The sequence below is a fragment of the Lissotriton vulgaris genome, chromosome 1_1 (assembly GCF_964263255.1).
Source record: "Lissotriton vulgaris chromosome 1_1, aLisVul1.2, whole genome shotgun sequence".
Classification (NCBI taxonomy): Eukaryota; Metazoa; Chordata; class Amphibia; order Caudata; family Salamandridae; genus Lissotriton; species Lissotriton vulgaris.
Genome location: NC_141685.1, coordinates 16,086,293 through 16,158,381, shown reverse-complemented (window position 1 = coordinate 16,158,381; position 72,089 = coordinate 16,086,293). Strand labels below are relative to the sequence as shown.

Sequence of the window (72,089 nt, the reverse complement as noted above, 5' to 3'; positions counted from 1 at the left end):
GGCTCTTCTCCCCTTTAGCGGATCCCTTCGCTAACATGTCCGGTATGGTGCGGCCGCCTTTTCGCGACCCACCCGACATCTCGTGGCACTCCACTAACCTGTTCCACGAGGGATCTCAACTGCTGCTTTGGTGTCCAGCCACTCCGAGTCCACCACCTTTACCCAGGTCCGCCGCTTCCAATAGGGGCACCCATCCCGCGCTGCTGTAGACCGGGAGTACCGTCCACGCGGTCGGCAGTGACCGCCGTGCTCCGGGTCCCAATCACTGCTCGGTCCTCAGTGGGGGTAGTCGTTTGCGCCCCTCCAGACGTCACCTTCTGTTCCGTGTTCCTTCCCCGGTTGTGCTCTTTGCCAGCCGGCTACATCCTCGGGGGGCGGGGGGGCCCATCGACCAGACCCTTATCTCTGGCCTCGTGCTAAGGGCGGACCGCAGAGTCCGGCGGGCACTTTTAATCCTCAATGGTCGCTGCAGCGATCCCCTGTGTACTGCCACGTGGTCCCGCCGACCCGATGGTGCTCCCTAACTGCTCCGTGGTGGGCTCTCAGTCAGAGGGGGCCAGCGGAGTAATTCCCAAAGCTTCAGATCCCCGGCCCTGGTAGGCGCTGGCCTCCAGGTCACTCCCACTGCTTTCAAGCAATCGTCCGGTCCTAGGCCCCGAAGCCTGGGCCTCAATTTCTGCCAACGTCTCTTATCTGCAGGTAGGCCGTGCTCCTCCCGCTGCCTTAGTCGTATATCCTCCGTCTTCCCGCGGCTATCACTCCTCGGGGGGCCCCTAGCGCCTCTTCCCCAGCTCCCGGGGCGCTGGCGTCTCTTAGGCCGACCTTCTCTCCAGGGGTAGGCCCCAAATCCCGGGCCTTGATATTCGCGCCTCCGGGGCTATGCACGTCCCATCTGGGGGCGCCACCCCACCTCTCACCTCTGCTGTAGTCTCCAAATCGGAGTCGCCGCCTGCTTCCGCCGCTCTCAGCGACCACCTCCCATGCTCCGCTAGCATCCTGGCCAGGCACTGCCAGCCCCGAGTCCGCCGCTCTCAGGGGCGCTCCGCTCGCGGACCGTGGCCGCTCCGACAGGGAGAGGGCCGCCGCTTCCGTCCCCCTCCGTCGCCTCAGCCTCACCGGTCAGATCTGCTCTGCAACTCGCCTGCCGGGACCGTCACAGAGCATTATTTTTGGGGGGGGTTAGAATCTATTTTGCGGGCATAAACTGGGGCCGGGACCGGGAGCCTCACAGACACACGTCTGCCGCGGTCGCCATCTTGGCCACGCCCCAAATCCTACAAGTTTATGCGACTATCATTGCCTGTCTAAAGCCTTCTCCCACAATCTGGGAATGAATCACTGTCCTCGTTCTAGTATCTAAACTGCATGTCCTTTCAGTCTTGTTGTTCCCTTTTTTTGCACCGCCGGGTTCGATTACCCCTTGTTCTTATTACGGCTGGAAGTCCACACAATCCTCATGTAACTCCAGGCGCCTCAATTCTATGGCGTCCTGCTGTGAATTCAAATAAGGTCCCAAAGGCTAGACCTATTGGCTATGCCAATGCTTATTAAAATTGTTAACACTGTCTGGGCATAGTGGAAGGCCTGCGTGGGGTTTTGGAAGCGGGCAGGAAATTGGCGCTCAAACAGTAGGAAAAGTGGTTATCGAGTAGTAATTTAAACAAAATTTCATGGTCCAACCAGTGCGGACGAATCACCCTAAAACTCTTAGGCCGCTAAAAGATTGCATTAGCGACCACGCAAGAGCGATGCATCAACAAGATCCCCGCTACCCTATGACTCTACATATGGCTGCATGCCCCAGCCAGGGAACACACAAGAAATTTGACTTCTATGGAATTGACATTGCTAAACCGAATGTGAGGGGATGCAATCGTGAACGACTCAGGTGCCTCGAGGCGACATGGATCGTGCGCTTACACACTGTTAAATATGGCCAAAACTTCGACCATGAGCTCAATTTTTCCTAGACACTTGAGCACTCTCAGCTCAACCCATATGTTTGCCTCCAGGTTGAGATGCTTGTGCTGTAGGATTTGTCCCATCATCCCCTACCTGTTTAGTAACAAACCACATTGGCGATGTCTCATTATGACTGTTTCTTTTATCCGAACCTGCACATACATTCTTTATGTTTGTTTTCCCCCTTTTTTTCATGTATGCATGAACCCATTCGAATAATTTCCTTACGTATTGTACGATTAGGTTCTCACAAATGTGTACACTGTGCAACTCAACCACTACAACATTATTTGCAATGTTCCTATGTGGTCTTCCGTTCTAGGTTTTTTTCCTGAAAATTGACTTATACGTCAACCTATGCCACTTCATCTCTAAAGAGCCTGTGTCTCTAATTCTTTGCCATATAACATATACGAACAATACTGGTACTCATACATATATGAGTACCAGTATTGTTCGTAAATATTCTCACATTTCTGTTTGCGTTTCTCTTCACCTTTTGGAATACTTAAACATAGCTATGTTTTAAATACATCCTATAGTCTTGATTTAATCTTCATTATGTACAAGCGCGATCCTGTGTCACCATATATTTCCGCCACTATCTCTTACTTCACTTGGCATCTACCTCCAATTTTCACTGTTATGCCTCGTCAGAGTTTTCACACATAGCGCGATCCATTAACACGCGCACCACACGCTTAATAAAACAGTCTTCCACTTTAACTGCCACGCCCGAGTCTGTTTCCGCTTCGCCGCTATTTGGTGAAAGTTAGCTCTATAGTCATAACAGTACGCCACAGTCCTGACTTCCAACCCGTCACTCACTCACACACGGCATTCACGTCTTGGGCTTAAATACACGAGAAAGGCAGCTACTCTGCCTCCCTCAAGAAAGATAGAGACGAGCACCACAGAGAACATAGACTTCAAGGTAAAGATAACAGGATTTACAGTCCAACCGCCCCATTTTGGTCTTAGTCCCATCGACCAGACGCACGCTGAATTTGTGCTCCGCATTGATTTTACAGGTCTTGGCCCCATAGGCATACCCAGCTATGTTTACATTTTCATCCTTTCGTACCGTACCCACGGCTCCCCACATCCCCGTCAACCGGGTTGGAATTATCACTGGTTACTAGGTGAGTTCCTTCGCCACGCTGTGTGCCCAAGTTGGTTTTGTTTTTTGTCTTTCACATTGCAGTCAGTCGGATTTGTATCTTACTTAGGCCTCCCGGCCCCAACCCCCCCGTTTTTGTTCCCACCTAGATTTGCCATCACGCCGTACAGGTAAACCCCTCCGCCCTTTTTTTAATTGCATCAGTACACGTGTACTTTCACACCACAAGTCATATTTCGCATGCTCACAGCTAGCATTTCCGCCTAGTGCCTCCCACGGTATTTCGCTCTTTTCACAGGATCATGTTTTAGTCATATGTTGTGATTTGTTTTTCATCCTCAAGAGAATTCTCTTTGATTTACGGCGGACTCAGTATTAGCAACTGTCCATATGTGTTAGGATCTCAATCCCTTACCATGTTTGCATGACATATCCGCATTTTAAGTTCTACTCCCATACCAATATTGCTGTCTGTCTTTTTGGTGCTTCCATCTAGTTACTTTCAAACGTTGTAGACCCGCCATGCTAATTTTAATACTTCTCTCTTGCCAATAATGTGTTTCTGCCATCAGCCTCCTTCCCTTATGTCTAAAACAAAATGATTATTGCGCTTTCCTTTTTTTGTTCCTTTAAACATGCCCCTATTTTTCAACTGTACCACGATATAGCCACAATCAATCTTGACGATACTGCATAAACTATGCCCTTCTCTTTTATGGGGTGCTTTTTTGATCTCTCAAGCCCCCTACACCACCATCAGTCGAATGTGAGTTCAGGTGAAAGAGGTGAAGCTTGACTCTTCAGCCACGAGGGCCAGGAGGCGTCAACGACGACCAGGATCTGGAATCAAGCTGGTCTACGAAGGATGTCGAGTGCTGCCGTGTCGGTCCCTGGATTGGAGCGAAAAACAGGAGAGAGTTTTCCCGAATGAACCCAGAAAGGACTGGGAAATAGTAACACCAAAAGAGGGGGGTTTCCTTTCTGTGGTTATTTCATAATCATTATACAATAAATCGGATCAATAGAGCAAGACACCTGTAGTGAGACAGATTTTAACTTAAATTGAATTACAGTATCCTCAGAAACACATATAAACCTTCAGACCAAAAATTGTATCAAAAAAGTCACATTTATTAAAAAAGAAGAAACAAGCATTTATATTAAAGAATTCAAACAATTTCACATAAGCATTATTATATCATCGAAATACATACATATACTTTTTCTTCCAAGTGTTACAGTATAAAAACATATAGAGACAAATAAAAAAGCCAGTGTTGTCGACGCGTTTCGGTGCTTAGTTGGGTAGAACACCTTCTTCAGGACTTATGATTAAAAACTTCATAAATTTTTAAAGCATTTTCAATTTGCTATACCAGTCTTGATCCTGGAGTGGGATATTCCTTTAGTTTGTGTATTCACCTCAGCTTGACCATCTAGAGGATTTGATAGCGATGGGCAGATTTTATAATATTAGATGGAGACTTCTCCAAGCGTCTGCATTTTATCTAGGTCGCCTCGAGGTATTCAGGAGCCTTCTAGCAAGTTAATTCCAATTGCTTGTTTATTTGGGCGAGCTTCTCACCTAGATTAAGTTCCGTCAGCGCGGTCCGCCTGGTCTCCCCGGTCTCCAGAGTCGGTCGCTGGATTGGACCCAACAATTCTTGGCAACAGCAAGCCATGCGGGAACCAAAGAAATGCTTCGGTGTGGACCATCAAGGTCGGAGGGACTCACCACGCTGTGGAGAGTCAGGGCACATCTGGAGCAACCAGGGAAGCCCAAGGAAAATCAGAGTTGCCTTCGTGGGGACCCACCAGTCAACGGATTATGGGTCGCGAAGGAGCCTCGAGCGGAAATGCAAGAAGCGGGCTCACGGAACACTCTTGGAGTGTAGGCCCACAATCTTCAGTGCAGATGGGGCTCGGGGCTTGGGCTACAAGTAACCCAAAGCACAACTTCAAGGGATGTCGATAAGTCAATGCGCTAGCAAATGTAAAGGGTGTCCAGTGGTTCTGGTTCCACATCACTCGGAAGGGCTGCGGATCTCAGCTTTGCTGGGAACTCAGGTCAGCCTCTGAGAAGTCAGGAAATCCTCTTCCTGTGTTGCAAATACTACAGAGTCTGGCAGGAGCTTCGGAAATGCAGGCCGGCAAGATGCTTCATTAGAGCCTGCCAAGCAGGGGAGTCACTCCTTGACCCCAAGGGAGATTCTTCTGCCCTCTAATCTTTAGTAGAGCGTCGAAGTTCCAGGATTCAGTTGCAGAGTTTTGTCCAGGTGTAATCTAAAGTCCTGTTGCCAGGGGTCTCTTACTTATACCTAAGAAAGGGGTTGGACATACTCTGGGGACCCATCTATGGGAGGGTCTGGAAAGAGGGGTGGCTACACCCATTTCCTTGTCCAGTTTCGCGCCAGAGCAGGGGCTGGTAGCCCCTACAACCGGTTTGAACTGGGCTATGCGCAGGGACAACAAGTATGCCCACAGTGCAGACTTTCAAGGCACTCATGGAGTGCACCCACCCAGCCCCTTTCTGGAACTCCCTCTGTTTACTCTTGTCCCCCCCACTCTTCTGCTGGGGACCCTGCCCACCTTTGGCTGAGTCTACCACATGACCCTTGTGGACCCTGGTACTGACCCAGCGGTCCACCTCCTCAGCAAGCTTCCTAGGGTTAGTTAACCTGCTATCAATAAGGTGCTGGCGTAGCTCTGGAAAACAGTTAGCAGACAAGTGCTCCCTTGCAACCAAATCATAGGGCGCTTCAAGAGTATCCGCTTTGCTATCCTTCACCCAACCATCCATAGCTCTGCAAATGAAAGATACATATTCTACCCAAGTGGTTGCCTCCAGCTTCTTACAATTTCTGAACCTCTGTCTATAGAGTTCTGGGGTCAAACCATACCTTTTCATCGGGGCTTCCTTCATGTGGACATAAGACATCCTATTCTCACTGGGTAGGTCTAGCGAAGTATACCTCCCCTCACTCACAAAGCGGCCCCACAACCCAGCTCCCCAATCCTTCTCAGGGACCCGGTGGGCCAACATTGCTATCTCATAGGCTGCAAACCACTGTCCAATATTTTCATGCTTATGGAAATCTTTGATGACATCCTTGGGGATATATACCCTGCCTCTGAAGGCACAGATGGTGCGCTGCCACCAGATGGCTTGATCTCTAAGCCCTTTGCCTTGATCTCTAACTCCCTCAACATCCTCTCATGTTCCATTCTCATTCTCTCCCTCTCCAAGGATAATCTGTTATTTGTTATCTCCCTCTGAACCCTCCATCTTAAGTTTAGCCATCTCCAGCTTGTGTGCCCTATTTCTCTCCCTGTCTTCCAGCTCTCTGGGGGACAGGTCCTTGGAAGAGGTACTACTGCCAGGTGGGGACGGTACCCTTCCCTTTGCTGGAAACACTGGCCCATCCAGCTTCCCATCTGCATCCCCAGGTGGCTCCAACACCAACTCAGGGGCATTTCTTGCTCCTACCCAGGCTCTCAGCGCCTTTTGGTAGGCATCCTTTTTGGAAATGCCTTGTGTAGCACCTTTCAATTTCTTGCAGAGATGCTTGAGATGTTTCAAAGTGTAGGTTTCCCTTGCTTCTAAGTCAGGAAAAGGGGATTACACTACTGGATAACCCCTGCTCACCCCCTTGGTAGCTTGGCACGAGCAGACAGGCTTATTTCAGAGGCAGTGTGTTAAGCATTTGTGAATACACAGAGTAATACAGTGAAAACACTACAGATGGACACCACACAGGTTGTATAAAAATAAGTATTTCTTTATATAGACTTAACACAAGACCACAAACGACAAAAATCCACAATACTGTACTTAAAATAGAATTAAAGAAGGTAGAAGTTACTTAATTGAAGTTGATGATGAATGCGGCAAAGTTCTCACAAAAGTACCTAAATGCGTAACGCAAAACAAACAAAAGGTTCGCAGGAAGGGAGATGCGTCAGTTCCTTGCTTTGGGGGAGACAATGCATTGCGCCTCAATGCTTGCGCAGAGTACGGGATGCGTCTCGGTCCTTACTGGAGAGGAGGTGATGCGTAGATTCTCGTGATGCGTTCCGGTTGCAATGCGACAAGATGTCGCCGCGATGCGACGATCCAGTGCGATGCGATAAGATGGTGCCCTTGATGCGACGACGTGAAGATGATGCGTGCACGCCCGGCGGCCATGGAGCGAACTCTGTAGCTTTGGAGCAGCGACAGGCCCTGTGACACGCTGCTCCGGTGATGCGGCAGCGACCCTGCAGCGGCGACAGGCTTCTCCGGCGATGCGACGGCAACCTCTGCGGCGGCAACACGCTTCTCCGGTGATGTGATGGCATCAGCTGCAACTGCGATACGCTTCTTCTTGACGTGTCGCGCTTTCAGCTCTCAGCGACACGCAGGCTACTGCAGACAGAATTCCCAGCAAGGAAATTCAGAGGGGAGCGGGTGGTGGTCTTTTGTCCCTGATACTTCAGCAGGTTGCAAGCACAAGTTCAAGCCCTTCAAGTAATATTCTGCAAGATGAAAGTTCTTTGAAAGTTCCTTCTCCTTTCCTTGGCAATACTGAAACCACTGCAGGCCAAAGCAGCAACACAGCACACTGGCAGAGGGGCAGTCCAAACTCCTGCAGCTTCCTTGGTTCTTCTCCTTGGCAAAGGTGTGTCTTGTTGTTCCAGAAGTGATCTAATGTCTTGTGGTCTGGGTCCCCATATTTATACTCATATTCTCTTTGTTCTCTGAATTCAGAGAGGTCTTTACCTAGTCCAAACCAGTTCTGGTCAGTCCCGGAGCACTTTGTTGACAAGACTCCTTCTTTCCTTTCACAGTGTAGTTCAGGGACATCAGACACACCACAGGAGGTGGAGCCAGCAGTGTGGAGGGAAGGCACAGCCCTATTCAGGTCCAAGGTTCAACTCCTCCCACCCATCTACATGTAGATCTCTTTATTCATCCCTGTGCTGACTCACCCTGTTTCCTGGAATCCCCAGCCCCTTTCACTCAAACTCTAGACAAGGAATACACAACCTAGCAGAGACAGGTTTGGATAGTTAGTCAAGAAAATACCTACTTTCTAAAAGTGGTATTTTCAAACACAGAATGTTAAAACCAACTTCACTAAATTATGCATTTTATCATTCTGAGTTCAGGCATACTAAACTTGAATTTCTACCTAGTTCCCTGTGTCAGTTAGGATTATAAGATGTTATAATGAAACTGCCCATTCTGGTCTATGGGGAACAGGTAGCCTTGCAATAGAGAAAAACGAAAATGGGTGTAATTCACTATTAGGACATGCCACACACATCAGGGCATTTCCTACCTTATACTTACAATGCACCCTGCCCTTGGGCCTACCTCAGGGGTGTCTGATATGAAGAAAGGGGAAGCTTTAGTGCCGGGCAAGTGGGTGCACTTACCAAGTCGACATGGCAGTCAAAGACTGCAACACAGGCTTGCAATGGCAGGCCTGAGACACACTTTACAAGCTGCTTCTGTGGGTGGCACAACCAGTACTGCAAGCCCACCAGCAGCATTTGATCTACAAGCCCTGGGCACACGCAGTGCACTGTAGTAGGGTCTGACAAGTAAATCAACCCAATCATGGAGTCACTAATCAATACATCAATTTAACATAGAGAGCACTTGCACTGTGGCACTGAATAGCAGTGACACAGTGCCCAAAGCGTCTAACCAGCAAAAAATATCAAAAACTGAGGCAATCAGTGAACAAGCATTTGCAATGCAATAGGTCTCGCAATAGGAAAGTTTGAGCTATTGGCATTGTAAATTACAATTTGTTTATTTATGTGTTGGTTTTGGTTTTGAAAATAGATACATTAATAGCATTGTCATTTACCTAAAGCGTTCGCAAATGTGACACCTATTGCATTTGTACTGCAATATGTGTTGAGAGTGAGTCAGTGAGTGAGAATGAGTGGGCGAGTCAGTCAGTGAGTGAGAGAGTCAGTTAGTGAGTGAGAGAGAGTGGGTGAGTCGGTCAGTGAGAGTCTGGACAGTGCGTGAGTGAGTCAGAGAGTGGGAGAGTCAGTCAGTGAGAGTCTGTTAGTAACAGTGAGTGAGTGAGAGAGTGGGAGAGTCTGTCAGTGAGAGTGAGACAATCAGTGTGACTGAGAGTCAGTGTGAGTGAGAGAGTCAGTGGGCCCGATCAAAGAAGTGAAGTATTATCATGGCAAAACGCACTAACAGAAGAACAAAGCTCCAAGATATCAAGCTCTAAGATATCGACGTACAGATGCCAGTGTCCCTGTGTGTCTATAATCGTAAATCCGGGATACACGACCGTTGTGGATGAGAGGTTTTCTTTATTAGAAGCAGTGAACAGCCCTTGAGTGAAGGATGCATCATCTTTTCAGAAGCCGAAAAATCTGAGAGATCGTATTAGACCAAACATGCTGTACCTACGGCATTAATGAACGCCTATGTAGCTGCCCCTGACAGCTCTACAGACACCTGTAATTAGGCTTTAGGAGGACCCTGTGCTCCCTCTGGAGACATTTGGCCACCTTGTGCTAATGGTACAAGCTTTTCGGTTCTTTGTGGTTTCAAGGGGGGAGACTCCTGCTCCTCGCCACATCTCAAGCTAGTGGATCTAAGGGGGTGTGGGGGGGGTGGGGGAGGGGATAGCGTCTTGCAATCAGGGTGACTTCTGTCAGTAGCACAGAGTTTGCAGATTGTACAAAATACAAATCTTCAAACCTGAGCATAGTGGTGTCTACTGGCTGGAAAATCGAATCAGGCTAGAAGTCCCCCTCATCACCATGGATTGCTATGTCTGAACAAGCTCAGTTTCCGGGCTGTGAGAAGACCTGGGAGGGCGGGGGCTGCCCGCGCATGCGCGCCATTTCTAACTTTCGTTCTGAAGAGCCCGTGTTAGAAATGCAGCGCATGCGCGGGCAGCCCCCGCCCTCCCAGGTCCGGCAGCTGAAGTCCCAAGTCCCAGGAGGGGGCCCGGGTGAAGACCAGTGGAAAGCACTGCAGGGCTCCCATGCCTAAGGGGAGAGCCCTGCGTCGTGCTGGCAGAGGAACTAGAGTGCTCTGCAGGGCTTCCATGAAAAGCCCCGCGTTTGCCAGATGATGCAGAGATGACACAAGCGCAGCAACAAGAGCCCGGTGAGGTAAGGGGGGGAGAGGGGAAGGGGGGGGGGTGCGTGTGTGTGTGTGCGTGCACCCGTGCGTGGCTGTGTGTGTGCACGTTAGCTTGTGACTGGGGTGGGGGGAGAAGAGTGCGTGCTTGGCTGTGTGTGTGCACGTGAGCTTGTGAGCTGGATGGGTGGGGGTGTGTGCGTGCATAGCTGTGTGTGCGCACGTGAGCGTGTGAGTGGGGTGGAGAGGGGGTGTGCGTGCGTGGCTGTGTGTGTGCGCGTGAGGCTGTGAGTGGCGTGGGTGGCTGAGTGTGTGCGCGTGAGCTTGTGAGTGGGGTTGTTGGGGTGGGAGGGTACAGGTTGTTGTATACGTTATAAGGTGCACGTTTTATAAAAAAGCAGACATAATGGCAGTAAGACTGCTTTAGAAGGCCTTTCATGAAGGAGCTGTTTTGTGAAAGTTTTAACATTTGCACTGTAGCTTAAAGCAGAAAATAAATAAGCTTGTATGCCGCCATGTTGCATGAAAAACTTTTTGGTAGCTATACACATTTTATCAGCCACTTGTTAAATGTAAGAAGATTCATACCAGACGATTAAGAGACCTTTCGTAAGTTTTTTTTGGGTGAGACTGTATTTTAAGGCAAACATAGCTTAACGCAATTTGGCTAGTTGCATTGACGTAGGCAGTAAAGTTAGCTGACGCTATTAAGACGCTTGCTAAAGCCTAGTTACTTTACTTTGATACGGCATACTTGTAAAGTAAACACTAGTGACCGTAAAAAAAAAAGTCAACAAGGCCAACATGTGGTAACGCTTACGAGACTAAAAGCAAACATGGTGCCAGCGAGGCAGCCTTTGAAGTCACTTCACGAGTTTTAGCAGAGCTGTTAAATAATAAAACAGGAAATAAATTAACATGTCACAGCTGATAGTACAACCTATTTACAATCTTGCTTGTGAGATAGCGTAGTAAATGAAAGAAAGCAGAACAAATGTACTTGTAATAGCAAATGCTTAAGTTTGCAGTTGCGCCAGCTTGCAAAAGAACATGTTATTGTAAGGCAGCCTTTAAAGTTTAAATTTTCCAAATACTTAGTAAAGTTGCTTTTGTTGCAAACGTACTTAGTAAAGTTGCTTTTTGTTGCAAACGTACTGCCAAACACATTTAGGGTCAAAAATATGAAAAAAGCTACCAGAGTCGTAGTAAAACGGCTTCAGACACAGTGCCTTTGGCAAGATAAGGGGATGCACCTGGACAAGGCGCATCTGTAGTTTGAGAAGGAAAGGGGTGTTTAAGTACTGGCACGTGGTGTTGGTAAGCTGTAATTATATGAGAAGCAGAAGTTGAATCTGTCGTACTGTAAACTAATGTTAGCATTGTTGCTTAGGCAATGTCTCTAATATCATGCAATTATAATATGCGGGCAGAGTATGCTTGCCCTCATCCCTGTTCTGCTTTTCGCTGCACTTTCCTATATTGTGCATCTGATGTTGAGTTTGTGCTATGGGCATATATGCAGGCCCAGTGTGTTCGCCTTCACCTCTGCTCTGCTTCTCGCTGCAGTTCTCTGTCGTGTGCATTTTACTTTACGTTTGTTGTATGGGTTCTGCTTTTTGCTGCACTTTGCTATATTGTGCATCTGTTGTTGAGTTTGTGCTATGAGCATGTTGTGTGCATTTTACTTTACGTTTGTTCTATGGGCATAAGCGTACTGTGCTCGCCTCACCCCTGCTTTACGTCTTGCTGCAGCTTCTTGTCCCGTGCATTTGACTTCATGTTTGTCTTTTACTTTAAATGTGTTATATGTGCATATATGCATGGCACTCTGCTTCCCTCACCTGTGCTCTGTCTCTCGCGTTAGCTCTTTGTCTTATGGATATGATCTTACACTTGTGGTATGGGTAAATATGCAAGCCCAGTGTGCCCAATATGCACGCCCTCACCGCTGCTCTGCTTCTTGTTGCAGCTCTCTGTGCTGTGTTTGAGTGGGATGGGTGGAGGGAGAGGGGGGTGTGCGTGCATGGCTGTGGGTGTGCCCGTGAGCTGCTGAATGAGTTGGGTGGGCAAGGTGGAAGGGGGGGCTGCGTGCGTAGCTGTGTGTGTGCACGTGAGCTTGTGACTGGGGTGGGGGGGAAGTGGGGTGCGTGCGTGAGCTTGTGAGCGGGATGCATAACTCCCTCATGAGAGTTGTAAAATGTCTGTAATAAAGTTATTTCCCGTTGCAAACGGGCTGTTGTATACGTTATAAGGTGCACGTTTTATAAAAAAGCAGACATAATGGCAGTAAGACTGCTTCAGAAGGCGTTTTGTGGAGGAGCTGTTTTGTGAAGCTTTTACTATTCGCACTGTAGCTTAAAGCATGAATTAAATAAACGTGCATTGCGCCATGTTGCTTCAAAAACACGTTGTTTAAAAGCAGCATAGGAAGTCCTTTGTTGAGGCTTCCAACACTCACACTGCTAATGTTTGTAAAAATAGCTCTTATTGGCTGTTTAGTTGCAGGCAGGACTATGCATGCGAAGTATCAACACACGTAAAGGCATTTTAAATTATATGAGAAGCAGAAGTTGAATCTGTCGTACTGTAAACCAAAAGCACGCAACCACGCTGAAGTCTGAAAATCCCCTGCGCGACCTCCCAACAGCATGTGAGACAGGAGGTGTGCCTAGCGCCGGGCTGGGCGTGAGCACCCACGAAGTGAAATCGCCGAGGGCTTGCGCGTGCACATCCCCTGTCTCAGATTCCCAGGAAGTGGCCAACAATAGATACTTCGCTGGACGCAATGCTTCGCATTGCTACACCAGCTCGACCTAAAAATGGAAGGGAGACCCCCGCCAATGGTACCAGGTCTAACAGACGCTAATTCAGAAACATAACCTTTTGTCCATTTCTATAAAGGAACACTGCTTTAAATTGGCCGTGACTGACAGATACTGAATACCTGCAGTTCTTACATTTGAGAGAGTATACCAAACAGCTAATTTGAGGTGGTGAGAAACTGCCCTTCTATATTTCCATGTGAAGCACAATATTGGAATATAAGGTAATTCCAAAGCTACTATCTTCATATTAAAGAGGGGGTGTGAGAAGTAAGTGAGCCAGGCAAAGCGTGTGTTTTCGTAGCACTAAAACAAGACACTGTGAATGGTCAGAGCAGGGTCGTGCTGGAGTTGGCTGCCTGTCGTCGTCTCCAGAGGCGCAACTAGAGCCAAATTTCAGGGGAGGCTAAGTCTTTCAATATAAGGCAGAGTGGGGATGCAGGGCTCTAAAAAGGTGTGAAAAACAACAAAGCCACATTTACAAGCAAATGGTCGTTTAAAGACCTCTGAAGCACTCGGGCACGGCTGTGTGTGTGCCCGGGAAGCTGTCTCAGCCCGGGGCAATGGGCGTTAAGCGCCTCGTTGTCTCTCTCCTAACCACCCTACGATGTTGTTGCTCCTGCGCTGCAAAAAAAGAAGGGAAATCCCGTGAGAAAATGGCTCTCTTTAAAGGATTTCCCTTCCCCTACAACGCGGCTCACCTGGCTTGAAGTCTCCACTTCTCAGTAGTGAGCCATGCCCTCCCTTCCCTCCTTCCTCTACTGGGGTCCTGATCCCCTATGTTTGATTATGCAACTGTAAATAAAGTAATCATGCAAATCAGTTATCTCTGTTATTTCCTACTGCGGAAACCTATAATAAAATTTCAGATAATCACACAGGCTGCTTGCGTTCTGTCTCCAGAGGCCGAACTCGAGACAAATTTGGGCCTGGAGAGGCACGGCATGGAAGATTTAACGCTCGTCTATATGTACCAATTTATCAGCTCTTCCTCTCAGGGCGTGGTCCTCATACGTGATAGAGGAGACATGTTTAGCAGCCATAACTTGGTGTTGTTGGAGAGACACTCCATTTAAATGTTCTTTATGGTATAAAAGGCAGAAGTTAGAGTATTGTTTCTCCTTTGTATCGCACAGCACTGTTTATTTATTTTATTTATTTTGAAAGCATCTCTTTAGTCGAAGATTACTCCCTGATATTTATAGTTCATCACAGATTTCAAGGATAAACCATCTAGGTGAAAAATTGGTGGCGGACTTCATCTAGTGGTCACTAACATTGTTTCGACCTTACCCACCAAACTGTTTTGCTCTAAATGGTCCCTGTGAGAAGTTGGCCTGGTATATGATGTCCACTTGTTCTAGGGGACACCTTGCACCAGTCCAATCGGCCCTTATTGATGGGGGTTGTATTTGTATTTGTAGGGGTATTTGTAAAGCGCGGCGTTCGCTCCGGAAGGAGCATCTTGGCGCTGAGGATCCTTGATGACCGGTCTGGGGACAGAGAGGGGTTAGATGGCTACTTTAGTGAGATCATCGGGGAGGCTGAAGATCCAGGTCTTCAGAACCTTTCTGAATGGTTTTTCTTGTGTTAGTTGCCTGAGGTGTTTGGGCAGATTGTTCCATGCTTTGGTGGCCAGGTAGCTTAAGGTTTTACCTCCCTTCGTCTTCAGATTATACTTTGCAGGCAGGATGAGGTTGTCCTGGGACGAACGGAGAGAACGCCTGGGGGTGTAGTGGGGAAAACGTCTGTGTAGGTATTTTGGGCCGGATTCATTGAAAGCTCTGAAGGCGACGATTAGAATCTTGAATAAAATTCTCTTGTGGAGAGGTAGCCAGTGTAAGGATCGAAGGGCTGCAGAGATGGAAGCTCTACGGGGTAGTTTGAGTACAAGTCGAGCAGCAGTATTGAGCACGCTCTGGAGTTTCGCGAGAGTGCTCTTTTTTGCCCCTGCCAGTAAGCCGTTACAGTAATCTAGTCGTGAAATTATAAGGGCTACTGTTACACTCTTTCTGGCGTCGAGAGGGAGGAAGTTGAAGAACTTTCTTAAGGATCTTATTGTCCCAAAGCATTTGCCGGCTACAGTCTTAGCATGTTGGTCAAAGGAGAGATCTGAGTCGAAAATGACGCCTAAATTCCTGGCCGTAGTTACAGTTTGGGGGGGGGGCGATTGAGTCGTCTGGCCACCAGAGGGCTGGGCAGAAGGAGGTGTTCTTTCCAATTGGGAGAATCTCCGTTTTATTTGAATTACACTTCAAATGATTTGTGTTCATCCAATGGAAGACCTCCGTTAGGCAGTTCTTGAGGTTGAGTTCTGCGCTGGTAGAGCTACCATCCAAGGGCACGATGAGCTGGGTGTCATCGGCGTAGGAGGTTACAGGTATTCCAAAGGATTCAATCAAGGACAGGAGAGGAATGAGATAGATGTTGAAAAGGAGGGGACTTAGAATAGAACCCTGCGGGACGCCTGAGGAAATCGTTTTCTCTTTTGAATGGAAAGGGCCCAGGGCGACGGTCTGTGATCGGTCAGCAAGGAATGATTTTAACCAGGATAGAGCGTAGTCTGAAATCCCTATGTTCATCAGTCTACTGATGAGGATGGAATGGGAAATGGTGTCAAACGCCGCGGTCAGGTCAAGAAGAATGAGGATTGAATTTTTTCGCTGATCTTGTAGCAGTTTGATCGTGTCTGATAGTTCTATCAGCGCTGTTTCCGTCGAATGTTTGGGACGGAAACCCGATTGCTGCGGATGGAGTATGTTATTTGCTTCCAGGTATTGTCTAAGTTCTCTATAGACCAGTTGTTCGGTTATTTTTCCTAAGGCTGGGAGTAGTGAGATCGGGCGAAGATTGGTCAAGTCAGACGGTGGTTTATTGGCCTTTTTCATAAGAGGCTTGACAGTTCCTTTCTTCCACCGGGGGGGGACAATTCCTGTGCTAAGCGACGAATTGACTATGTCGTTAATTGCCGGGTTGATCACGTCAATAATTTGGTGAAGAATTTTGGGGGGACAGGGGTCAGAAGGGGAGCCTGATTTGCAGGCCAGGATGACTTCTCTAGTTTGCGCCAGGGTTACAGGGGTGAAACTGCTCAAATTACCGGGAAAGGAGTCAGAGGGAGGGGGGAATGAGGAGGTACAGAAAGGAGGGAAATTGCTTTGAATGGAAACAATTTTCTCTTCAAAATAGTCGGAGATTTTGTCGCATAAGTCCTGTGATGGAGGTATTTCAGGTTGCAGTGCTTTGGGCTGGGTGAATGACTTTACTATAGAAAACAGGGTCTTTTGTTTTTGATGGGATTCTCTGATGGCGTTCACATAGTAGGACTTCTTGGCTGATTTGATGCTCAAAAGATAGGCTTTTCTTGTTTGAGTATATAAGAGACGATCGTCGATGTCATAAGACTTACGCCATTTTCGCTCTGCTTTCCTACAAAGTAGGTGAGAGGTGGCAAGTTCGGGGGTAAACCAGGGGGCATTGATTTTGGATTTTTTATGAGAGATGCCTTGACGTTTGGGGGGGTTTCTGGTTTTCATTTCCTGTGCGAGCCAATTGTAAAAGAGGTCGGCGTCGACTTCTACATTTCCGGACATGGTAGGGGTATGGGATTGATCCATAGGTTTAAGAGTCAAGCTTTCTTGGACTTTTTTCCAATTGGTAGGGTTGGAGGGGCGTGAGTTAGTGTTATTGCGAGAGGGGGAACGTACGCTATGGATGTGGAACAAGATCAAGCTGTGGTCAGTCCAGATTTGAGGGAGCGGGGGTAGGGTGATGAGGGAAGAGAGATTGGTACATACAGCATCAAGGGTGTGACCAAGCAGGTGGGTAGGCTGGAAGACTAGTTGTTGGAGATTAAACATTTCTAGTGTTTGGAGGAAATTGATGGCTTGGGTATCAGATTTGGAGTCGAGATGTAGGTTGAAATCCCCGAGTAAGGTGAAGTGGGGGTATCGGAGAAGAAAGTGGCCCAGGGAGTCGCACAATGAATCAAGAAATTCAGTGGCATTACCGGGCGGGCGGTAAATAAGGCCACCAGAGAAGGAGGTTTGCTCGTTCAATTTGATTGAGAAACCTAGTCAACCTTATAGAAAGCTATTCTTGGGGTAGCAATGGCCAGCAGTCTTCAGGCTAAGACTTCAGAGAGCGAATTAAGCTAGTTGTTTTACCAATTATAATCTCTTGAGTACCAAATGAAAGCACACCACACAAGGTATATATCAAATATATATGTGTATTTATTCTAAACACAACCCCTCTGCACTCTTTATGAGGTCAGAGGTAAAAGTACAATACAAGGAACATACTTAGCATACGATAAGTTGCACAGTATACGTTTTGCCCTAGGGGCCTCACAAACCATATACTAAAATAGTGGTATAAGAACTACGTGTGTAATAGAAAGCAGGCCCAGGGCCTGTAGAATCACTGGGGCTTCTAGGAACAACCAAGGGTTAGGATGCCCTCAGGAGACGCGTGCAGTGTCTAAACACAGCCACTGGTTACCATTGACTTTCCATGGGAAACGAACAAGTTACAAATTTACAATTTAACCCCTTCCATGCTGGGCCGTTTCCGCCGCTGTGCGGTAAACAAAAGAACAGGGCGGGGCCGTGACGAACCCCAGCCGTCATCAGCACACGAGCGCCGCAGAGCGTGACGGCTGGGGTTCGTCACCAGCATGGAAGGGGTTAAGGACACATCTAGGATAACTACGATGGAACCCTTTTAGACTTAGACACTTGGAGGGCCAACACCCTCGAGGCTACCAGAGTACTCGTGTTGTTATTGTTATTGTTATTGTTATTTTTGATTTATAGCGCGCCCAATCACCTATAGGCCTCTAGGCGCTTGGAAATCGATGGTACAAACAACAACTTGGCAGTACAGAGAGTGGCATCCACTAGTCTAGATAGTATTCATGGACCTCCTAAACAATAGCGTTTTTAAACCCTTCCTAAAGCGTAGGAGGTTCTCTTCCCTGCGCAGCGTCTCAGGTAGTGTGTTCCATAACTGAGGAACTAGCACAGAGAAGGCTCTTCCTCCCTTGGTAGCGAGTTTGTACCGGGGGCAGACCAATAGCTGAGAATCTGAAGATCTTAGGGTTCTCATTGGGCTATACATCTCCATGCGGTCTTTGATGTAGGCGGGCGCCAGCCCGTGGATTGCTTTGTGAGCTATACACAGATTTTTGAATTCCACTCGCTCCTTAATAGGGAGCCAGTGGAGGCTCTGTAGCAGGGGAGATGCTTTGGATCGTCTTGGCAGTCTAAAGATGAGACGAGCAGCGTCATTCATAATGACCTGTAACCTATTAGTCAGGGTTTTTGGCAGGCCAAGGTAAAGGGCGTTACCGTAGTCTATCCTCGAGATCACGGTAGCTGCGACAATGGAACGTAGCATGGGTTGGGAGATGACAGGTACTAGCTTACGTAGCTGTCGAATAATGTTGGTACAGCTACCCACCACGGAAGAAATCTGATTGACCATTAATAGGTCGCAATCAAGTTTAATCCCCAGGCTCTTTACATTCGGGCTTGGTTTTGGGGCCGGGCCTAACTCTGCTGGCCAGTAGAGGTCACACCACGGTGAGGTGGCAGATGGGATCACCAATACCTCAGTCTTATCTGGGTTAATTTTTAGAAGATTTTCAGTCATCCATTGGACCGTGTACCTCAAGATGTTCTGGGTGTGAAGTTGTGCGGCACTTGTGTTATCGACACTCAGCAACAGCTGAGTGTCGTCCGCATAGTTAAATACTGTGCAGCCCATGCGTGCCAGGGAAGCAATCAAAGTTTGCAGGTATAGGTCAAATAGAAGTGGGGATAGGGCCGAGCCCTGAGGTACCCCACATTCTAGCGTCCCCACTACAGATGTTTCTTCCCCAAGTTGTATTCTTTGGGTCCTACCCGACAGGAAGGATTGCAACCACTTGAAGGCCAGGTCATTGATACCGAAGTCACTCATTCTTTCTAGGAGCAGAGCATGGCTGACGGTATCGAACGCCGCTGAAAGATCTAACAAAATCAGGGCGCTCGGTCTCTTACCGTCCGCCAGGCTACCTCACCCACAGAAGCCGGGTGCATAGGTGTCTTTTGGTGTCGGGTTTCGTTGTCGATTCCAATGGAGAGCTGCGAAGAAGTGCTGCTGGGTGGATCGGAGATGTAAAGAACCTGAAAGCAGAGGAGACAGAGTCTGGTCCACTAGCCAGTGACCAGGGCGGCGATAGGAAGATGCCACCGGATGTCGGGTGATTTCAGGTAAAAAGGTGAAGCTTGTCTCTGCAGCCACGAGGACCAGCAGGTGTCGATGATGACCTGGAGCTGGATTCGAGCTGTCCCACGAAGGATCTAGTTGACTGCGGTGTCGGTATCCGGATTGGACCCAACAATTCTTGGCAAATGCAACCCACGCAGGATGTCGAGATTGGCTTTGGTGCAGACCAGCAAGGTCTGAGGCGCTTCCTCTTTGCAGGGAAGCTGGAGCAAGCCTGAAGCAACCAAGAAATCAAGTTGAAACATAGGATTGTCTCTTAGGGGTTCACTAGCCAACAGACTAGGAACCGCGAAGACGCGTCGAGCTGAAATGCACAAAGTGGGCCCACGGGACACTCGTGGAGTATGGGCCTCTGAGTTTCGGTGCAAAAGGTGCTCGGTGCCGGGGCTTCAAGCACCCTAATGCACAACTTCGGGATACCTCAGGAAGTCGGTGCAGGTAGCAAAATGCAGGATGTCCAGGAGTTCCGGTCCCACATCTCTCGTGTCCTCTACGGGTCTCAGCTTTGCTGTGAGCGAAAGTCGGGGTCCGAGATGTCTGGAAGTCCGTGTCCTGTGTCGCAGATTCTTCGGGATCCGGCGGGAGCCTCGAAACTGCAGACCGGCAAAGATGCTGTTGGTGCCTGTTTGAACAGGGTGGTCACTCTTTGACCACAAGGGAGATTTCTTCCATCTTCTAGTCGAAATGGAATGTCGAAGGTCCAGGATATATATTGCAGGGTTTCGTCCAGGGTAACCTAAAGTCCTAGGGACTGGGGTTCTATACTTATAGCAAGTTTAAGGGTTGGACTAACTCTAAGGTCCCTCTTATGGGTGGACCTGGGGAGGGGGTGGTTACACGTCTTCCCATTTGTCTAGTTTTGCGCCAGAGCTGGGGCTGAGTGCCCCAGCAACCGGTTTGAACTGGGAAATGCATGGAGCACCTAGTGTGCCCCAGGCAGTGTCTGGAAAGCACTCACTGAATGCAGCCCTCCCTACCCCAATACACTAAGAGCCTATCTGGGGAGATGCCTGCACCTCCCTGAGCAGGAAACCTCTTGTCCAGGCCTCCCCTGCCGGAGTTTCGTCCAGCAGCAGGAGGGCAGACTCGTGTCTGTGGCAGCAGAATTAATTTTGTGATGGTGAGGCTCTGTTTAACTTTAACCGGGTAAACCAGTAACTACATGTGTTCTCCCTCTAGAAGGGTGGACCCCGGCCACCAAAACTGGTGGGGGGGGGGGGTAGTATTCCAAAGTGTTTGACACCTTACACAACATGTTTTGATAAAGCCAAACCAAAGTTAGCATTAACCGCAAGGATTATAATGCACTTAAGAGTATATGGTAGGGCTATATCATAGAACAGCTATAAGGAGATGGTTCTGAAAGCTGCAGAGGGGCTCAGCTCATGCTAGGGCACTCTCTCACATAAAACCAAGCACTCTACCTCTAGGATGATCGAGGTCTGCCTTAGGAGTGGCTTATGGGTGTATATGTGTCTATATAGATATATAGATATAGGTATACTATATCTAAGTAAGGGGTGATTGCACCACCTTACCCAGGCTGAAAGAACAGATCTGTGGTGTCAGTTTGGAAGGCTAACCAGGGGTGGCACAATACATGCTGCAGCCTCTGGTAGGCCTAGGATGCACCTATGCCCTGGGATCCCTATGGTACACTATACAGGGGCTCACAAGGGTGACCTGGTAACCAATCTGGTATGTACCTAAAGTACATGGTATCAATTTAGAGAGAGAGCAGGCGGGCTGTGGGCCTGATTAGCAGGTCCACAGCCACACTAAAGTAAAAAAAACAGAGAATCACAGCAAAAAGTGGGGGTAACCATAGGAAGCGGACCCTACTCTCGTACAGTCCCAAAATGTTTTTACTGATGATCTGTGCCCTATGTGTAAAGCCTGGCAGGAATCCATTGTCCACTTATTTTTCTTTTGTCCTCATTATTCATCCCTGAGAAAAAAACATGGATACTTCCTTTGTGTAGATTGCAGGCCCGGGTCACTACCTCGAGGTGCTAAGAATTTTGTGTACTGACACATGAAGAGTAATGGTTCATGGCCTCTCGAGATTTTGGTATGCACTGTGGATCAGGCGTGGGAAATCATTTGTATGAAGCACTTTATTCCTTTTTAAATTTGTTGTACCCTGCATTTGTAAACTATTTTCTCGCAACATCGTCTTTTATATATTTATTTAACAATATTTTCTTTCTTTCTCTGTGCTGCGTGTTTTTATGATCTTTGTGATCGAAATAAAGCTGTTGATGATGATGATTATTTCATTTTATCGAGATTGACTCAGGGCCCATGTTTTTCAGCGTACAAGAAAATGGTGTTAATTAATCGCTGACGGCCAATTTTCCTGTAACTGACAAGACGGCCTCATCTGCCTACAACATATCTGAAGCGCTGAATCCAAACAGCTTTGGGGAATGAGAGTTAAAGCTGTTGAGAGCAGTTGTCAGCTCAGCTCGATACAAACTAAAAAGGGACGGAGCTAATACACATCCTTTTTTAAGGTCGTAACTCGCAGGTATTTTCTTCGAGAACGTTGTTAAAATGTAAAATCTGATTCTTTCTTTTTTTGATTAACCACATCGATGCTAGTGTTATTTTCCTCCTGTGCTGAGCTTTTGGTTTCCCCATTGTTCATGACGAGCTCAGCTCGTCATGAGTGTATGGAGGTGTACACCATGGCGAGCTGAGCTCGTCATGAGCGTCCAAGGAGTTAAGCTATGCTTCATCCATTTTCACCTCTGCCCTACTTTCAGCCTGGCTCTCTTTTTGACACCACATCTGTATAAACATGAGTAAAGAATTGCAGGTTGGGACATTGTAGGCTGTGTAAACATGCAGAGTCAGCTTGCTAGAAGGTTTACAGGCAATAGTTAATCCTTAAGTAAAGTCTACTCCGAATAGCACAATTTATTTTGTTCAGCCTTAAAACGCAGCAATTGCACAAAACACCGATACTGTTGATTCTTGCCTTACCTCATTTGTGTGTTCTTTCCAAAGTTCTATTTAACTCTGGGCCTTCCTTGTTTGTGATCTTCCCTATAAAAACTCATGTAGCCATGGTTCAAACGTGCTCTCTCCTTGAGTAACTCCATGGTGCTCGTTGGATGGAGACTCATTCATGAATGATTAATAAATGAGTGTGTACGTCGCTCCACTGTTTTTCCTATTTACTTGATAAGGACCCGTGGCAGGAGTGGTGACCCTGCACCTAGTAGATTAAAATTAATCTGCTCCACAACACTGCACCTATTCCCTTGTCCAGGTGTCAGAGTGCAGCAGTTGTAATGCCACTAAGAACTGAAGGAGCAATTCTCAAGCTGTGCAGCTTGGACCACAAGAAGTTACGCTGAACTGCATTAAAGGCAGAGCGAAACTCTACGTAACACAGGTGTAGATGTGAGGAGCGACGACTAGCTTGGTCGATTAATTGGGCAAGCATTAAGATGTTAATGGTTGTACCTGTTTTCTTAATGAACCCTGTCTGGTTCTCCGGAACCGATGAGCCTTGTTCTTCCCAATCAGTCAATCCAGTAAGCTGATATTTGGCAAAGTAATTTGCCTTCCCGTCCAGTAGGCAATCAAACAATAATTGGAGGGTAGTGTTTTCTTCCCTGCTTTCTAGATTGATCCCCATCAGCTGTCCACAATAACCTGGTTGGAGAGAACCTGGGTGTACAAAGTGGACAGATGTTTGGCCTAATTTTGGGGGTTCTGTTTGAAAGTCTCTTCCTGGCACACATACCCTGCATATCCAGAACCAGATACAGCTGTTGTGCATTCTGCTAGCACACACCTAAAGCCTGGACCCACATGCCCCTGCATGTCAGATTATGATGGGTTGGAGAACTCATCTAGTTGCACACTGTGCACTTGGTGTTTTCCTACAACTTAAATATGTTTACTCATACACTAATTTTATTCACAATTGTTTATCAGTTATTTATTTTCATAATCTGATTGTTTAAATCACCATAAAAATCTTCGTTATTTGTACTTTTGTTCACTTTCAATTGCAAGTGTATAATACATTATTTGTTGATGCCAACATTTTCAAATTATAACCATTAATCACATTTCACAATTTTCACTGCCATGCCCAATGCATTTCGGTACCACACGGTACCTTCATCAGGGGCTGATCTGTAAAGATATAAAATAAACTGCATGAATGTTCTGTACGTTATTTGCCCATGGGTGTATTCACTCTGAAATGTTTCAGTATCGTACCTGTTTATCGTGTGTTTGTAATCAGTCAACTGTAAAATAAAACCACAATAACCTTATGTCACCTCTAGTTCATGATATGTAAGTGTCATTCTTAACCTTGTTGTATACATGATTAAGCTTACCGAGTGTTCTCTTTAGCCTGGGTCTTTTAAATCTGTCGAAAAATCCACGAAAGCACTGTGGGTAGTACCACTTGATCCTATCTGTCAATAAACAATACTTGGCTTGCTAAGCCAAAAAGCGATATTTAAATGGTCAAGTCCTACCTGATCTTCAATGGTTAAGGTGACCTGTCAATACATAATGAGGTATTTCAAACATAGCTCGAGGTCACATTATTAAACGTGTCCCAGCTTAATGCTATTCCGACATACCTGAGGAATTATATTCTGTCAACCTAAAACAACAAAAACGTATAACATATGTTGTGTTATACCGTTCAAAACGCATAAATTCCAGTTTCTAAGATTACGCATGTTCGAACTGAATACCTTTCTGTTAGTCCGTCGTTACTCGTAAAAACCGCTTGTCCGTTCACCCGCCGTGTTTGTAAAACGCTGAACTGACGCCTTGCTCAGTTCTTCCATATTCACGCTTCCGCTGTTAGATAAACACAAACGACGTACTTCTATCCAAATGTGCCTTTCCTAGCTGCTCAATACCGTTGCCATATTGTAATGTGTGTCAGTACTTCTGATATCTCGTGTTTCTTAAACGCCATTCTGACTGTGTCAGATGATATCAAAATATGTATACCATTGGTCTGTTATTTTACCTGCCTGATGTTTCACGTCGAATGTTGCCAATTTAGGAACATGAAAAAACGATATTTCTAACTGTCACTTCTAGTCACTATATACACATTTTTGTGCTGGCCAGCATTCTAGCTATATGAATCAACCAGAAATGGGAACGTTAAAGCGGTGCGCATAAGTTGCGCTTTACCTATTTATGTTTGTTTGTATAAGTCTTTCGTTCTTCATTTACTTCTTGTATGTGGTATATGTCAGTGAGTGCTGAACTGGATCTGTATTCATAATTGCTCAAATGTATGCATTACTAGGTGAAATATGGCATACTTAATCATCTTTTCAAACCATGTGTTCTCACTGTAAAAGCGCTACTATATACAGATGTACATCATAATCACATATTCCTGCCTTGCCATACACCTAAATTCAAGCTTTTTAACATTTAAACAACTTTCTCAGATCAGGCGATGTTATCACAATCTTAAAACCATCGTATAGCGTTGTCTAATTAACTCAATGTTATTCCTTAAGTCATGACCTCTTTCTGCTTGATGGGGAACCTGAGTTGCTGCCATCTATTCTCTATAAGTAACATGAGAGGTCATATCTGTCATTCAGCCCGGTTGGGTGCATTGTGTGGAGGTATTTGATCCAGTATAACTCTTGTTGTAGAAGTCTCTGTCGGTTATCAATCCCTGTTTTTATCGCCACTTTTTCTATGATCAGAAAATGTAACTGAGAGATCATATGGTTGGCTTCCTTCCAATGAGTGGCTAATGGTGATGATGAATGTAAGTTCCGTATCCTGCTTTTGTGCTCCGTTAGTCTTGATTTTTATTTTCCTCTCTGTTTTCCCCACGTACATCATCCCACATGGGCACTTGATTCCATATACCACATTCTGGGTATTACAGTCGCTGGTATGTCTGAGTTTAATCATTTTGCCCGTTGTTGGGTGTGTAAAGGTATTCCCTGTTATTGTGTTGTTACAATGTGTGCAATTCTGACACCGAGCGGAGCCCTTGTGTTCAATTCGTCGGTCATCCAATCTGGTTCGCTTTAATATTTCTCTAATGTTTAAACCCCTGGTGTAAGCATGCATCGGTGGTTGCTGAAATATGCTATTGAAGTCTTTCTCTGTAGATAAAAGTTTCCACCTTTGGTTGATAATCCGTTTTATTGCTGTAGATTGTGTGGTGTCTTTGGACACAAATACCATTCTGTCATGTTTCACTTTTTGTTTAGTTTGAAGCAAAATTCGTCTGTCCATCTGCTTGACTCTCTCCTTGCTCTCCTCCACTACTTCCACTGGATATCCTCGATCCTTATATTTTTTAACATACTGGTCCATTCTTGAATTGCAAGTGTTAGTTTCTGAACATATTCTCTTTATGCGAATAAACTGACAAACTGGTAGGTTCTTCACCAACGATCTCGGATGGAAACTTGTGTAGTGCAATGCACTATTGCGATCTGTAGGCTTAGTGTATAACTCCGTGCTGAAACCTGTGGATTGTTTAGTTATCCTCACATCAAGAAAATCCATCGACAGATAATCAATCTTATATGTGAACTGGATCCTTGGGTTAACCTGATTCAGATGATTGATAGTATCTTGAAGCGATTCCTTTGTGTCTTGCCATATTAGAAAAATGTCGTCAATTAAAAACGACAAAACATTTTGACTTTTGTCCAATGTTCCGTGTTTATGAGATGTTCCGCTTCAAATTGCGCCATGAAGATATTTGCATACGCAGGAGCCCCTGCAAAGCCCATTGAAGTGGCAGTCATTTGAGCAAAATACCGATCCTTCCACTCGAAGTATCAGAACGACATGCTCAGCTCTCGAATTCTGCAGGAAACTGACTGCTGACTGCATGGACATTACCATAGGTCTCTGCAGTCCTACCGTAGGTGTTGGCAGTCCTACTGTAGGTGTCGGCAGTCCTACCTATACGTCTCACCAGTCCTATCTTGATTTCATGGTGTCCCAAGGCTTCTCGCTGGGTTATGTAATGTTGCATTTGCTGTATGAGAGACCTCAACCCGTAAGCACCCCTCTCCCTGTTTAGTATCTCCCAAAGCCGGACATGTAAAAGAGCAGTTTAGTGTATGTTTTTTGCTTGTCTTAAAACTTCGTGTCACCTTGCGATTGTCTTTCTTCTCAACACATGACATTGTCTTTATAAGACGGCCCCTGGGAAATTGGAGTAATCGCGGCCATCCTCAGTGAGTAAAAGCTGTAGTTTTATTTTTTTTCCAATACTCTATTGAGCACATGGATAGACAGAATATTATTCATTTTAAAGCATTCTCTAGATATCACAGTGTGGTACACATACAGGACACTATATATATAGAAGAGATTTTTGCCTATATAGGTTACCCACTCAGTTTTCTCCCCTTTTTAACCTGACTCTTTTGAGGAAATTAAGAATGTAGAAAATGAAGAGTTAGCCAAAGATAATTAAACTGCTCTCAAACAACCCTCCCTCCCTCGTCCCCTCTGGCCGGTCTGTCCCCTTTTAACCACTCCATTCATCAACAGTAAATATGGCAATACTTGGCACATCTGCACTCAGATAATAATTCTGGAAACAGATCAGTCCTGTGGGGATCTGTAGCGCAAATCTTTTAATGAGATAGTGCTCTAGGGAGACCCGTGTTAGTATGTATGGTATAATATGTATGGGTGTGTCAGTGATAGTTCGAGGTGGGTGGTTATTCATATGTATGCGTGCGTCAGTGATAGTTCGAGGTGGGTGTGTATTCATATGTATGTGTGCGTCAGTGATAGTTCGAGGTGGGTGTATATTCATATGTATGCGTGCGTCAGTGATAGTTCGAGGTGGGTGTGTTTTCATATGTATGCGTGTGTCAGTGATAGTTCAAGGCGGGTGTGTATTCATATGTATGCGTGTGTCAGTGATAGTTCAAGGTGGGTGTGTATTCATATGTATGTGTGTGTCAGTGATAGTTCGAGGTGGGTGTGTATTCATATGTATATGTGCGTCAGTGATAGTTGGAGGTGGGTGTATATTCATATGTATGCGTGCGTCAGTGATAGTTCGAGGTGGGTGTGTATTTATATGTATGTGTGCGTCAGTGATAGTTCGAGGTGGGTGTATATTCATATGTATGTGTGCGTCAGTGATAGTTCGAGGTGGGTGTGTATTCATATGTATGCATGCGTCAGTGATAGTTCGAGGGGGGGTCTATTCATATGTATGCGTGCATCAGTGATAGTTCGAGGGGGTGTGTATGCATATGTATGCGTGCATCAGTGATAGTTCGAGGTGGGTGTGTATTCATATGTATGCGTGCGTCAGTGATAGTTCGAGGGGGTGTGTATTCATATGTATGCGTGCATCAGTGATAGTTCGAGGTGGGTGTGTATTCATATGTATGTGTGCGTCAGTGATAGTTCGAGGTGGGTGTATATTCATATGTATGTGTGAGTCAGTGATAGTTCAAGGCGGGTGTGTATTCATATGTATGCGTGTGTCAGTGATAGTTCAAGGTGGGTGTGTATTCATATGTATGTGTGTGTCAGTGATAGTTCGAGGTGGGTGTGTATTCATATGTATGTGTGTGTCAGTGATAGTTCGAGGTGGGTGTGTATTCATATGTATATGTGCGTCAGTGATAGTTGGAGGTGGGTGTGTATTCATATGTATGCGCGCGTGAGTGATAGTTCGAGGGGGGGTCTATTCATATGTATGTGCGCGTGAGTGATAGTTCGAGGGGGTGTGTATGCATATGTATGCGTGCATCAGTGATAGTTCGAGGGGGTGTGTATTCATATGTATGCGTGCATCAGTGATAGTTCGAGGTGGGTGTGTATTCATATGTATGTGTGCGTCAGTGATAGTTCGAGGGGGGTGTGTAGTCATATGTATGCGCGCGTGAGTGATAGTTCGAGGGGGGGTCTATTCATATGTATGCGTGCATCAGTGATAGTTCGAGGGGGTGTGTATGCATATGTATGCGTGCATCAGTGATAGTTCGAGGTGGGTGTGTATTCATATGTATGTGTGCGTCAGTGATAGTTCGAGGGGGGTGTGTAGTCATATGTATGCGCGCGTGAGTGATAGTTCGAGGTGGGTGTATATTCATATGTATGTGTGCGTCAGTGATAGTTCGAGGGGGGGTGTATTCATATGTATGCGTGCATCAGTGATAGTTCGAGGGGGTGTGTATTCATATGTATGCGTGCATCAGTGATAGTTCGAGGTGGGTGTGTATTCATATGTATGTGTGCGTCAGTGATAGTTCGAGGGGGGTGTGTAGTCATATGTATGCGCGCGTGAGTGATAGTTCGAGGGGGGGTCTATTCATATGTATGCGTGCATCAGTGATAGTTCGAGGGGGTGTGTATGCATATGTATGCGTGCATCAGTGATAGTTCGAGGTGGGTGTGTATTCATATGTATGTGTGCGTCAGTGATAGTTCGAGGTGGGTGTATATTCATATGTATGTGTGCGTCAGTGATAGTTCGAGGTGGGTGTGTATTCATATGTATGCGTGCGTCAGTGATAGTTCGAGGTGGGTGTGTATTCATATGTATGCGTGTGTCAGTGATAGTTCGAGGTGGGTGTGTATTCATATGTATGTGTGCGTCAGTGATAGTTCGAGGTGGGTGTATATTCATATGTATGTGTGCGTCAGTGATAGTTTGAGGTGGGTGTGTATTCATATGTATGCGTGTGTCAGTGATAGTTCGAGGTGGGTGTGTATTCATATGTATGTGTGCGTCAGTGATAGTTCGAGGTGGGTGTATATTCATATGTATGTGTGCGTCAGTGATAGTTCGAGGTGGGTGTATATTCATATGTATGCGTGCATCAGTGATAGTTCGAGGGGGTGTGTATGCATATGTATGCGTGCATCAGTGATAGTTCGAGGTGGGTGTGTATTCATATGTATGCGTGCGTCAGTGATAGTTCGAGGGGGTGTGTATTCATATGTATGCGTGCATCAGTGATAGTTCGAGGTGGGTGTGTATTCATATGTATGTGTGCGTCAGTGATAGTTCGAGGTGGGTGTATATTCATATGTATGTGTGAGTCAGTGATAGTTCAAGGCGGGTGTGTATTCATATGTATGCGTGTGTCAGTGATAGTTCAAGGTGGGTGTGTATTCATATGTATGTGTGTGTCAGTGATAGTTCGAGGTGGGTGTGTATTCATATGTATGTGTGTGTCAGTGATAGTTCGAGGTGGGTGTGTATTCATATGTATATGTGCGTCAGTGATAGTTGGAGGTGGGTGTGTATTCATATGTATGCGCGCGTGAGTGATAGTTCGAGGGGGGGTCTATTCATATGTATGCGCGCGTGAGTGATAGTTCGAGGGGGTGTGTATGCATATGTATGCGTGCATCAGTGATAGTTCGAGGGGGTGTGTATTCATATGTATGCGTGCATCAGTGATAGTTCGAGGTGGGTGTGTATTCATATGTATGTGTGCGTCAGTGATAGTTCGAGGGGGGTGTGTAGTCATATGTATGCGCGCGTGAGTGATAGTTCGAGGGGGGGTCTATTCATATGTATGCGTGCATCAGTGATAGTTCGAGGGGGTGTGTATGCATATGTATGCGTGCATCAGTGATAGTTCGAGGTGGGTGTGTATTCATATGTATGTGTGCGTCAGTGATAGTTCGAGGGGGGTGTGTAGTCATATGTATGCGCGCGTGAGTGATAGTTCGAGGTGGGTGTATATTCATATGTATGTGTGCGTCAGTGATAGTTCGAGGGGGGGTGTATTCATATGTATGTATGTGTGTGTCAGTGATAGTTCGAGGGGGTGTGTATTCATATGTATGCGTGCATCAGTGATAGTTCGAGGGGGTGTGTATTCATATGTATGCGTGCATCAGTGATAGTTCGAGGTGGGTGTGTATTCATATGTATGTGTGCGTCAGTGATAGTTCGAGGGGGGTGTGTAGTCATATGTATGCGCGCGTGAGTGATAGTTCGAGGGGGGGTCTATTCATATGTATGCGTGCATCAGTGATAGTTCGAGGGGGTGTGTATGCATATGTATGCGTGCATCAGTGATAGTTCGAGGTGGGTGTGTATTCATATGTATGTGTGCGTCAGTGATAGTTCGAGGTGGGTGTATATTCATATGTATGTGTGCGTCAGTGATAGTTCGAGGTGGGTGTGTATTCATATGTATGCGTGCGTCAGTGATAGTTCGAGGTGGGTGTGTATTCATATGTATGCGTGTGTCAGTGATAGTTCGAGGTGGGTGTGTATTCATATGTATGTGTGCGTCAGTGATAGTTCGAGGTGGGTGTATATTCATATGTATGTGTGCGTCAGTGATAGTTTGAGGTGGGTGTGTATTCATATGTATGCGTGTGTCAGTGATAGTTCGAGGTGGGTGTGTATTCATATGTATGTGTGCGTCAGTGATAGTTCGAGGGGGTGTGTATTCATATGTATGCGTGCATCAGTGATAGTTCGAGGTGGGTGTGTATTCATATGTATGTGTGCGTCAGTGATAGTTCGAGGGGGGTGTGTAGTCATATGTATGCGCGCGTGAGTGATAGTTCGAGGGGGGGTCTATTCATATGTATGCGTGCATCAGTGATAGTTCGAGGGGGTGTGTATGCATATGTATGCGTGCATCAGTGATAGTTCGAGGTGGGTGTGTATTCATATGTATGTGTGCGTCAGTGATAGTTCGAGGTGGGTGTGTATTCATATGTATGCGTGCGTCAGTGATAGTTCGAGGTGGGTGTGTATTCATATGTATGCGTGTGTCAGTGATAGTTCGAGGTGGGTGTGTATTCATATGTATGTGTGCGTCAGTGATAGTTCGAGGTGGGTGTATATTCATATGTATGTGTGCGTCAGTGATAGTTTGAGGTGGGTGTGTATTCATATGTATGTGTGCGTCAGTGATAGTTTGAGGTGGGTGTGTATTCATATGTATGTGTGAGTCAGTGATAGTTTGAGGTGGGTGTGTATTCATATGTATGTGTGCGTCAGTGATAGTTCGAGGTGGGTGTGTATTCATATGTATGTGTGCGTCAGTGATAGTTCGAGGTGGGTGTGTATTCATATGTATGTGTGCGTCAGTGATAGTTCGAGGTGGGTGTATATTCATATGTATGTGTGCGTCAGTGATAGTTTGAGGTGGGTGTGTATTCATATGTATGTGTGAGTCAGTGATAGTTTGAGGTGGGTGTGTATTCATATGTATGTGTGCGTCAGTGATAGTTCGAGGTGGGTGTGTATTCATATGTATGTGTGCGTCAGTGATAGTTTGAGGTGGGTGTGTATTCATATGTATGTGTGAGTCAGTGATAGTTTGAGGTGGGTGTGTATTCATATGTATGTGTGAGTCAGTGATAGTTCAAGGTGGGTTTGTATCCGCTTTAGTAGAGTTTTTGAATTGCTTCAGAAGTGTGTCTTAGGCCTCAGTATGAAATATTTTCTTTGGCCTAGTCGCTCCTCTCTGTGTAATAGTATGCTTTCATCTCTGCCTCATGAAAGATTAGCCGTGGCCCAGTTTGTTATGGTGGGGCAATGGTTTTTTCCAGTCCATTACAAATATCCGGTTTGCCAGGAGTGGGGTTAGGTCAGTGAACCTGATCGCAGGTCTCTCAAGTAGAGGGTGAAGGAATTGCCTCAGTAGTCTCTCTCTGGGGAATTTGTTACTGTAAGCCTTTATTACCTGAGACCAGTCGGACAGAAGTTGTGGCAGGGACGGAGTATAAGAAGGCGGTTCATATTAGGGAGCCAGCAGCAAGGGCACATTGTGGTGGTCCCCGGAAAAATCCTATTGATACGGGCCGGTGTGAGGAAAGCCATGGTTAGTACTTTGAATTGAATGCCTTCAATCTGGACCCCCTGGATACCCTATGAGGATGGTCTAATACTCTATTCTAGTCAGCATCCTTAAGTGATTTAGCTAGGTCTGCCTCACATACAGCCCTCAGTGGTGCTCTAGATTGATCATACGGGTTTAGGAATGCCCTATAAATCCATTTTATCAATGTCCCATCTGTGTAAATTATTTGGAATACTTTGTGTGTCGATGGCGATATGTGTTGAGTGCCGAAAAGGTGTGAAGTGACTCCCTAATACATTTGTATGTGAGGAACTGCCCGGGGGGAGAGATCCCAATCCGTCAGGAAGTCTATCATCTCGCCTTTTAGAAAATAGTTGCAAGAGGTCGAAGGTCCGCCTGTGTGCCAGAGCTTTAGCTGTCCTGGCTGCAGCCGGCCTGTCTCGGAGGGGAGGCCCAATAAGAGCATCTCAGGAGCAAAGGGTGCCAGTGTACCAGTCTGTTTATTCATTCTGGTGAGGCATGCTAGTGCTGTGTGGAGAAGTCCTGTAGCATGCAGGATAAGATGGATAGTGAGAAACAGGAGGTAATTCAGCAGACCTTCCTTGAAGTTAGTTATAGTGAGTCCGGTTTTATACAGGGAATGTCCCTTGAGCCAGTGAGCCGCCAATCACAACTGCGCAGGTAGGTAATAGTGCTCCAAACCCAGGAGGGCTAGCCTTCCCATTGTCACTGGGGGCTTCAGTGTGGCAAGGCTGACCCGACAACGTCCATCCGCCAATGCAGTGTGATCCGAAATGAATTCAGCTGTCTAAAGAAGGCGCGTGGGACTAGCAAAGAAAGATTAATAGGATAAAATAAGAAGGTACTAGCGCCATCTTTGCCAATATCACTGGTAAAGGGGGGTTAGAAGTTCATCTGGGATCAAAGCGCTCACAGTGCTCTGCCCTCATTTCCGTCGGCCAGATCTGCGAGTAAGTGGTAAAGGTTGATCTAAAGGTGCCGGCTTCACATTGCAGTCTGAGGTCCAGATGTGTCTGGAGATGAAGCTCTCGGTGCTATTGTAGTGGGAAAATGCAGGATTCGTCCAAATTTAATTTGAGGTCCAAAGGGGCTGTAAATTCGGTTAATACCTGAGTTATAGAGGATAGGTCAGTAGTCGCATATCAAACGTACAGCAGCAGGTCATCAGCGTGTAGTGACACAGCATGAGTCGTGCCTGGTATTGGTATACTCCAGTCTGTACAAAGATGGTGTCAGCAGGCCGCCTGGGGCTCCATGGCAAATAACAGTGGCAGGAATGGCAAGAATGGGAAGCCCTGTCGGGTGTCTCTGTCCACAGGCTACAAAGCTGAGATGGGCGTTCAGGTTTTTACCTGAGCCGAAGGGGCAGAGTAAAGGAGTTGTGTCATTTTCCGCCAATATCGACCCACTCCAAATAACATCACTTTATGCATGCAATCCCGATGCAAGGAGTCGAAGGCCTTCTCCAGGTCAAATGCAACATACACAGCGTTGGGGAACTAATCCACCGATTTATCTTCAATAAGCAATAGTCTGCAGAGATTAAGGCAAGTGCTATGCTCCATTGTGAACCCTGTCTTGTCTTCATGTATCAAGGTAGGAAATTCTGGTAGTAGGCAGCAGGCCTGTAATTTAGTTAATATTTGATAATATGTGTTCAAAATGGAAAAGGGCCGATATATATCAATCAATCAATCAGGTGTTTGTAAAGCTCGACTACTCACCCGTAAGGGTCTCAAAGCGCTTGGGGTGGGAGAGTGTAGGTTCCGGTCCATCAAGGAGGGGGTCCGTCGAAGAGCCAGGTCTTGAGATCTTTTAGGAAGGTGGGGAGCAATGTTGCTTGTCTGAGGTGGGGTGGAAGGACGTTCCAGGCCTTGGCCGCAAGGAAGGAGAAGGAGCGGCCTCCCGATCTGGATTTTCGGGTGCGTGGGATCATGGCGTAGGAGAGCTGGGCTGATCGTAGGGTCTTTTGGTTTGCATAGAATTTGAGTCGGATGTTCAGGTATGATGGTCCAGTGTCGTGTAGGACCTTGCGTGCGTGGGTGAGCATCTTGAAGGTGATTCTTTTTTTCTTATTTTTTTTTTTTTATTATTTTTATTGCAGAATAGACCAGCATGGTATGCGATTTCTCAGCCGTCCCCTGTGCGGGAAAGGCAATATGCTTTGAAAACACTTCGTCACACAGCCGTTCAGCCCACACCCCGGAGGTTGGGTGGCGTTTGTAGAGAGTATGTTGAAGGCACACCAGTCTTGAAGGTGATTCTTGTCTCAATTGGGAGCCAGTAGAGTGTGCGCAGGTGCTGGGAGATGTGGCAGTTTTCTGGCAGGTTGAGGACAAGTCTTGTGGCGGCGTTCTGGGGGTTCTGTATCTAGCGGGTGAGGTTTTTGTTGATTCTGGCATAGAGTGCGTAGCCGTAGTCAAGTCTGCTGGTGATGGTCTTTCTGTGTTCAAGGGGGATCCATTTGAAGGTCTTACGGCGGAGGGAGTGGAAGCAGGAGGACTAGACTGAGTTGATCTGGCAGTCCATTTTGAGCTCGGAGTCCAGGAGGATTCCCAGGTTGCATGCGTGATCAGTGGTGGTGGGTGGGTTTCCGAGGGCGGGGGGCCACCAGGTGTCATTCCAGGCATCGGGGTGTGGTCGAATGATGAGTACTTCCATCTCATTGGCGTTAAGTGGTAGGCAGCTGTTTTTCATCCATTTGGCGACCGGATTCCATGCCTTCTCAAAAGTTGTGTCTGGCATTGTTGGGTCAGTTGGATAGGGAGAGGATGAGTTGGGTGTCGTCCCTGTATGACACAATGTTGAGTCCGTAGGTCCTGACAATGGGGGCGAGCCGAGCCATGAAGACGTTGAAGAGCGTCGGGCTCAGGGAGGACCCCTGGGGGACTCCGCAGGTGGTTGGCGTGAGGTCCGAGAGGAAAGGGGGTAATCTGACCGACTGCAATCTGCCATAGAGGAAGGAGCTGATCCAGTCGAGGGCCTTGTCCTGAATCCCTGTGTCATGGAGTCTGTTTATTAGGGTGCGGTGGGAGACTATGTCGAGGAGGATGAGGGCTACTGTTTCTCCTTTGTCCAGTAGGGTGCAGATGTTGTCTGTTACGGTGAGGAGGCCAGTTTCCGTTCTGTGTTTTTTCCTGAAGCCTTTCAGCAATGCGCAATTGCTCCAGGATCAATTGAGTCTGTTTGCCATGTTGCTGGTGGATGGTTGAAAGTCTTCAATAGCCAGAGTTTTTGTGTTAATTCTGTCTGAGAGTTTTTGTTGATTTTCCCAGAGAACTGCCAGATCATTAGTAAAGTAATAATATTTGGGCTCAAAGGCTTCTCTGTACTATGCAGTTTCTGCTAGAATCCTATCTAGTTTATCTGGCTTCGTGCTGGTCTCTGTGCGTGATTCCAACCTTCCTGGGTGGTCCGAAGTTGTTGTTCTTTGATCCCACTTTGTAGATGCGAGTGTTGACATTGGGCCAGGTGTCTAGGTTAAGGTACAAGAGGGGATGTTGTTCCTTGGCTTTCATATCCCTTTTTGTTTGCACATATGAAGAAAGTGTGCGATGCATGGCGTAACTAGTGGTGGGGGTAAAGTGAAATCAGGACAGAGTTAATGCTACACTGGTAACTTGGGGGCATCTGTATAAAGCGTTTTGGAGGTCTCAAACAGCCCGATTTACAGAATCGGGTCGTTTCCAACCGAAACAAGCATTTGCAATTGTTAGAATTGGGGTCTCTGGTTGGCGCAGGAATGTACTTGCGACAAGCAGGGACCCTCTCCTCTAAGTCAGGGCAAAGGATTACTCCCAGAAATAACCCCTGCTCACCCTCTAGGTAGTGTGGCGCAAGCAGTCTAGGCTAAACTCTGGAGTACATAGGGTTAAACATTTGCAACATCACACACAATGACCACTAACCCACCACACAATGACACCAAACTGTATTTTAGTAAAAATATATCTTTATATATATATTTAACTTAGGCTTGTAAATACAGTCTTGTTACTTTCAATGCGAGGTTCCAGCAACTTGTAAATATGCCACAGTTCTTATTATGCAATGTTCATTTTACTAAGGGGTTAAGTGTCTTCCCAACCCCTGCTCTGACGTCAGGTACTGTTTTCAGGAGCCCGGTATAGTGATTTCCCAAGTCGGGGCCTCTTAGAACGCTCCGGTGCACTCCGTACGATTATTAGCCCCGGCCCTACCAAGTCTCACGCATCTCGCGTGAGACGCGTACTCTTCCTGCAATGTTAACAGTGGTGCGAGCCGTACCAAGCTTGTGCGGCTCGTACTGCGGGGAGATTCAGCGTACTGGGCCACCAGCGCACTGTTCTCAGCGCACAGTCTATGGGGCAGCGAACCAAGGTACCTGGACTCCCTGATGGGGGGTTCGAGTCGTACCACCAGCGCACAGGCTACGGTGCACACTTCGTCTTGATACGTGGGGAGAGCCCCACTACGCCTCACGCTTCTGGCGGTGCGGGACGTTCTCAGGAAGGGAACAGCTCACTTCAGCAGCCGGGGTACGCAGCGCACAGTCCGGGCCTCGAAGCGCAGCGCACCAGGCTCTCTCCTTTCAAGGGGGAAATGCGAGGTGCACTCAATGATGTACACGTCCTGAAGCGAGGCGCACAGTACCTTATCTTGATGGCGGTTCGGGTCGGACGACTCTAGGCTGTAGTCCAGCGGGGCGGTGATGTCCTGGAGGGCGGGGTGACGCAGGGGCCACGGGGTCGCTTTCCTTCATGCTGGCGGTGCTCTGGGGGACACAGGCTCACAAGGGCAGAGTCCTGGGGTCCTGGAGAGGGGTGCTGCAGATTGGATGATCGCTTACAGCAGGGCTTCTCACGGAAGGCGAGCCCACGCTTCTGGTCCGTCTTTTCTGTACTTTCCACGGGCGGGGCCAGCAGATCGTGGTGATTGGACCGGACGAGTCCTCTGCTTTGCGTTGAGAGCTTCGGCTCAGGGAGGCAGTCACGGTGCTTGGGTCAGGCGGCGCTGACCTTTGCTGTGCGAACTGCTGCTCGGCGGCAGGAGCTCACAGTGCTTGGCAGGACAGGGGCAGCGCAGGCTTGTCAGAGGGCACGATGGGGGCAAAGTGCACTCAGCTTTCCGGGGCAGCGATGCAGGGACACAATCCTCAGCAGCAGTTCCTCTTCCAGGGGGGGTAGCGCCCAATGTTCCTGGGGCGCAGTTCAGGGGGCAAGTTCCACAGCAAGCCCTTGGAGATCTTTGTGGAAGTTTGGCACAAGTTCAATAAAAGCAAAAGTCTCTTGTAGTCTTTTCTCTCCTCTCCTTCTGCAGCAAGGCACCAGACACAGGCCAGAGACAGCACTCCTCCTTGTAGTCTTCTTCCAGGTCCTTCTCTTCGGGCAGAGTTTCTTCTGTAGCGCAAACAGGATCTAATTTACAAGGAGCAGGGCTCCTACTTTTATACACAGTTTCTTTTGTCTTCTCATGCCAGGGGGGCCTTTGCATAACTTCATTCAGTCTCTGAGCACTTGTTGGGTGTACTCTGGTGTCTTCTTTCAGTGTGAGGGGCAGGCACATCAGACGCTCCACAGGAGGTGGAGCCAGCATTGTGTGGCCAGGGGCAGCCAGGAGTACCTTGTTGACAGTGCTTCGCCCTGCCTGGGCCAGGTGCAGGCTGAGTCATCAGTCACCCCCCAGGGGGGCGGAGCCAGCATTGTGGTGGCAGAGCACAGCCTGATTAAAAGTCCATTGCCACTCCTACCTCCCACTAAGGTGTAATCCTTGCATTCACCACCTGTCATCGCCCTGCCCTGTCACTCACACAACCCAGACAGTCAGATACACATCCAAGCAGAGGCGGGCTGAAATGGTTAGGCAAGCAAATGCTAACTTTCTAAAAGTAGCATTTGCAAACACAGGATATTAAAATAAACTTTCCTAAAAGAAGTATTTTATTATTCTGACTTCAGGCATACTAAACTTTATTTTCTACCATGTTCCCTGAGCCTGCTGGGATTATAGAGTGTAATAATTCCAGCAGCCCATTCTGGCCTAAAGGGAGCAGGTAGCCTTACAATAGTGAAAAACGAATTTGGCAGTAATTCACTATTAGGACATGCCACACACATCAGAGCATGTCCTACCTTACACTTACAATGCACCCTGCCCTAGGGCCTACCATAGGGGTGACTAATATGAAGTTAAGGGAAGGTTGAGGGGCTGGCAAGTGTGTGCACTTGCCCAGCCAGCATGACAATACCAGACTGCACGCAGGTCCTGCAATGGCAGACCCTAGACACATTTTACAAGGCTGCTTCTGTGGGTGGCGCAACCAGCGCTGCAGGCCCACTAGCAGTATTGGCATTTACAAGCCCTGGCACTCCTGGTGCGCTTTACTGGGGACTGACAGTGAATCCAATAAACCAATCATGGACATCAATTACAGGTACACTTTGTACAGGGAGAGCATATGCACTTTAGCACTGGTCAGCAGTGGTAAAGTGCCCAGAGTCCTAAACCAACAAAAAAAGGTCAGAGGAAATATAGGAGGAAAAAGGTAAAAAGTTTAGGGATGACCCAGCTGGAAGGGCCAAGTCCAACAGCAATGCAATTGGTCGCGCCTTTGAGACCTTATAAGTATTTATCCATACAGCCATTGACTGAATTCAGCATTTTTTGCAGACAGCGTCTACAAAAATGCACCAGTAAAAAGGAAGCATTTACGAAAGACATAGTAAAGAACGAATGGCAATAGATGAGCGAAAGTTCAAAACAATGAACAGGGGGGAAAAAAATCAAATAATTGCAATGCACGGAGCTTTGTAATCATAATTAAAAAATACATTTTTCTCCAAATGGATATCCGAGTGAGCAACATATGGAAAACAGCAAGTTCATTTTAAGGGGCCTGAGAGACAGATGACTACCTACACCTGGATGGGCTAAAAACGCAAACCAGAATTCCTAAGAGTGAGAGACCCTTCTGATTACAGCAAATCCTCTCTAATGGCCAGATGAATCGAAAGTACACTCTTCATAGGAACCTTTCCAAGTCGTCCATGGGTTTGGAACTGCCCTCCTCCCCCTCAAAGAAAGGACAGGTTCCTTTGCATAAAACCTAATCACAGCTGAAGTAGATCTGATCGGTCGGATATTAGGGCAAACAGCGAAGAACATTTGTGGATGTGCCAACGAAGGAAAATATTTATTCACATTTATCAACACACAGAAGGATTGTTAGTGAAGCAAAACCCACTGCTTTAACCCCAGAGGCCCAAAACCTGCTTTTAAATCACAAAAAGCATTTGAGACATTCATGGCTCTCCTCAGTCAGTTAAATTTGATAAATATCGAGAGGCCAAGCAATAAGCAAGCGCAGACCTATATAATCAGTAACATAACATAACATAGCATAACATAACACATGACATAACTTTAAATGGAAATGTAGTGCTCGCATTCCCATTGTTATCAAAATCTCCTTAATCAACCAGTTGACAAGAAGCATTTCACACTACTTCAGGAACAAAATATGGTAACGTAAAACTGGGGTAACCCGTCAAAATACCTGCAAAAATCATTTTCCTTAGAAAGGGCGCATAGTATTTAGCCTCAGGTGCAATGAGTAGGGGGCAGTGCAGAGCAGTCGAGTCAATGATTACTGTGCTGGCATTGAGGGAGTGCAATATGGCAGCTTGTGTTAACTTAGCGGCCTTTTCTTCAGGAGCCAATTGATGCTCTTGCGCAGGACGTATGAAGTGCTCATCGAAGAATGAAGTGCTCGTCGAAGAATGAAGTGCTCATCGAAGAATGAAGTGCTCATCGAAGAATGAAGTGCTCGTCGAAGAATGAAGTGCTCATCGAAGAATGAAGTGCTCATCGAAGGATGAATTGCTCATCGAAGAATGAAGTGCTCATCAAAGAATGAAGTGCCCATCGAAGAATGAAGTGCTCGTCGAAGAATGAAGTGCTCATCTAAGAATGAAGTGCTCATTGAAGAATGAATTGCTCATCGAAGAATGAAGTGCTCATCAAAGAATTAAGTGCTCATCGAAGAATGACGTGCTCGTCGAAGAATAAAGTGCTCATCTAAGAATGAAGTGCTCATCGAAGAATGAATTGCTCATCGAAGAATGAAGTGCTCATCAAAGAATGAAGTGCTCATCGAAGAATGACGTGCTCGTCGAAGAATGAAGTGCTCATCGAAGAATGAAGTGCTCATCGAAGAATGAATTGCTCATCGAAGAATGAATTGCTCATCAAAGAATGAAGTGCTCATCGAAGAATGACGTGCTCATCGAAGAATGAAGTGCTCATCGAAGAATGACGTGCTCGTCGAAGAATGAAGTGCTCATCGAAGAATGAGGCAGCACCGAGGAGGCAATGAGCCTCTTCGTTCCTCTCACGTCCAGTTAAAGTGAAAAGGCCCCCCCCGCCACCCCCTTCCCAGTGGGTGCACCTGCACCCTTATCAAAAGAGCATTCAACATTTCATCCTGTGTGGCCCCAGCCAGGGAAAGATGTGCACGACGCTGCTCGTGTGATGCTGCAATGATAGAAATGAGGTTTCATGTGGATAATTGTAGGCAATATTTTAAGCAATATCAGACTGGGAGCTGAGCTTGGCAGCATCTAAAGATCTTATATTGTCTTCCTTCTGCTCCTCTGAATAATCGTGCAATACAATCTCCAAAGAGCCTCCACTTGGCATCACAGCCAAGGACGCAGGCGTACCTCTGGTGTCCATATCAACAGAAAATGTATTTAAAAAGGCCTGTCCTGGCAGTCGGTGCGCTGAACAGACATCTTTAATGGCATGTATGCTGCACAGGTGTCTCTTGGTTATTGTGATAATGCACAGAGCTGCTGAGCGTAAGCTGAAAGCCTTAAGCACACAAGTTGTGGATGAACGAACAGGTGATGCAGAACATAGCGCTGCATCTTTTCCTAAGGAAGGTCGTTTGATTGACATTCAGTGCTATAGTAGCCCGAAATGTAATTTAGATACCCCTGGTTATACTGGAGATTATATTACAGGTATATAATACTTTTGCCACTGACTGCTCAAAGTAATTTAGAGTCCGGTTTCCGTACAATACAAAAACGAGAAACAAACAATAAAAATGTTGTTTCATCGAGTTTCAAGTGCATTATTATTCTACGTTGTTTTTAATTTGTACGTGTGACTTCCACCACGTAATAAGTATGTGCGAAAGCATGCTACAATCAGTTAAGTTACACTGCACTCCGCTCTTATGCTCTAGTGCAAATATCATTTGTGTCATTATCACTGATGAGGGAAACAGGAAAGGCTTGGGTCTATATACTAACTGGCCTAGACCACTAAAATTGAAACAGCAAAAACATTGGCCAGGTAGATAGTTTATAAAGACAAAATCTAGTACCACTTATCCAATAGATCTAAGCGGACACACTTTTCATTTAGTACTTTTTTACTCAGTTTTTCGTTTTCAAAAACAGCGTTCATATATGTCTGAGAAATGATACCATTTCAGTAGCAAAATTCACATCAAAATACAGTATTCAAAACACAAATTTGACAATCACTGTGAATGGGACATAATAACATTTACACAATATATACAAAAACACAGACAAAAAATGCCTTTCTTCATTCAATTTTTAAGGCATCAGTCCTGATATAAAGACTACAGACAAGCAAGGGGGCGTTTCGTATTTTTGCTAGCCTGCTTCCTTGATTATGCTGGAACCTACTGACTACTAGGGTCAGAAATCAGGTAGATTTTATCTGCAATTGGTATCCTGATTTGCTCTTCCTGAATCTTGTTCCAGCAAAGAGTCAACGCGTTTCAAACCCACGTGTTATTGAGGGGTTCTCCTCAGGACCTGGACTGGGGAACTGTCCTGTACTGAAATGTAGCCTTGACGGAGCAACAGTATGTTCTCTCTCAGGGGCACTGTAATTCTGTATTTCTTGTGGTAGAAATGTTCTTTGGTGTTTGCAGCTTCTAGGGATGATGCCTGATACCGTGTGCTCTCATAGGTGGAGGAGGCGCGATTGAATCGCGATGGAGGCGGGAGTGTTACTTCATGTCCTGCCGGGCGTCCGCTCGAAGTTCGGCATTCCGTGTGTCTGTCACTCGCGGCTTCCGCGTACGTCATCAGGGGCTGACTCCCTCTGTGCCGCTATAATTCGGCCCAATTCAGTACTAGATTTTATCTGTTTTTTTAAGGCTGGGTTTCTTTTCCACTGGTCCACCCTTTTCTCCAAATGCTTTTTTTTTTGCTGTTTGATTATGTTCTTGACCCAGGATGCGCTTCCTAGGACATATGTTGTATGGATGCTCAGAGTTTAGATTTTCCAAGGTGTAAAGTGTTGGAAAGTCTCAACTTTATTAATACAGGACTAGAATTTCATTGCCTTCATAAAATAATAGTAACAAAAAGACAGTAATTCCTACAACCCATTGGAATTACGCCCATTCATCAAAAAACCTACTGCAGATCCTGAGGACCTTAATAACTTCTATTCACTAACATTCTAACTCTGTCGAAGCTCCTTAAGAAATTTGTACATGTCCAACTATGTAACCACATAGATAAATTCCAGATACTCAACCAATTCCATTCTGGTTTCCATCAGGGCCATGGCCCTCGTTCACATAGTCAATGACGCGCTTACAATGCTTGATCGGAACAAATCCTTCCCTCTCATCCTCGACCTCTCGTCAGCTTTTGATCCTGTCAAACATGACAATCTCCTGAACCTACTGGAACACAGGATGGGGCTATCAGGATCAATTTTAAACTGGTTTGCCTCGTTACTCCACAACAGAACACAAAAAATGAAAATCAATCAATTACTTTTCCAAATTCACTCCGTTCCCACTAGGGGTCCCTCAGGGATCCTCTCTCTCACCTACACCCTTCAACTTGAGCCTCTAACTGAAATCTTCGAAGCATCTAACATCCATTATCACATGTATGCTGACAACACCCAATTATACCTGAAAATCTCTTCCACTGATGATATTAGGTCACGCAACAAAACCCTTCTCAAAACTGGCTGACCTCCAACTATCTCAACCTTAACTCCCTCAAAAAAGAATTCCTCCTAATCTCCTCACCCAAGCACTCTCCCATTATTGAAGACTATATGAAACATCTACTGGCTCTGAACTTCATACCAGACATCATAAACTCTATGAGATATCTGGGAATAGTACTAGATAAAAACTTGAACATGCAGAAATACATCAGCTCTACTATCAAGGGAGCTAACTTCCAACTGAGCATCCTAAGCAAAGTAAAACCTAATGATTTCAAGTCCCCTGTGCAAGCATTTATCTTTTCAAGGTTGGAGTATGGCAGTGCAACCCTTTGCTTAGCTACAAGTTGGCTCCTCTGAGGGCCTCTTTGAACTCGGCTACAAGGCTCATCACAGGATCCAAAAAAGCAGCCACATCTCTCTGGATTTGGAATCCCTCAACTGGCTCCCATATGAGGCCAGGAGATAACAAAAAAATTGCCTGCATGACCCATGAATCCCTTCACTTCAACACCCCTCTGTACCTCACTCAAAAACTGGAACTATCTGTCGGTTTCAGATCCTCTAGGAGCTCCGGCACATTGCTGCTGCAACCCAAAACACTTCAAAGGAAGAACACGTGTAACCGTGCCTTCTCTAGTATTGCCCTGAGAATCTGGGACTCTCTGCCTCCTGAAACCAGACTGAATCCCTCAACAGTGTCTTTGAAAAAAGAAGTGAAAGCTTCACTGATAAATACTTTTCTGAACTAGAAATTAGCCATTGCCTATTGTCCTGTCAGCCTGGCTCTGTACGGGCTTCCTGTCCTAGCTTGGCGTTGCTACATCCTGTATCGTTCCTGAAAATTTTGTTGTATTCAACGCCTATGTTTTATTGCTTGTCTATGCACTTGTATATAGACCTTTTAGCTTTACGTTAGACTAGTCCTCCTCCACCAGCTCGCAGGTGACTGCCAGTATCTATCACAGCCATTTTGTTTGTTTGGCCTCACTCGTCTCCTTCTCATTTGTTTAAGACTGTTTGTAAAGCGCTCTGATACCCTTGTGTCACATGTTCGCGCTATATAAAACCTTATTTTTAAAAAATTACTAAACCGGGTGCGCTATCATGGCTCTCTAGACCTCATGTAATATCCCCATGTTTGCAGCCAGCACTGTTTTCTGATGATGCCATTGGAAACAAATTGGAGAAAAATTTGTAGATTAAAATGTATCAATAACAGTAAACATTCTAGTGAACCAATAAGGTAATAGACTTTAGGATGTTTATGGCAATTCGTGACAGGAGCTGGAAAAATAACAGAAACACAGCAAGGGTGGCATTATGACTGCAAGTCACAGCAGCAGAAGGGTAATACTAAGCCTTTAATGAAACAAACTTTCTGATTCTTAAAACATGTTGGGCACAATGTACACCAAGGATCTCATTTAGCTTTCGGCGAACGGTTTACTCCATCTCAATGTGACGGATATTGTGTGGCGGTTGTGACGGGTATTGTGTGTTGGTGGAGGCCGCACCGCTCCGTAGCTGAGCGGAGTCCGTAGCCCACAATAAGATGAGCCTGCTGAGCACACAGTATCTCCGGCAGGTCGCTCCCCACACCGCAACAGCACCACCTGTTTGCCCGTGTCTCCCAGCTCTCTGCTGCTGCATCTGACGCGAGTTTGAGGCCTTCCTACACCCGCAGGCTACCACCTGCGCATCATCCCTGGTGGGCAGTGGTCGACCGTAGGTTTGCTTTACTGTAATTGTATTGATTTTTTGTTGTGTTGCTTATTTGTTTTCATTTCTCTTTCCTCCCTTTTCCCTCTATTTCTGTGCCCTGTGCCCTTTTTTTCCTTTTGTATCCTTCGCCGTTCTTCCCCCCGTTTTCCTGCCGCTGCGTCCCCTGCAGCCCCACTCCCTGCTCGTTAATTCGTGTGCTCCCACCTCCCAGCTGCTCCTCCCTCCCAACTCCCCTTTTTATGGCGGCCACTGCGCGGCCGCGCCAAAGGCACGCCTACGGCAAGCCCGTCTGCGCCCAACCATGCCTGGACCGCACCCAGCACCAGAACCTCACCCAGCACCAGAACCGCACCCAGCTCCAGAACCCCTGGCCCCACGAACGCCGTGACACCCGTCTCCACTACGATGCCAGCACCCTCCAAGCACTCAATGCCGGACAATCACACACCTGCTTCCGGGCCGCCCCGAAGTGAACCCTGGAACCCTTCTCCTGCCGGAGCTGCAGCTTCACCAGCCTCCAAGCCACCAAACCACCCACCAAGAAAGGACGTAACCACCTCAGATTCATTCTACTCAACACCCGCTCCGTCAGGAAACACTCCATCGAACTCTGTGACCTAATCGACTTCACCACCCCAGAGGTCGCCTTCCTGATGGAGAACTGGTTGAACCCCACCTCGGCACCCTACATTACCATAGCCATCCTTGACGGCGATCACCCGCAGGGACCGCACCTTCATAACAGGAGGAGGAATAGCCATTGTCCCCAGGAACACTCTCAGAGTCTCAACCAGCACCGACGGCTCCCTCCGCACCGCCAACCACCTGCACTTCCAGATCCACACTGATCCCAACTCCACCCTTAGAAGCACCCTCATCTACAGACCCCCCGGACCACAGCCACAGTTCAGCGACGCCATCGCCGACTTCGTCAGTTCACATGCCCTCGCCTCCACAGACTACATCCTCCTAGGGGACCTGAACTTCCACCTCGAGAACAACGACACCAACTCCACAACCCTGATTGACAACCTCACCAACCTCGGTCTCAGACAGCTCGTCACTACACCCACCCACTCTGCCGGCCACACGCTTGAACCCATCTTCTCCGCAAGCTCCCACGTCTCCTTCAGCCACACCACCGAACTCCACTGGACCAACCACCACTGCATCCACTTCACCTTCCGAAACCCACCACGCACCACCGCACCCAACAGATGACTTGCCGATGCTGGAGCAAAGTCACCGAAGACCAGCTAAACACCGCCCTCGCCCGAAGCCCTCCCATCGACCCCACTGACCCCGACACCGCCGCCGGCAACCTTAGACAGTGGATCGACGACTGCACCAACTCCCTCTCCCCGCTCAAGAATCCTCCCAATAGACACCCCAACAAGAAAGCAAGTTGGTTCACCGTGGACCTTAAGGCTTCCAAGCAAACCTGCTGACAACTAGAGAGGAAATGGCACAGACACCGGACAGCTACGCAGCCCACAAGAGCGCCATCTGCAGACACCATAACCTCATCAGATCCGCCAAAAGGGCCTCCTTCAATGACCGCCTAGACAACAACGCACACAACAGCAAAGAGCTCTTCAACATTGTGAAGGAGCTCTCCAACCCCAGCTCCAACACCAACAACATCCCTCCTTCGCAAGACCTGTGTGACGCCCTCGCCACCTTCTTCCATCGCAAGATCACAGACCTCCACGACAGCTTCAACACCCTGACCGGCCGACAATCACCGAGACCTCCGACCTCATGACCACCATCCTCACCAACCCCCTGCTCGCCTGGACCAACATAAATGACAACACCACCATCAAAATCATGAACACCATCCACTCCGGCTCTCCGTTAGACTCATGTCCACACAACATCCTCAACAAAGCCAGCTCCACCATCGCACCCCATCTCCACAAAGCCATAAACACCTTCTTTGAGACCGCAATATTCCCGGAAAGCTGGAAGCATGCCGAAATCAACGCCTTACTCAAAAAAACCAAGGCGGACCCCTAAGACCTCAAGAACTTCCGACCCATCTCCCTGCTCCTGTTACCAGCGAAGGTCATCGAGAAGACCGTCAACAGACAACTGACCTGCTACCTCGAGGAGAAAAGCATCCTGGATTACGTCCCAGTCCAGGTTCTGTAGCTATCACAGCACCAAAACTGCCCTCATCCCTGCCACAGATGACATCAGGATCCTATTAGACAATGGCAAAACTGCTGCCCTCATCCTTCTGAACCTGTCAGCCACCTTCGTCACTGTCTGCCACCGCACCCTACGCACCGGCCTCCACAACCCTGGAATCCGAGACAAAGCACTGGACTGGACCACCTCCTTCCTCTCCGGCAGACCCCAGAGTGTCTGCCTTCCTGGTCCGAAGCCACCGATATCATCTGCGGTGTACCCCAAAGTTCGTCCCTCAGCCCAACATTGTTCAATATCTACATGGCACCACTCGCTTATGTCGCCCGACTGCACAACCGCAACATCATCTCCTATGCTGATGACACCCAGCTGATCCTGTCTCTCACCAAGGACCCCCTCACCGCCGAAACCAGCCTTCACGAAGGAATGAGAGCCGTTGCAGAGTGGATGAAGATCAGCCGCCTGAAGCTGAACTCAGACAAGACGGAAGTCTTCATCCTCGGCTCCACTCCCTCGGATTGGGACAACTCTTGGTGTCCGACCACACTGGGAGCAGCACCAACACCCACTGACCATGCATGCAACCTAGGTTTCATCCTCAACTCAACACTCTCCATGACCAAGCAGGTCAACGCCATCTCGTCCTCCTGCTTCAACACCCTCTGCATGCTCTGCAAGATCTACAGGTGGATCTCCACCGATACAAGAAGAACGGTCACCTAGGCCCTCTTCAGCGGCAGGCTAGACTACGGCAACGTCCCCTACGAAGGAGCCTCGGCAAAACTCCTGAAACGACTACAATGCATACAAAACGCCTCCGCACACTTGATCCTTGACATCGCTCGCTGCAGCCACATCACGCCTCACCTAAAAGACCTGCACTGGCTTCCCGTCAACAAGAGGATCATCTTCAAGCTCCTCACCCACGCACACTGAGCACTCCACAACAACGGACCAACATACCTCAACAGCCGACTCATCTTCTACAACACAAACCGCCAGCTCCGCTCCGCCTACCTCACCCTCGCCACCGTACCCGCATCCGAAGAGCAAACTACGGCGGCAGATAGTTCTCCCACCTTGCCGCCAAAACCTGGAACACCCTCCCCGTCCTCCTACAGCAGACCCAGGACCTCCTCACCTTCAGGAGGCTATTCAAGACCTGGCTTTTCGAGCAGTAGCAGCACCCCTCCCCTCAGCACCTTGAGACCCTCACAGGTGAGTACTGCATTCCACAAATGCTATGCATTATATCCTGTGGCATTTGTAGTAAGGTAGCTGTGGATATCTATCACATTTGTGATGCAATAATCAGTCTGCCAAACTCCATATGAGGCCTCAAGTCTGCAACCAACGTTGTTGGAGAGAGAGGAGGAGGAGTGAGAACCACCATTACAGGAAGTGGGGCTAGACGCAGCTGTAGCCCCAGAGGCACTGGAAAAGACATCTGAGTTTGAGAGAGTGAACTGATGAAAAATGAACCCGATGATCTGTTGTGGGTGCGCCCGAGAAGCAGAGTGTTTCTTAGGATCCTTTTACGTCCTTTGCTGATGTTGTCTGACACTAGAACTCTCCCTGCTCCCAAGGCAGGCAGTCTCTAGGTGGGGTGCTTTCTAAGGCTCCGCTCCCTTCATGTAAAGGGTCAAAGTGGTAACAAACACAAAAGAACAGACAAGGTCTACAGATGGTGTGTAACTGCAAAAGCAACCGTAAGGCACTGGTGGAGAGCGCATGGGACAAAGGGTTGTTAAAAATGGGTGGTCTGATGGGAATTTTTTTAGCCTGTTTGTGACTAATAGTCTCCTATTTTTAACAACCCTTTGTCCCATGCGCTCTCCACCAGTGCCTTACGGTTGCTTTTGCAGTTACACACCATCTGTAGACCTTGTCTGTTCTTTTGTGTTTTTTACCTTGGTATAGGGGAGCGAGCAGTAAGGTCAGTAAATATTTCCCCCCGACCCTCCACACACCTGTTTGTTTTTTCAAAGTGGTAACAAGCATGCAGCAAGTGCTCTTGTCAGCTGCAGGAATAATATACAGTGTACACCAAGACCCAACCCAGTACTGTCCTGAAACAGACCCAAACAGGGACGTCTACCTACATGTTCACCTCCTCTGTTTGTACTCCATAAGCACCTATGTGTGCACCTCCTCTGTCTGTACCTCATAAGCACCTACCTGTGCACCTCCTCTGTTTGTATCTCATAAGCACCTACTTGTGCACCTCCTCTGTTTGTATCTCATAAGCACCTACTTGTGCACCTCCTCTGTCTGTACCTCATAAGCACCTACCTGTGCACCTCCTCTGTTTGTATCTCATAAGCACCTACTTGTGAACCACCTCTGTTTGTACCTCATAAGCACCTACTTGTGCACCTCCTCTGTTCATCCCTCATAAGCACCTACCTGTGCACCCCCTCTGTTCATACCTCATAAGCACCTACCTGTGCACCTCCTCTGTTTGTACCTCATAAGTATCTACGTGTGCACCTCCTCTGTTCATCCCTCATAAGCACCTACCCGTGCACCTCCTCTGTTTGTACCTCATAAGTATCTATGTGTGCACCTCCTCTGTCTGTACCTCATAAGCACCTACCTGTGCACCTCCTCTGTTTGTACCTCATAAGCACCTACTTGTGCACCTCCTCTGTTTGTACCTCATAAGCACCTACTTGTGCACCTCCTCTGTTCATCCCTCATAAGCACCTACCCGTGCTCCTCCTCTGTTTGTACCTCATAAGTATCTATGTGTGCACCTCCTCTGTTCATCCCTCATAAGCACCTACCCGTGCACCTCCTCTGTTTGTACCTCATAAGTATCTATGTGTGCACCTCCTCTGCTTGTACCTCATAAGCACCTACCTGTGCACCTCCTCTGTTTGTACCTCATAAGCACCTACTTGTGCACCTCCTCTGTTTGTACCTCATAAGCACCTACCTGTGCTCCTCCTCTGTACCTCATAAGCACCTACCTGTGCTCCTCCTCTCTTTGTACCTCATAAGTATCTACGTGTGCACCTCCTCTGCTTGTACCTCATAAGCACCTACCTGTGCTCCTCCTCTGTTTGCACCTCATAAGTATCTACCTGTGCACCTCTTCTGTTTGTACCTCATAAGCACCTACCTGTGCACCTCCTCTGTTTGTACCTCATAAGCACCTACCTGTGCTCCTCCTCTGTTTGCACCTCATAAGTATCTACCTGTGCACCTCTTCTGTTTGTACCTCATAAGCACCTACTTGTGCATCTCCTCTGTTTATACTTCATAGGCACCTGCCTGTGCACCACGTCTGTTTGTACCTCATAAGCACCTACCTGTGCACCTCCTCTGTTTGTACCTCATAAGCACCTACTTGTGCCCCTCCTCTGTTTGTACCTCATAAGCACCTACTTGTGCACCTCCTCTGTTCATCCCTCATAAGCACCTACCTGTGCACCTCCTCTGTTTGTACTTCATAAGTATCTACGTGTGCACCTCCTCTGCTTGTACCTCATAAGCACCTACCTGTGCTCCTCCTCTGTTTGTACCTCATAAGCACCTACCTGTGCTCCTCCTCTGCTTGTACCTCATAAGCACCTACCTGTGCTCCTCCTCTGTTTGTACCTCATAAGTATCTACCTGTGCACCTCCTCTGTTTGTACCTCATAAGCACCTACCTGTGCACCTCCTCTGTTTGTACCTCATAAGCACCTACCTGTGCTCCTCCTCTGTTTGTACCTCATAAGTATCTACCTGTGCACCTCCTCTGCTTGTACCTCATAAGCACCTACCTGTGCTCCTCCTCTGTTTGCACCTCCTCAGTTTGTACCACATTAGTATCTATGTGTGCACCTCCTCTGCTTGTACCTCATAAGCACCTACCTGTGCACCTCCTCTGTTTGTACCTCATAAGCACCTACCTGTGCTCCTCCTCTGTTTGTACCTCATAAGCACCTACCTGTGCACCTCCTCTGTTTGTACCTCATAAGTATCTACGCGTGCACCTCCTCTGCTTGTACCTCATAAGCACCTACCTGTGCACCTCCTCTGTTTGTACCCCATAATCACCATCTTGTGCACCTCCTCTGTGTATACCTCATAAGCACCTACCTGTGCACCCCCTCTGTTCATACCTCATAAGCACCTACCTGTGCACCTCCTCTGTTTGTATCTCATAAGCACCTACTTGTGCACCTCCTTTGTTTGTACCTCATAAGCACCTACTTGTGCACCTCCTCTGTTCATCCCTCATAAGCACCTACCCGTGCTCCTCCTCTGTTTGTACCTCATAAGTATCTACGTGTGCACTTCCTCTGTTCATCCCTCATAAGCACCTACCCGTGCACCTCCTCTGTTTGTACCTCATAAGCACCTACCTTTGCTCCTCCTCTGTTTGCACCTCATAAGTATCTACCTGTGCACCTCTTCTGTTTGTACCTCATAAGCACCTACCTGTGCACCTCCTGTTTGTACCTCATAAGCACCTACTTGTGCACCTCCTCTGTTTGTACCTCATAAGCACCTACTTGTGCATCTCCTCTGTTTATACTTCATAGGCACCTGCCTGTGCACCACGTCTGTTTGTACCTCATAAGCACCTACCTGTGCACCTCCTCTGTTTGCACCTCATAAGTATCTACCTGTGCACCTCCTCTGTTTGTACCTCATAAGCACCTACTTGTGCACCTCCTCTGTTCATCCCTCATAAGCACCTGCCTGTGCACCACGTCTGTTTGTACCTCATAAGTATCTACCTGTGCTCCTCCTCTGTTTGCACCTCATAAGTATCTACCTGTGCACCTCCTCTGTTTGTACCTCATAAGCACCTACTTGTGCACCTCCTCTGTTCATCCCTCATAAGCACCTACCTGTGCACCTCCTCTGTTTGTACTTCATAAGTATCTACTTGTGCACCTCCTCTGCTTGTACCTCATAAGCACCTACCTGTGCACCTCCTCTGTTTGTACCTCATAAGTATCTACGTGTGCACCTCCTCTGCTTGTACCTCATAAGCACCTACCTGTGCTCCTCCTCTGTTTGTACCTCATAAGCACCTACCTGTGCTCCTCCTCCGCTTGTACCTCATAAGCACCTACCTGTGCTCCTCCTCTGTTTGCACCTCATAAGTATCTACCTGTGCACCTCTTCTGTTTGTACCTCATAAGCACCTACCTGTGCACCTCCTGTTTGTACCTCATAAGCACCTACTTGTGCACCTCCTCTGTTCATCCCTCATAAGCACCTACCTGTGCACCTCCTCTGTTTGTACTTCATAAGTATCTATGTGTGCACCTCCTCTGCTTGTACCTCATAAGCACCTACCTTTGCTCCTCCTCTGTTTGCACCTCATAAGTATCTACCTGTGCACCTCTTCTGTTTGTACCTCATAAGCACCTACCTGTGCACCTCCTGTTTGTACCTCATAAGCACCTACTTGTGCACCTCCTCTGTTTGTACCTCATAAGCACCTACTTGTGCATCTCCTCTGTTTATACTTCATAGGCACCTGCCTGTGCACCACGTCTGTTTGTACCTCATAAGCACCTACCTGTGCACCTCCTCTGTTTGCACCTCATATGTATCTACCTGTGCACCTCCTCTGTTTGTACCTCATAAGCACCTACTTGTGCACCTCCTCTGTTCATCCCTCATAAGCACCTGCCTGTGCACCTCCTCTGTTTGTACTTCATAAGTATCTACTTGTGCACCTCCTCTGCTTGTACCTCATAAGCACCTACCTGTGCACCTCCTCTGTTTGTACCTCATAAGTATCTACGTGTGCACCTCCTCTGCTTGTACCTCATAAGCACCTACCTGTGCTCCTCCTCTGTTTGTACCTCATAAGCACCTACCTGTGCTCCTCCTCCGCTTGTACCTCATAAGCACCTACCTGTGCTCCTCCTCTGTTTGTACCTCATAAGCACCTACCTGTGCTCCTCCTCTGTTTGTACCTCATAAGCACCTACCTGTGCTCCTCCTCTGTTTGTACCTCATAAGTATCTACCTGTGCACCTCCCCTGTTTGTACCTCATAAGCACCTACCTGTGCTCCTCCTCTGTTTGTACCTCATAAGCACCTACCTGTGCTCCTCCTCTCTTTGTACCTCATAAGTATCTACGTGTGCACCTCCTCTGCTTGTACCTCATAAGCACCTACCTGTGCTCCTCTGTTTGTACCTCATAAGCGCCTACCTGTGCTCCTCCTCTGTTTGTACCTCATAAGCACCTACCTGTGCTCCTCCTCTGTTTGTACCTCATAAGCACCTACCTGTGCTCCTCCTCTGTTTGTACCTCATAAGTATCTACCTGTGCACCTCCCCTGTTTGTACCTCATAAGCACCTACCTGTGCTCCTCCTCTGTTTGCACCTCATAAGCACCAACCTGTGCTCCTCCTCTCTTTGTACCTCATAAGTATCTACGTGTGCACCTCCTCTGTTTGTACCTCATAAGCACCTACCTGTGCACCTCCTTTGTTTGTACCCCATAATCACCATCTTGTGCACCTCCTCTGTGTATACCTCCTAAGCCCCTATGTGTGCACCTCCTCTGTTTATACTTCATAGGCACCTGCCTGTGCACCACGTCTGTTTGTACCGCATAAGCCCCTACCTCTGCACCTCCTCTTGTGTTGTATGCTCCAGGCGAGCTTCCTTAATGACGCTTGTAATCCTTGTACTGATTTCTTCTGTGCAGATGCATCGAGTCACTCCTCTGCAAGGGCGCAGACATAAAGGAGATGGGGAGGTGATGAACAGGCCATTAGGTAAACCTGAATTTAAGAAATTTCCAAAGGTGCAAATGCTGTATTCACCTGCAACAGATACCTCGTCCCACTCTGCTAGCGCCCCACCCAGCCACAACGTAGCAGCCTGGCACCTAACGGCCAACATTAAGTCAGATACCATTGTAAAGCAGAACTAGCAAAAAAATGAGGATTATGCACATATCTGTGCTTGTTACTGAGATATGACAGGTAAATTATTAGTTGTGATGGATTCGCTATAATAAGAACTAAATGACTGATATCGTTCAATATTAAATTATATGACTCAATGTGTATTTGCCTTATCAGCGTGCACAATGTCAATACAGGCCATTATAATGAACCCTTCTTTCTCTTTTACAAAAATGCCCTGTTAGGAGCTATAGTTTGAAATGCAACCGGAGCCTCACTTTATCTACTTTAGGAAGAAGAAAGTAGTCTCTTATTTAAGTTAAGAACTAGACCCTGGAACCTACATTAGTTTAAGGGATACGGATATTATGGCAAGAGAAAATTCACCACAACTTATGATAATGTTCCATTCGTCCCCCAAAATGCTTAAATCAAACCCCAGGAATGTTGTTGGAAGTGGCAAAGATAACTTAACAAAGAGCAAGGTAAAGACAGAAGTTGGCACTTTAGTTAATCCAGTGTGAACAGGAAAGTAATGTGAAGAAGATTGCAAATGTAGTTCCTTTTTTTATAAACTTTCTGAAGAGTTACCTTTATTATATACTTCTTGAAGAGTTTCCTTTGTTATATACTTCCTGAAGAGTTACCTTGGTCATACACTTTCTGAAGAGTTACCTTTGTTACACACTTCCTGAAGAGTTACTTTGGTTTTACACTTTCTGAAGAGTTACCTTTGTTATATACTTCCTGAAGAGTTACCTATATTATATACTTCTTGAAGAGTATCCTTGGTTATATACTTCCTGAAGAGTTACCTTGGTTACATACTTCCTGAAGAGTAACCTTTGTTATACACTTCCTGAAGAGTTACCTTGGTTTTACAGTTCCTGAAGAGTTACCTTTGTTATATACTTCCAAAAGTGATATATATATATATATTATACTTCTTGAAGAGTATCCTTGGTTATATACTTCCTGAAGAGTTACCTTGGTTACATACTTCCTGAAGAGTAACCTTTTGTTGGAAGGCGGTGACCCCAGGGGTCAAGAGGACTCTCCTAACCACCTGGAACCTCCTCTCCCACAATTACTGCTGAGTCTTATCGAAGGGGGAGTCCCCGCCGGGGAGGACTGATCGTACACACTGTCGACACACCACACGTATGAACGGACACCACACCGTGATTCTTTATCAAGAAAGACTTTATCAAGATTAAGGGTATGGAGCAATACACAGCAATCGAGGGATCGCGAAAGTCTCGTAGCGAGGGATTGGGGAAGCGGGACAGTCTTAAGAGGCCAGCTGGTACACAACGCACCCTGCGCACAGTTCTCAATCCTCGAACTGGGGGGTACGGGGGCTGGCGATGGGACTAGCTGTCCTACTCACTTCTGGCTCAAGATGATCGTGAGGGTAGCGTCGATGGTCAAGCCGGACCAGAGAGTTTGTCAAGCCGCGACGAGGTCAGCAGGGCTTGGGCAGGAGTACTCCGTCGTACTCGTAAGCAGATGGAGCCGCGACAGCGTCAGCAGGGCTCCGATGTTCAGGTCTTGTGCTGCAAGGGGGAGCCGCGACAGCGTCAGCAGGGCTCCGATGGATCAGGTCTTTGTGCTTTGAGAGGGAGCCGCGACGACGTCAGTAGGGCTCGGTGGGTCAGAGTCTGTTCTCCTCAAAGTCAGCCGCGATCAGATCAGCAGGGCTTTCTTGTCCAAGATACAACTGCCGACTAGATGGAAGGCAGGCTGTCTTATAGTACTGGAGCTCTTTGATGTCCGGACCCTCAGAGGCATGAGGCCAGAGGTCCGAGGGCCAGGCGCCCGATTGTCTGGGCGGTTGGTTCTTTGATGCTTTGGACCATGCGTCCAGGGAATCCCAGATGCCCATCAAGGCCTGGAGCCAGCTCGCTAGGAGGCCCAAGGTGTGATCGAAACCAGCCCCCAGGGATAGTTCAGAGGTGTGAGGGAAACCAGTTCCTCGGGAGGGGGCCGGAGGTGTGATGGAGGTCTTGGTTTCGGGTACTTGGGGAGTCGTTCACCCCCCGGGCGGATCTGGGCGCGCCGGACGCGCCAGACGCGCATGCTTGGCTGTAGCCAGGAGTGGCTAGGGGCTGCCGAAAGGAAAGAAGGCGGCCGGCCGGCCGGCCGGGGTGGCCAAACATGGAGTCTGATGGTCACGTGCACGAGTGCAGGCACGCGGTCTGGGGATCATCTCAGGTCCGGGGTAGTAGTGTCATGTCCAGTTCTGGGTGGACGGGAATCAGTTCCACCCGTAGATCTGGAGCTTCCGAGATCAGCGAGGACCACGCCACGAGGCCGGGTCCAACACCTTTGTTATACACTTCCTGAAGAGTTACCTTGGTTTTACACTTCCTGAAGAGCTACCTTTGTTATATACTTCCTGAAGAGTTTCCTTTGTTATGTACTTCCTGAAGAGTTACCTTGGTTATACACTTTCTGAGGAGTTACCTTTGTTATATACTTCTTGAAGAGTTAACTTTGTTATACACTTCATGAAACTAAAAAATACAGCACATCCTGATCCATCTCTTTTTCCACAATCTGTTCCTGTCTAAATGAAATGTTGTCTATGTAACTCTTCCTAAAGCTGTAACTGTAGCATGTGGGTGCTTCTTGAACACCCTTTATTTACTAGGTTACTCGGTGAACACTGGTAAATCTCCTCCTTTCCTGAAGTAAGTAAGATGTGATGTGTTCATCATAACTTTATGGTTAAATATCTATTGTTGTTGTATATTCCTTGGTAATTTTCAAAGATGGAAAGAAGAAATGTCTTTTACAACCAGTTAAATATTATGTAATCACATTCAGTTATCTATCAATTAAGTGATTTTAAATTTCTTTGCATCCAACAGGAAACAAGCCTTGAATGTACAATATATTTATCAATAACAACAATAATACTGTACATCTACAAAAACTGTCAGAAATAATGAGCTCCAATATTCAAGAAAACATCAGTGCAATCTAAGATTGAGGAGCCTGAACATAAAACTGACAGATTCAGGGAAAAGCAGTGAAGAGCAATTCAGTGAGTGTAAAAGTCTAAGTTGTGCACCTCCACGCCTCAAAACTGAGAAATAACCTCTAGAAATTGAAGCTAACAACTCTAACAAACAACCTCCAGTGTAAATGTGTTCAACACCAGCTCTGATTATGAGGTTGGTATGATATGGGTTATGCTTTAGGTGTATTGTAAACTCTTTCTTACTAAATCACAGCAATCAAAGAAAAGCACAATGGAGTAGAGCCAGACAACTGAAAAGTAACGAAAAGAGGAGTTCTGCTGTCTACAATACAACAGACTGTCCCAATGTACACTGACCAGAAGGAAGACAATTGTTTACCTGCAAGCATGCAGAACCATTATGCAATCTAAAGACGCAATCACTCTCAAAGAAGCCTTACTCATATTATGAATGTTTCATTTATTTAGTGAGTATTGTATTTTATTGTTCAATTAGAAAGCAAGCGTCCATCATACCACACACATGAAGGGAATGTGAGAATAACACAAGTGGTTTATCATGCATGATAGCACTTCAGAAAATGCATTCATGGGATGTAGGCAAATATATACCTGACGCAGAGACACTAACCAAGAAAGAAGAATCCAACACATGCAGTGAAAGCTTTAGTTTGCCATCACCACTAAAGTGCCATCAGCAAACGCTCACAGGAGACAAAACGTGCAATTACCCTGAATGTGTAAGGAACTTTAGTCAGTTAGCACACTTAAAACAACATCAGCGAACACACACAGGAGAAAAACCATACCATTGCCCTGAATGTTTGAAGTGTTTTAGTCGCTTTTCACACCTCCAAACACATCAGCAAACACACACAAAGGAAAAACCATTCCATTGCAATGAATGTGTGAAAAGCTTTAGTCTGTCATCATATCTCCAAAGACATCAGCGAACACACACACAGAAAAAAACATTCAAGTGCAGTGATTGTGTCAGGAGCTTTAGTCGGTTATCAGATTTCCAAACACATCAGCGAACCCACACAGGAGAAAAACCACACCATTGCAGTGAATGCATTAAGAGCTTTAGTCTGTTATCACAGCTACAAAGACATCAGCGAACACACACTGGGGAAAAACCATACCATTGCAATGAATGTGTGAAAAGCTTCAGTCAGTTATCGCACCTCCAAAAACATCAGCGAACACACACTGGGGAGAAACCATACGATTGCAGTGAATGTACGAAGAGCTTCAGTCAGTTATCACATCTCCAAAGACATCAGCAAACACACACTGGGGAAAAACCATACCATTGCAGTGAATGTGGACATAGTTTTAGTGACTCTTCAACATTAAGAAATCATCAGCGAACACACACAGGGGAGTATGAGAATAAAACATGTACTTCTTCATCTAGGTTGGCCCATGAGGAAACACAGTCATGGGAAGCAGACAAATATATAGCCGACCCAGAGACACTAACCAAGAGAGAAGTATCAGACACATGCAGCAAGAGCATTTGTTTCTCACCACAACTAAAAAACCATCAGCGAACACACATACTGGAAAAACCATACCATTGCAATCAATGTGAGAAAAGATTTAGTCAGTTAACACATCTAAAAAGACATCAACTAACACACGCTTGGGATAAACCGTACCATTGCAGTGAATGTGTGAAGAGCTTTAGTTGGTTATCAGCCCTACAAATACATCAGCGTATACACACGCAGGAAAAACCATACCATTGCAATGAATGTACAAAGAGCTTCAGTCGGTTATCACACCTCCAAGTACATCTGCGAACACACACAGGGGATAAGCCGTACCATTGCGGTGAATGTGCGAAGAGCTTCAGTCAGTTATCACACCTCCAAATACATCAGCGAACACACACAAGGGAAAAGCCATACCAATGCAATGCATGTGGATGTAGTTTTAGTGACTCTTCAGCATTAAGGATGCATCAACGAACACACACAGGGGAAAAACCTTACCATTGCAATGAATGTGTGAAGAGCTTCAGTCGGTTATCAATCCTACGAAGACATCAGCAAACCCACTCCGAGGAGAAACCATACCACTGCAATGAATGTGTGAAGAGCTTCAGTTGTTTATCAAATCTCCAAAGACATTATCGGACACACACTGGAGAAAAACCTTACCATTGCAATGAATGTGTGAAGCGTTTCAATTGTTTATCAAACCTCCAACGACATCAGCGAACACACACTGGGGAAAATCCTTACAATTGCCATGAATGTATGAAGAGCTTCAGTCAGTTATCACACCTCCAAAGACATCAGCGGTCACACACTGGAGAAAAACCATACGATTGCAGTGAATGTGTGAAGAGCTTCAGTCAGTTATCACACCTCCAAAGACATCAGCAATCACACAAAGGGGAAAGGCCATTCAATGGCACTTAATGTGTCAAGAGCTTTTATTGATTATCAAATCTACAAAGCCATCAGCGGATTATGAAATGAAATGAAAAATTATATTTATATAGCGCACACATACCCTAAAGCCTCGCGGCGCTTGAACTGAAAGTGTGGTAAGCAAATAGCAAGATTAACACAATTTGGCAAACAGGTAAGTTTTTAAAGTCTTCCTAAAGACCATCAGATTGCTGACTTCACGCATGCTTGGGGGGAGTGAGTTCCACATCTTCGCTGCTAAGTGTGAAAACGCCCGACCACCCCAGCGAGCCCTGTTGACTTTAGTTGTCGTGGCAAAATGGAGGGTGCTGGAACGAAGGGTTCTCGATGGGACGTAGGGTACAACCAGAGGGAGCAAGATGGCTGGGCCTGTTCGGTGAAAGGCTTTGTGCACAATGCACATAGCTTTAAAATGCATTCTGGCAGCTATTGGGAGCCAGTGGAGTTCTTTTAAAGCCTTCCTAGCTGATTGGCCCCGGGGAATGCCGAACAGGAGTCGAGCAGCACAGTTCTGCGTAACTTGGAGTCTATTGATCACTGCTACCGGAGCACCCAGATATAATGCATTTCCATAGTCCAGGCGGGAGAGTATCAGGGCCTGAACCATGATCCTCCTCGCCTGGAAAGGAAGCAATGGGAGAATCTTCCGGAGCATTCTCAACAGACCAATGCAGATGGAAGCAGTTTTGGTAGCCTGCACAGAAAAATCCAATGATTTATCCAGCCAGACTCCGAGGCTTTTGATGTGGGGTTTTGGCAGGGGGGGAACCCCCAGACAGGCGGGCCAGATGGGGGCCAGAATGGTAGGTGCGGAATTGCCCAGTAGCATAATCTCCGTCTTCTCCCCGTTGAGTCTGAGACAGGAGGAGTGCATCCACTTGGCTACTGCCTCTAGACAGGGCCCTAAGGTGTTGGATGAACCCTCCGTGTGATCCAGAGAGACCACAAGTTGGGTATCATCCGCGTAGGTGACAATACGCACACCGAAGGGCTGTACTATCCCTGCCAGAGGACTCATGTAGACATTAAAGAGTGTGGGGCTCAGGGCCGAGCCCTGAGGAACCCCACAGCTCAGAGGGTGTTTCGAGGATGTTACCTCGCCCTCAAACACCTGGAAGAAGCGCTCATCCAGGAAGGAGGTCAGCCATTTCAGGGCCGCGCCCGACACGCCCATGCCTTTGAGACGATGTAATAGTGTGGCATGGTTAACCGTGTCGAACGCGGCACTAAGGTCTAATAATATAATGGCTGCCTTCCCTCCGTGGTCCAGCACAGATCTTGTTTCTTCCGTTACTGCAAGTAGAGCAGTTTCGGTGCCATGTTGAGGGCGGAATCCTGTCTGGGAGGCACAGAGTAGGTTGTTGGACTCCAGATACTCTACCAAGATGTTATTGATGTGCCTCTCCAGCAACTTACTCATCCAAGGGAGAAGGGAGATGGGGCGGAAGTTAGCCAGGTTGTTCTGGTCTAACGAAGGTTTTTTTAGAAGGGCCCTTACCATTGCACATTTCCACTGGGCTGGAACCATGCTGGAAACAATAGATGAATTTAGGACATCTATGATGACAGGACATATTGCCTCGCTGGCCTTAAGGAGGGTCTGAGGAGGTGCAGGATCGTTAGGAGATCCTGAGGTGACTTTCGAGAAAATTTTCTTCAATGCTGTTGGATCAAGAAGAGGGAACTCCTCAAGCGAACTGTGGACTGGAGTGTTCACTTTAAGGTCATCAGTGATGTCCCGTTTCTCTGTATCGGTGGGAAAGGAGGAGTAGATGGTCAAAATTTTTTGAGAGAAAAAAGTTGCCAAATTGTTGCAACGGGCTAGTGCCCCAGTAGGGGAGACGCACTCAGGGGGCGGGGAGATTAGTGACTTAATTAGAGATAATAAAGTTACAAATATGTGGGACATACAAATAACAGATAATAAAAAGCAAATTTTCATAAGACCTGATTAGCAAGAAAGAAGAAAAACACAATGTTTGTTAAATCATAAAAGTATCTATTCTCAGCTAATTTCTCTAACCATAAGAAAAATTAAATGATTTACCCGGAAACATATTGGGACATTGGCACAATGTGGCCTAAAAGAAACAATGTTGGTTTTCATTCAGTAAATGAAGTTATAAAGAAATACATCTAAGCATTTAATATTTTTAGTGGACCAAAATATTTTAGATGAAAATTTGGGATATAAAATGAATGTATTTGCTATTAGGTAAACCAAAGGACCTCAACACGTTTTAGTATTTTTCTGTCCCTGGTTCTCTGTAAAACAGGTGCTACCTGATATGTTTATCACAGTACTTGGACGAGGTTACTTTCATAAATTGTAAATTAAATTTGTACTTGCTGCTAAGTGGCAGAATAAGCACCTCACTTCTAGGAATCCAGAGTTCTGTCCATCATGGCCTGTTTGTTATTAAAGGGTTTATGTAACAATGACAAGTCAAGAGTCCCAGCACATCACTAAACAAAGACAACTTCCTAGCCACCTGGCTACCTGTCCTGCATGACATGGCAGTGGTCCAATGAGAGTTGTTGGTTGAGTGATAAGACACATGTCCCTTGCTTCCACTTCAGATGTATAGAAAAAGGAGGTACACAGTCGCTGTGACAACCAGTTGCTGTGATACCAAGGCAACATATAAGATTGCAATTTGCCACCAGTCATACGCTGAACTGCATTTGCCAATGTACTGGTGACTTTATATGAAAATAACAACATATTTAAAAAAAAGCTAATGTTAGAAGTTATAAATATTTAATATTGTTCCTCCTAACATCAGATGACCCAAATGTTCTGTAGTAATTGAACAAAAGTTTGAAACAAGCAAACTTGAACTTGAGAGGAATTGTCTAGGTTGTGAGTTTTAAATATAAATAAATGACTTCATTAGCCTATTAATTCATGTCACACTTGGGGTGGAGGATGCTGTTGTGACATATTTCTGCAGGTTTTGTTTAACTATTGGTGTGAAAAACTATGGAAAGCTATGGAATCCTTTAAGTTAGTCTGTGTATCTTTAAATCATATCATTTTTAGACTTACAATATATCTTCTGCTTTTGACGCAGAAATTCCTTGTTTGAGTTAATTTTTTAATGTTAAAATGCATTTTAGTCATGGCGTATTCTTCTGCACTATTAATTTATAAATTTCATGAAATAAACATTAATTCTAAAATAAATCGTGGTTGATTTATTCACTTGTGTCTTATACGGGTTCCACCCATGTATTTCGACAGGATCTTTTGCTTTGGATCACCTGGTTTTTAAACTGCACATTTGACCCCCTCTGACAGACCAAACCTTCTTTTTAAATTACTTTACGTCACTGCTTTGTAGACCTCATTACCCATAAAGGCAGGGTGCAGATATTTAAAAGTAGTGCATGTAGAAATTAATATCGAACATGTTTTTACAATTAAATGTCCTCAAAAATTATTTTACTGTTGCAAAGCTGGCTGCTGCCGTAGGCAATTATTGGGCAACATTGGTACATGCTAAATTTGGATAGGTAGCTGCTCGAAAAATACTTCTTACACTCTTTTAGTGCAAACTGTTTTTATTCAGTATTTTACACATTGTCTCAGCCGCGGCTGGTATTCGGAGTACCGGCCGGGCGGTGACGTGGGGAGGGGGAGGGGTAGGGTGGGGGGTAGTAATGTATGGATTATGGACCTTAACAGGTAAGTAAACATATAAATAAATAAAACAAATTTCGTTGCGCGCACTGCATCGCCAAATGCGATGCAGTGCGCGCAACAAAATTTGTTTTATTTATTTATATGTTTACTTACCTGTTAAGGTCCATAATGCATACATTACTCCCTCCACCCTGCCCCTCCCCCTCCCCACGTCGCCGCCCGTCCGGTACTCCCACTACCTGCCGCGGCTGCATTGTCTACAGCCGTCCCACTGCCGTAGAGAAAGTAAAGTGCATAGTTAAATACAACTGTAATAACAGTATATTACCCCCATCCCTCCATCCATCTCCACCCTGATGCTCTAGTAAGATGATGTGGTGAAATCAATCAATCAATCAATCATTTGTAAAGTGCACTACATACCCGCGAGGGACTCGAGGCACTGGGGGGAGGGCGCTACTGATCGAACAGCCAGGTCTTGAGTATCCTCCTGAAGGTCAGTAGGTCTTGGGTCTGTCGTAGGCTTAGTGGGAGGGTGTTTCATGTCTTAGCGGCGAGGTGGGAGAAGGATCTCCCACTGGTTGTGTGTTCTTCGGATGCGCCGCACCGTGGCGAGTGAGAGGTCGGTGGAGCGTAGCTGGCAGTTGAGGATGTAGAAGGAGAGCCGTCTGTTTAGGTAGACTGGGCTTTGCAACATGGCCCAAGTGCCCCCACGCCCAGGGAAGGTTTTGGAGGAGGAACCGAGCGAGATCACGCTCGTTGGGCCGGTAGTACCTTGGAGAGCTCTTCCCGTATCAGGCAGATAGCCCCAGTGCCTCCACCCCCTGGGAAGGTGTCCTCCAGTATCAGGCGGAGGTATCTGCCACATGACAGCTCACGGAGTTCGTCAGTGAACTGGTGTCATAGGCTCTGACCATGTTATTAATCTGTAGAATAATTATTTTCCATTGGAAGGATGTCCCAGAGTCTTCTGTACTACGCTGATACGTCTGGCACTGTTGTATGTTGTTTTGCCTCAAATGATGAATAGGACCTGAGTCGCGGCCACCAGGGAAATTTCCAGTTGCTTGGAGCAAGTTGATCCTAATGGGATCTTACATTAAATTTCGCTGGCTCAACAGGACCACAGCAGGGTTCCGGGGGAATGTGTATTTCAAAAGCTCTGACCAGGTCATCTAGGACTGCCTCCTAAAATTTCACCAGCTTAGGGCGTGACATAGGAGATGTAGAGGAGGTTCAGTCTCGCCACCACCCGTACAGTAGCAGCTGGATATATTAGAATCTCATTTAATAATGTTCCCAGGAGTTTTGTACCATTATGTTAAGAGCTTGTATTGAGTTTCATGGAGATGCATATCTGTAGCAAACGTACACGCTCTGTCATAGAGGCGTTCCCAATCTTTAACGTACCACAAGTGTTCCAGTTCTTCTTCCAAAGGTCGTTACCCTGGGGGTGGGGTTGGGTCGTTTAATGCGAAATATGTAAAGTGTGGCAATACATGTGGGGTCCTGTGTGTAATAACAGCAGACAAGGGTGTGCTGAAACCTAAAGAAACTAAATTACAATCTATTATTGATAAAGAAAAAGATACAAGAGGGCAAAAAAAAATATAGGGTGTAGAACAACAAATATTTTATGATAATTTAACATTTAATTTCTCATTAATCAATATAGCAAGAATACTAACAAAAAAACGTTTAAGACAATATATACCTCATAAAACCAAACATTTTTACAATGCACATTTACTACTTTTGCATCGTCATTCATTCATAACCTCCTACACTTAAAAAGCAGAGTACGTAAGATATATATATATATATATATATATATATATATATATATATATATATATATATATATATATATATATATATATATATATATATATATATTCATTTAAAAAACCATAGGTTTCACACCAGTTATAGTTAGGTGGAAATTTTACTCGCATAAAACCATTGAAATTCCCACGTTATAGTTAGTTGGACTCACTATAACTTGCGCGTGCAATGCACTGCTGATGACGTCACATATTACATCACTCATGACATGGTCAGTGACATCACTCATGACATCACTGATGACATCTCAAATGACAAACCGGCAACACAGCGCAGAGAGGCCTGAGCGCTGCACTGTGCAGCGCTACCAAAAGGTTCAACGCCCCGAGGATAAAGATTGCTCTTCGATCCCTGAACTCTCCCCCTACTCAAGGGTTCAACAAACTTGGCAAAACTCTGTTCCAAACCAGAAAACCTACTCAAGGGATGAAATAAAGCCTTCACCTGGGACTACAATTACCATCACTCTTGGTGGAACTACACGCTTTAGCCACGCCCACTTAGGGCGATTGTTCTAATGTAATAAAGTTAGAACCATCAGGTGGAAGCACAGCCTGTTTCTTACAGCCCCATGAAGAAGAGGCGTTTGCCTCGAAACGCGTTGGCCGCATGAAGTAATTCGAAGGAGAAAACGGGGATAAGAGGGCACGAGGAAATATTAAGCTGGAAGGCACGAGCGCTGAGAGTGACTGCTGAAAGCGCAGGTGCGCTCTTTGCGAGACTTATTATACACGGCTGCCCCTGGCCGTGCAGCAGAGCACCATCCCTGGCTGAACCAAACCGGCAACACAGCGCAGAGAGGCCTGAGCACTGCACTGTGCAGCACTACCAAAAGGTTCAACGCCCCGAGGATAAAGATTGCTCTTCGATCCCTGAACTCTCCCCCTACTCAAGGGTTCAACAAACTTTTTAAAACTCTGTTCCAAACCGGCAAACCTACTCAAGGGATGAAATGAAGCCTTCACCTGGGACTACAATTACCATCACTCTTGGTGGAACTACACGCTTTAGCCACGCCCACTTAGGGCGATTGTTCTAATGAAATAAAGTTGGAACCATCAGGTGGAAGCACAAGGCCCACAACAGCAAGGAACTCTTCAACATCGTCAAAGAGCTCACCAATCCCAACGCCGGCCCCAACGACATCACCCCCTCTCAAGACCTCTGCGACTCTCTAGCCTCATTCTTCCACAACGAAATCGCAGACATACATAACAGCTTTGGTGACCAATCCACTACTCCCACCACTGAACCGAAGTCCCCCACCACCACCCTTCGCGCCTGGACCCCGATCAGCACCGAAGACACCATCCGCATGATGAACTCCATCCACTCCGGATCGCCAACCGACCCTTGCCCCCATCACATCTTCAACAAGGCTGACTCCTTCATCGCACCCCAACTCCGGGATATCATCAACTGCTCCTTCAACACCGCTACCTTCCCGGAAAGCTGGAAGCATGCCGAACTCAGCGCCCTCCTGAAGAAACCTACAGCAGACCCACCGAACTCAAGAACTATCGCCCCATCTCGCTCCTCCCATTCTCCGCCAAAGTCATCGAGAAGACCGTCAACAGTCAACTCGCCGCCTTCCTTGAGTCTAACGGTTCCCTCGACCCCTCACAGTCCGGCTTCCGAGCCAACCACAGCACCGAAACCGCCATCATCGCAGCCACAGACGACATCCGAACACTGCTCGATAATGGGGAAACAGCGGCCCTCATCCTCCTGGACCTCTCCGCAGCGTTCGACACGGTCTGCCACCGCACCCTTGTACATCGCCTCAGGAAAGTCGGGATACAAGAAAAGGCATTGGATTGGATCATCTCGTTCCTCGCCGGGAGAACCCAGAGAGTCCGCCTCCCCCCTTTCAGATCAGAGGCCACCGAAGTCATCTGCGGCGTACCACAAGGATCATCGCTCAGCCCCACCCTCTTCAACGTCTACATGAGCCCCCTCGCATCCATCGCACGCCAACACAACCTAAACATCATCTCCTACGCTGACGACACTCAGCTGATCCTCTCCCTCACCAAAGACCCAACCACCACCAAAACCAACCTACACGAAGGGATGAAAGATGTAGCAGAGTGGATGAAGAACAGCCGCTTAAAACTGAGCTCAGACAAGACGGATGTCCTCATCCTAGGATCATCCCCCTCTGCTTGGGACGACTCATGTGGCCCCCGGCCCTAGGCAGCGCACCCAAACCAACGGACCATGCCCGCAACTTGGGATTCATCCTAGACTCCTCCCTCTCGATGATCAGACAAGTCAACGCTGTCTCTTCATCATGTTTTAACATCCTACGCATGCTCCGAAAGATCTTCCGATGGATCCCCACCGAAACAAGGAAGACGGTCACCCCAAGCTCTTGTCACCAGCCGACTGGACTACGGAAACACCCTCTATGCCGGAACCTCAGCCAAATTACAGAAACGACTTCAACGCATTCAGAACGCCACCGCTTGACTCATCCTGAACATACCTCGACACAACCACATATCCGAACACCTGAGAAACTTGCACTGGCTCCCCGTCAACAAGAGAATCACGCTCCGTCTCCTCACTCATGCACACAAGGCCCTCCACGACCTAGGACCCATATACCTCAACAATCGCCTGACTTTCTACACCCCCACCCGCCAACTACGATCGTCCAACCAAGCCCTCGCCATGATTTCACGCGTCCGAAGAGCCACCATGGGAGGAAGATCCTTCTCCTACCTGGCGGCCAAGTCCTGGAACTCCCTCCCCACCCACCTCTGTCTTACCCAGGACCACCTTTCCTTCAGAAAGCAACTCAAGACCTGGCTGTTCGATCAGTAACAAACCCCTCTCCCTTAAGCGCCTTGAGACCCTCTGGGTGAGTAGCGCGCTATACAAATTTCTGATTGGATTGGATTGGAGTGTTAACCGAAGTGGACAAACATTTCGAGACAGGTCTGCTGCGCTTTCCAGCATACATCTTATTAGGGCTCCCTAATCCATTGACCTACCCACTGCGCTACCGCAGAGGCAGAAAAATAGCCATCGCACTGGGCTCAGTGGTGCAAAACATCCTTACACATTGGCGTACTTCCACTATACCCTCCTTCACAGGCTGGTTGCACAGGTTATGGCATGTCCTCGGAATGGAGACGCTGTTGCTCACTATGGCAGGAGAGGGAGACAAATTTGAGGATCTTTGGCAACCCTTTCGGTCACTCTTATCCACAGAATTTTCTTTTTTTTTTTAAACCTTTATTGTACCTTCTTACAGTTACACAGCAAGTCGCCTACAACCCCGAGGGGCCGGCCGCTAAATAAAAGAGATAGCAATGACAACCTTGCAGAAATAGGGTCCACAAGATAAAGAAGCCACTGTATAGGAAGGCTCGCCACATAAATAAATGAAGGTCTCTAGTACACGTTTCATACAAATTAAATGAGGTTTTCGTTTTTTGTTTTTTGATGAAAAATAAAAAGGGAAACAAAAGAACAGCGGGAAATCACAATGCGATCATTGATAAATAACATTGCAGGATAGCTGTAAGAAGAGTCCCTAGGATAGGATATGGTGCCGTGTGTTGTCTAGGATCTAATGTGGAATGTATAGAAACTGTCACCCCCCCACTTCCCTCCCGAAAGGACCCTTTACCTCAACCGCTCCCCCTCACTCCTCCCCCCCCTCATCATCTGAGTCCAGTGGATCGTCTTCTGGCAGTGGATCGCAAATGTCACCTCGGTACGCATTCCATGGGGACCACACCTTATTCCATTTGCCTGGAGAAGCCCGACTCAAGTACACCGCCCTTTCAGTTATCATTGTTCTATCCATATTCATGCACCATTGTGACGTTGTTGGAAGGTCTGCCGCCCCCCAACGCTGCGCTATGTCCCACTTCGCTACCATCATTCCCAGTGTCACCCAGAGTCGACCATGCCGGGACAGATCTGTTGGTTCCCATACATTGAGGAGACACCGCCTTGGCTCCGGGAGAACCGAGATCTCTAGCACCTGGGATACAGTACGCAGTATTTGTCGCCAGTAATCTTGTATGCGAGGGCAATCCCAAAACGTGTGAAAGAAGGTGCCCTCTTCCCCGCAGCCACGCAAGCAAAATGGGTGTGGTGTTCTGTGGATACGGTGTAGCAGTGTCCTCGTATAGTACACCCTGTGAAGGATCTTTAGTTGGACTAGCCTCATCCTAGCCGATATGCCCACTTCTTTCGGGGAAGCCAGAGCCTCATTCCACTCGTACTCATCCAGGGCGCCCACCTCCTGTTCCCACCTTTCCTTGAGGGGAGCCAGAGGATCTGGCGAGTTGTTGAGGAGCTTACGGTACGTCAAGGAAGTTGCTCTCTCCACCATGAAGTCGGTCAGGAGGCGATCCTCCAGCGGGGAAGACTCAGGGAGAGTCGATCCGGAGGGGATGGCCGAGAGCAGTGCATGGCGGATCTGCACGTATCGGTACGATTCGAGCGGCCCCAGATCATATATTTCTCTCAGGTGGGTGAACGAAATCACTTTCCCCCCGCTCCCACATGTCCCCCACTGTGGAGATGCCGATGGAGTCCCAGAGGGAAAACCCCTTACTAGTCCTCAAGTTGCCCAAGGCGCATGCGTCCCAGAGCGGGGTGAGTTTGGTGATCTTCCCCTTCCATCCTAGCGCAGCTGTCGCCGCGTGCCAGGTTTCCACCGTGAGTTTTGTGGGTCCTATGAGCCGTCTCAACTTTCTCCGATCATAAAGTGGGGCAAGTATGTTATTGATGCCCAACTGCGCCCTGTCTGCTTGGAATGCTGGGTCAGACTGTGGGGCGTGCAGCCACTGATTAAAAGGCCTAAGTTGTGCTGCCCAGTAGTACAAATGCAAGTTCGGAAGTGCAATGCCCCCATCATACCAGCCTCTGCAAAGTTTAGCTTGTGCTATGCGCGCCGGCCGATTGCCCCACAACAGTCCGGAGACTACCGCCGCGACCTTCCTGAAATATCCCGCTGCCACCGGGAATGGTGTGTTATCTAGGATGTACAGAAAGCGGGGCAGCGATTTCATTTTGTACAGCGCTGCTTTCCCCAGCATTGTTAATGGCAACCCTGCCCAGAAGGTGGCGTCCTGCTTGAGGCGCTCCAGCGGTGGCATCAAGTTCAGTCTCCTGTATTCAAGTGGGTCCGCCGTGACGTGAATGCCCAAATATTTAAAGGAGGAACCAGCCAGTCTCAGAGGGCAGTCTGGCCCGAGTGTCGGGGTTTTACCCGCCAACACGTAAATCTCCGACTTGGTCCAATTTATGGTGTAGCCAGAGACTTTGCCGTGCTCGTCGCACAAGTGCAGAAGGGCCGGGACTCCACGCTCGGGATCAGTCAGATACACAAGCATGTCGTCCGCATAAAGGGACAAGCGGTCTTCCCATCCCTCCTTCCATTGAATTCCCTTGAGCAAGGGAGTCTGTCTTATGCGGTTAGCCAGAGGTTCCAGGGTGAGTGCGAAGAGCAGGGGAGACAGAGGGCAACCCTGCCGGGTGCCCCTCCCAAGTGGAAATGTGCGTGAAATGTGGCCATTTGCAACTACGTGTGCCACTGGTGCCGCGTAGAGTAGTTTTATCCAGGATATGAAGTTCGGGCCAAAGCCCATGTGAGACAGTACTTCGAAAAGGTAGACCCACTCCACCAAGTCGAACGCCATCTTCGCGTCCAGGGCCAGTATAACTGCACTATCACTAAGTTGGTCTGCCCTCGTCAACACCCCATGGACCCTACGGAGATTGAGCGCAGTGTTTCTGTGGGGCATGAACCCCGACTGATCTGGGTGGATAAGATCTGGCAGGTGAGCCAGCAGTCGGTTAGCCAGGAGCTTCGCCAAGATTTTACTTTCTGCGTTCAGCAGGGAGATGGGGCGGTAGGATGAGCATTCCTCCTGAGGCTTGCCAGGCTTCGGTATAGCCACGATCGTGGCCGTGCGCTGGTCCAGTGGGAGCTGCCCCCTCTCGCGGCATTCGTCATACATTTTAAGTAGATAAGGACAAAGGTCCTCAGAGCGCGCCTGGTACCATTCGACCGGAATGCCGTTCGGGCCGAGTGCTTTACCGGGTTTGAGCGCCCCTATGGCTATCCGTAGTTCGTCGGTGGTTAATGCCGCATCTAGGTCGGCCATAGCCTCCGGTTGCAATGTCAGGACATCTATGTCGCTCAGCGCACACTGGGCCATAATCGCAGTCACCTCCCTTTCGGGAGTATACACCTTTTCGAAGTGAGCCGCCAGTGCTTCCACTACTTGTTCGGGGTCAGTCAGCATCGTACCGTTCCCATCCTTCACCTGCTGGATCCCCTTGGAGCTACCCCCTCTCTTATCAAGCCAGGCTAACATCTTTCCGGCCTTGTCACCCACATCATACACTCGATTCTGTACCTCAGTGATGTGTCCCTGCACTGCGAGGCGAGCGTGGTCCGTGTATAGTCGCTGATGGAGTGTAAGGTTGTGTGCCGTGTCCTCTGTGGGGTCTGCTTCGTGCGCGGTTGTGGCTGCGCGCAGTTGGAGCTCGAGTGTAGATTGCTCAGCTGCCTGTTCCCTCCTATGCGCCGATATGGAGCTTATAGCCTGTCCCCTCAACACTGTTTTGTTGGCCTCCCAGAGAACCTCGGCGGATGCCACAGTCGATTCGTTCTCAACAAAGTATTGCTCCGTGGCCTTTTGAAGAGCCCTCTTGATTTTCGGGACTTTAAGGTAAGAGGCCTGAATAGGGTATACGCGGCGACATGATTTTGTCCGGGTGGAAATGGTGAGAGTTAACGGAGAGTGATCTGAAATGCCTCGGGGTGTATGTCTACTGTGTCTACGCGCTGTACGCCCTCCCCCAACGCCAAGAAATAATCAATGCGGGAGAGACTGTTGTGGACTGTGGAGTGGAACGTGTATTGTCTGACCAGAGGGTGAACATGACGCCAGATATCTATTAGTCCCATTGCCTCTAGGAACCGCTGAAACCGGGAGGGTCCCCCCGGCAAAGCAGTCAGGGGAAACCTGTCAAGCTGCGGGTCCGCAGCTGCATTAAAGTCCCCCCCCCAAGATCACGTCACTGTCCGGGAGAGATAACAGGAAGTCACCCAGGGCTGGGAGCATCACTGAATGCAGGGACGGCGGAACATACACCGAGACCACTGTCAACGGACGACCGTCCCACTGCCCCACTACCGCCGCAAAACATCCTTGATTATCGGCTTTAGTACTCAGTGTGATGAAGTGTGAGGATTTTTTAATCAGGACACCCGTGCCCCGTGAACCAGAGGAAAATTCTGAATGTATAATCATCCTATACCCTCTCCTGTCTAAGGCCTTGGTA

At 47.2% G+C, this 72,089-nt stretch overlaps 1 protein-coding gene across 1 annotated transcript; it reads left to right on the top strand.

Annotated features, from left to right (window-relative positions):
* The first annotated feature begins 21,629 nt into the window (after positions 1 to 21,629).
* LOC147736974 (uncharacterized) lies at positions 21,630 to 59,312 on the top strand. Its single transcript, XM_086954319.1, has 2 exons — positions 21,630 to 21,812; positions 56,722 to 59,312. The coding sequence occupies exon 2, from the start codon at positions 57,398 to 57,400 to the stop codon at positions 59,264 to 59,266; it is 1,869 nt and encodes a 622-aa protein (XP_086810445.1). The 5' UTR covers positions 21,630 to 21,812; positions 56,722 to 57,397; the 3' UTR covers positions 59,267 to 59,312.
* Positions 59,313 to 72,089: the final 12,777 nt, after the last annotated feature.

Bases quoted from the DNA above. Each gene is read 5' to 3' on its own strand.
- LOC147736974 (XM_086954319.1), top strand. From the start codon at position 57,398: ATGATAGCACTTCAGAAAATGCATTCATGGGATGTAGGCAAATATATA.